The sequence below is a fragment of the Rhyacophila brunnea genome, unplaced genomic scaffold (assembly GCF_057557595.1).
Source record: "Rhyacophila brunnea isolate RB1 unplaced genomic scaffold, BYU_Rbru_1.0 scaffold_4, whole genome shotgun sequence".
Lineage (NCBI taxonomy): Eukaryota > Metazoa > Arthropoda > Insecta > Trichoptera > Rhyacophilidae > Rhyacophila > Rhyacophila brunnea.
In genome coordinates, this window is record NW_028233068.1 from 27,398,171 (window position 1) to 27,461,009 (window position 62,839).

The 62,839-nt window shown below is 32.9% G+C and overlaps 4 protein-coding genes across 4 annotated transcripts; 2 read left to right on the top strand and 2 right to left on the bottom strand.

Moving 5' to 3' along the window:
* Nucleotides 1–3,818: 3,818 nt before the first annotated feature.
* Nucleotides 3,819–7,649, top strand: Gbs-70E (Glycogen binding subunit 70E). Its single transcript, XM_085954908.1, has one exon. It carries the CDS (start codon nucleotides 4,068–4,070, stop codon nucleotides 4,893–4,895), a length of 828 nt encoding a protein of 275 aa, XP_085811034.1. The 5' UTR covers nucleotides 3,819–4,067; the 3' UTR covers nucleotides 4,896–7,649.
* An 8,904-nt stretch (nucleotides 7,650–16,553) lies between these two features.
* On the bottom strand, nucleotides 16,554–25,058 carry LOC147067186 (uncharacterized). The gene is made up of 8 exons (XM_085954901.1): nucleotides 24,686–25,058; nucleotides 23,734–23,967; nucleotides 22,121–22,942; nucleotides 20,880–21,079; nucleotides 20,662–20,778; nucleotides 19,043–19,246; nucleotides 17,842–18,058; nucleotides 16,554–16,950 (listed from the first exon to the last, which is right to left on the bottom strand). The coding sequence occupies exons 1-8, from the start codon at nucleotides 24,827–24,829 to the stop codon at nucleotides 16,705–16,707; spliced, it is 2,184 nt and encodes a 727-aa protein (XP_085811027.1). The 5' UTR covers nucleotides 24,830–25,058; the 3' UTR covers nucleotides 16,554–16,704.
* A 2,461-nt stretch (nucleotides 25,059–27,519) lies between these two features.
* On the top strand, nucleotides 27,520–36,979 carry LOC147067187 (uncharacterized). The gene is made up of 6 exons (XM_085954115.1): nucleotides 27,520–27,587; nucleotides 28,033–28,135; nucleotides 28,788–29,026; nucleotides 32,437–32,622; nucleotides 32,701–32,881; nucleotides 33,680–36,979. Exons 2-6 carry the CDS (start codon nucleotides 28,034–28,036, stop codon nucleotides 35,747–35,749), a joined length of 2,778 nt encoding a protein of 925 aa, XP_085810241.1. The 5' UTR covers nucleotides 27,520–27,587; nucleotide 28,033; the 3' UTR covers nucleotides 35,750–36,979.
* Nucleotides 36,980–40,069: 3,090 nt separating this feature from the next.
* On the bottom strand, nucleotides 40,070–48,872 carry LOC147067188 (glycerophosphodiester phosphodiesterase 1). Its single transcript, XM_085954116.1, has 6 exons — nucleotides 48,296–48,872; nucleotides 47,622–47,782; nucleotides 43,847–44,045; nucleotides 43,059–43,156; nucleotides 41,799–41,933; nucleotides 40,070–41,375 (listed from the first exon to the last, which is right to left on the bottom strand). Exons 1-6 carry the CDS (start codon nucleotides 48,554–48,556, stop codon nucleotides 41,201–41,203), a joined length of 1,029 nt encoding a protein of 342 aa, XP_085810242.1. The 5' UTR covers nucleotides 48,557–48,872; the 3' UTR covers nucleotides 40,070–41,200.
* Between the last annotated feature and the right edge of the window lie 13,967 nt (nucleotides 48,873–62,839).

The window sequence follows — 62,839 nt, forward strand, 5'->3', positions numbered from 1 at the left end:
TTTAATTGATAGTCTTCTCGCCTGTAATACGAAAGCAAATCTTCAATCAAAATAATATCAGTTCGTCGCTAGCTGGGCAAACGTCGTAACCAATGAGTTAATTGATTTTTTTGCCGACTCTGTCCGATTATTATTCTATGACGCTGAACCAATCATTGTATGTATTTAGAGTTATTTTAATAATGCAGTAGGTTGCGATCAACCTAAAATGAGAATAACCTGTCCACACTTTCAAAATCTAGTCTAGATTCATAAGCACAATTTCATAGAATTCAAAGTCGTTTTAGACATTTTAACTATTATTGTTTCAGTCGAAAAAAAATACGTATTAGCCTTTGACATTAATTATTGGCATTAATTAAATTCACGATGGTTAAATCTTAGGTTGTCACTAAAAGTAGTTTACGATCTTTTCACTGTTTGGAACAGTTGTAAGAATTAAAATTATTATATACCTAGAAGGAATTTTCCATTTGCATGTTTGATCATAATATTATTATCTTTCCATGGGATTGACGAAGCTTTTGTTTTATAAAATTTGAATGTTTTCTTCAATCTTGAAAAATATTATCTATACATAACATAGTTTAATGTCAAATAAAACCCTAATATGTCGTAATTTTATTATACTATATTCTATCTGACCATGCCAAATCATAGTCCGAATCATGGTTGAGATATTTTAGCTATGGTGTGAAAAAAATCATTGGCTTCCCGCCAGGTTTCAACAAATAAATCCTGGGTGATTCCTTTTCCAATATCATTTTAAATAGTATTATATTATATTAATACAATAGATTTAAAGTAGGTATTAATTTCACATTTGATTAGTTTCAAACATAATAAATGAACGGTGTTCATATAAATATATAGGTACATACCAGTGGTGTGCAGTGACGTATACTAATTACAGGGATGCTGTTGAAAAAAATGTACCCTCCACTTCTTTCCAAACATTATTGTTATTATTGACGTATCGTTTATACTTTATAGATTTATTATGATATAGTGTGCAAAGTGGTTGCTTTGCTACATTTTAAAAACGTTTACGTAATATTAATATATATATATATATATATTATTAGTGTGAGTCAGGGTATGGTCCTAATAGTTTGAGCAAGTGGCTGACGTCCATTTCTCGTAAAAAACAAAATCTGTTAATACAACCCTCTACTCTGTGGAGGCCCATATGATCCTATTAGGATCGGACATGGTTAAAAAAAATATTAATAATATATAACATAAGTATATTTAAGTATGATTGACTATGCAATTGCATAATAAATACGCCTATATTATTATGTCATAGACATAGACTCATACAGCCTCATCGATTATTTTTGGGGATGCTCAGCATTTACTACACCAGTGGGTCTATTCTATGCCTATCGACCGCTAAAGTGATAAAGTGAAAAATATTATCAAACTTAGGGTAGGTTTGTATCAAAATATTAGCACTTATTGTAACAATTACACGAAGCCGGTTTTTATTGTTGCAATAAGTGCTATATTTTAACAGCACCTATCTTGCTGCTGTTAAAATATCGCACTTATTGCAACAATAAAAACCGGCTTCGTGTAATTGTTACAATAAGTGCTAATATTTTGATACAAACCTACCCTAAGTTTGATACTATTTATCAATTTAGTGTTCGATAAGTATAGAATAGACCCACATGTATGGACTGCACGCCACTGGTACATTACATACTATTGGTTAATATAAAAGTATGGTCTATAAGACCACGACAATCAATTGTAACTTTACATTATTTGATAAATTATTAATTATAAATATATCCTAAATACGTTTAAAATCTAAAAAAAAAAATTCTTAACAGCATTCAATTATTGTAGGTCAAATTTTGTGTCTACTGTTTGTGTGTATTAATTTATTTTACACATGTAAAGACTTTCTTGAATGTGTATTTTAATCACTTTTTATTTTTTTATTTCAGATCTATGGATGATTGAAGAAGGATTAACCTAAGATGAACAGTGACCACCCGATATTTAAACAAGATTTTGGAGCATGACTTCTGCGTAAAATTTCTGAACGTCATTGAAACTTGATCTACTACATCTGAATATACAGTGAATAAAGTGGAAATATTTTGAAAAGTGTAACGTCATATATCGTCCGAAGAATAATGGAGTGAAGTATCAAAATATAATCGAAGAAATCCGATTTCTAACTGTGGTTAATTTGGATCTTGATACAAACGGTAATTTCGCAAGTGCAAGTGTCACGTGTAAAACATCGCTTAAAATTCATCACGAATTCTGGGTGGAAGAGATGGAAAGTTATGAAAGAATAATAAATTGGGTGCATTACTTCAAGGAAATTATTTGATATGATTTAAACTGTGAATTAATTGTTGTTTGTTTATTGAAAATAATTGAGTTTATTCACGAGGACAAGCTAATTAATCTGTTGAGCTGTTTTTGTTCAACAGGCGAAGTTCGTATTTACATTAACACGATTTCTGTTTGTGCTGGTTTCAAGCGGTATTAATTGTTATTGATTGATGATAGAACTAATTTAAATATTGTTGTATATTTTTCAAGAGTAAGGTCATTTCGATATTACAGCGTTGACACCATAAATAGTGGGTTATCAACTTTAAATAAAACATCGGGTGACTTTTCAATCCATGCAGATTATATCGTGCTGTTTATGAACTCTGCAGTACTTTAAATAATAATTGTATTAAGGATAGAGTGTCACCTCTAACTTACATTTTCACTTATATTTTTCGAAATTAAAGAAGCATTTCACGAAGTGATTCGCGCAGGGAAACAAAATTAACTTTGTGATTGTATCACGTAACGATAATTGAAAAGATTTTTTTTATTGTTTATACAGTTGTATTATCGAATGTTAACAAATTGATTTTATATTAAAAAAAACGCATTGCATAGTACGTACGTAATGTTATGTTTATTGTTCTGATAGATAACTGAGTTATTTCTGTCTTTAATTAATAATAAAAGAATATTTGCTAGACAGTTTTATTATTTTACAACTAATTGTGAAATAAAAAATATTGGCATATACATGTTGAATATTTAAAATATTAATGTTATTAAATTAATTTAAATACATAGTTAAAACAAGCACAACTATTAGTGTGACTGTTTTAATTAATTGAAATTTTACACCTGATATAGATTTTCGTGATTTATTTCCCGCTATTACAATTATTATTAATCAGAACGTTGATAATATACATTTAATAATTAATATAAAACAAAATATTCCGATCACGACGCAGAGGTGTGCCCCACGCGTGAATTCCAGTTCATTTTCAGACAAAATGATTATTTGAGTAAAAAAATAAATATTGGAGAATCGTTATCTCATGCACTGGCAGACAGTGTCAAGATAAACAATTATTTTTTTGCACGAGATCGGGAACGTGTTTTATTTACCAATAACAAAAACTTTATCTACTAATCCAACTCGAAAAGGTCGCTTGCTAGCGAATATTATCATACGATAAAAATTCTTGAAATTCTTTATCATACACAAACGGTGATGTGTAAAACGTCACCAACAATATTAATAGAATTCTCATGAATTACTTTGGTCGTGTTTGGTGTATTTGATTGCAAAAAAACTTTTTTTACCTTATCGTTGTAGAGATAGTGTACAATTCGCATCACATTCTATAATATACAGTATTAAATGTGCATTATTGCGATAGTAGTCATTTTGGCGTCACAGGTTTTTGGTTTATTTTTATCTTGCAAAGCAACTACGTTTTCAGAGAATTGTTGAAGTCAAAAGAAGAGAAAACTATTGAATTGGGGTAGTGATTAAACGTAGAGGATCATTGCACGCAAAAAGTATCATAACAGCATATAAATCTTGCTTACTAACATTGTTTTGTTAATTACACTAAAGATAATAATAGAAAAACATAGTTAAAAGACGTGACTCGATAAGGAGTATTCAGATTAATACAATTATAGTAAAAAAAAGCCACAATATAACTTCGCTGCGAGAAGACCTCTCAGCCCTCGAAGAAAACCTTAAAGTCCTGGCGACATTACTAACAGACAACATGTTGGCATCTCAAGGATTCCCCTTGTACGGCCATAGCCCGCCGGGTGGTTTTCTCGCGGATTATACTCCACCGCAGCCGTGCCGTGTGTATGGCTACCGACCACCCCTCATCCGCAGGGCTACCACACCTTTGGCGGGGCCCAGACCATGCTTGCGACCCGGTCCACCTGCTGGTGCCAAAAAGAGGGTAGTCTTCGCCGACGACCACGGCTTGTCTTTAACTCAAGTCAGGGTGATGAGAGAACCATCAGATCAGCCTCCCAGTTGGTCGCTGAGGCCGGATTCTCCAATCCAGCAGCACGTCGTTCAGAAATCTTCGTGGGAGTTGAACTTCGCTCAGCCCGCCTCCGATTATGTAGACTTCAGACGGAGAATAAACGACGATAACGTTTCACTAGAGAATGTAATTATCAAAGAAAAGGAAGGTTTTCTGATAGGAACGATAAAAGTGAAAAATATTCATTTTCAAAAAGAAGTTTTAGTGAGATGGTCAGCAGATTCTTGGGCAACTTCGGAGGATGCGTTTTGTGTGTACGTAGACGTTCAGACAACGATAGCGGGCACTTATTCCTTATACGATACCTTCAATTTCAGGGTTCAACTTCCAGTAACTTCAAAGCGTTTAGATTTCTGCGTCTGTTATCGTTGTAACAATGAGGAACACTGGGACAGCAATTCAGGGACAAATTATTCAGTAGTGAAGAGAGACAATACAGTAATGGCTGCCATAGCAGCGGCGCCTATTGTTCAAGCTGCTCCTGTAACCAAAACTCTGTGGTCAGAGTATGCGAGTTGGAATGGACCTTGCGATGTGCCGTATTGGTGACGGAGAATGATTTTTTTTTTATACGTGGCATAAATGTGGCATTTTAATGCTTTCATAGACATTATTCGAAAGGTGCGATCGTCCAAATCCAATTTTATACAAACAATAATACATAGATAGTCATAATAAATTAAGGCGACTGTATAATTATCGCACAACATGGCTGTTTTAATTTGATGGGACTTTTCAGAGACTAATAAATTTTCGAATATTTAAAATAACAATTATTAGCATTGTTTTGTGATCTTCAAAAATGATGAATGCGTCAAAACATTGGTTTTCGTCAAATTTCATGGGTACCTACTTATGATATTAAATTTATCGATGTGAAATATCTAGACGTTCATAGTGATGTTATGAATTTACTTAGCTCTGAACAGCTTCGTAAATAACTTTTTAAAAATCCACTGCTATTGACTGAATTTCAGAAACTTTTATAAATACGATGTTTTACAAAGAATGGCCTATTTTTGTAGGCACCCAAATAGTGTAAAGTGGGCGAATGATTCAGCGGGCTGACATTGCCAAGGCGTATAATAAAGTTATCGAAACAGATTCGGCGTAGCACAGTGGCCAAAGCTTACAGCGTTGGATCAATAGTAAAAATCAAGCTCTCACTATGTTTCGCTTCTTATCGAAAAGGAAGTATAGAAAAATAGTCCCAATTAAAGTACTGTAACTGAAAATTACTGCACTTCGTAGGTAGGTACGCTAATGATACGCGTATTTTGACTGTCCCACCAAGATGAGATATGGAGTAAATTTGTATTTTGTTAAGGTGTAAAGTGCTGGAGTAAAAACATGACTGATATTTTTTAGGACGTATGCCCTGCTGTCGAACGTATTTTTCGAATTATCTCACAAACACTTTAGACTTTTATATGATATTATAGCCGTCAAAAATGACAAATAGCAAACAATTCAGTTCGATTGAAAGTATAAAATTAATAAATAATCGTAGTAAAACATGGTTCAAATCATGTAGCGACTCTAGTGCCATATCAAAATCGATGATCGCCACTTTTTTGTGAACAATAGAATAATGATTGCCTTCAGATTTTACAGAGTTTAAGTCGACATGTGGCCCTTTTTTCGGCTTCACGGTGAGGTTCCAAATCTATACACGAATGTTGTCTCCAACATCGAAATTATATAAATCTTATCAACCGATATCGTGTACAAAGTAACGTCGAAATATATTCTCAATACCAACGTCTAGTATAAACATTTTTTTTATTTCACGAAAGTGCCCTTACTCCATACAGAATGCGATGTAGCAATATTCGACCGAGAATTATTTTTTTCTAAAATTGGTCCGGACACACGTTCTGAGGAATGGAAACGCGCCTTCGTGAGATAATTAATAATATAATATATCCATAACCCGTAACATTAGTCTGATGCTGTACGTAGCGTAATGAAAAAAAAATGAGAGCAATTTTTGTCCTTACGTCTTCCGTAATAAAATTCAACAATGTTTACATAGCATTGACCTTAATGTTTTGATGCCAATTTTGCTTTCAGGCACACATTAATTAGGTACCTACTTCAGAGATTGACAATTATTCTACTTAATATAATGTTAGCTGTTGGCATAACTCCAATAGTTGGATATTATTATTATGATCATTGAATCGATCTGCTATAATTTCTAGTTGCATGTGACTATCAGTTATGGATAAATTTCAAATTCGATCCAACATATACCGACGTCCTACAAACTTATCTGAAGAACGGTCCAAAATGGAACTACTATATTGAAAACGTCATTCGAATGTCAGATACTGTCCAGTTGCGAGTCTTGATTGGGTAGTTTTCGACTGTGGCTTCCCCATCAATTCTTCAGATAAGTTTGTAGTACATAGTTGAGTAAGTAGTTATTTTATGCATTGCGTTTTACGTGAGATTTTATTTCTTATTGCGTAATCGCTAGCACAATGGAAATAAGTTGTGTGGTGTGCCGAGTGGGTGACTGGGGGGTAATAATCACCTAAGTGGCATCGCATCGTACATAAAAAAATATATATACATCTACCTATAATCTAGACATGGTATTAATAGGTTATTATATATATTATTACAGAGCAAAACTCTTTCACGAAATTAGTTTCTGTGTCTTATTCTATGAATATCAATTCTGTTTACGTATTCTGTCATTCAATAGATACCTGCTACCACACAGTAAGCTAGGTAGTGTGATTCAACATTTACTGCGAATTTTTGACAATTCAAGATATTTTTGTATTTTCTCAACCTTGAATGAAATTGCTAGGATTTGTTGAAGTGTGATGAATATTGTGTCTGAAATAATATTCGTAAATTGTGTAAGCAAGTAATAATTACCCACATACAGGTATCGCTAATTCCGAATTATTTCAATAATTTAATCGGCAAGTAACTAAATCAATGGAATAGTGTGAAGGATGTATAAGCACTCATCTGAATTTTAGTAATTTGTAGATATTTTTGATTTTGTATTTGACTAGGCAGGTGTTATTATACTATTGATCCAAGGCGAGGCTGATACATTAAAAAAACTGATCAGAGTTGTTGTGTAGAGGGGTAAAACACTCAATGTTGACCATTGTGCAAACTCCTTTCCAATTCTAACGGGAAAAATAATTTCACAAGAGCTGTGATTGAATGGATTTGGTGCTACATATCTGTTGATACAACCCCCACTCTGGAAGTTCATTATGATCTTCTTAGGATAGAACATTATAATATATATGTATATTATATTGTGAAAAGTCAAATTTGAAAAGTATAAAAAAAGGAAATATGTCAGTAAAAAAAACAATACAATATGAAAATCTAGGCATTATAGTGAAAATCAATGTTGTGGGTATGGGGGGCCTATATTGATTTTAAGGTTTAGTTTATTTCACACCATATAATCACCAGACATGCAGCTTATATAATATAATGTCTTTTACATTATGTGTATTATGTATAAAGATTTATGGTGAAATTCATATACATAATCATTTATTTAGTCAAGGATTGATAGTGTCTCTAAAAAGCACTAGGTACATCTTTACTTATTAAGAATTAAGGAACAGTGGCAGGCTATTGGAAAAGTGCATGAACTGAGAAAAATAAATTGCCATAAACTGTAGACTTTAGTCATAATGATAAACCAGTGCACCACACAAGGAGTTTTGTGCACAGCCATATATAAAAATACTGAAGCAGTCTATAAAATAATGTTCCTTAAATGTATGTTTTTGTAAATATTAAACTATAACTAAAATAGGAAGTCAACACATATTATTTTTTTACTATATGTAAGTAGGTTTAAGTCAGTTTTTAATTAAAATAAACACTATTTTTAGGTAGAGGCCATATTTAAATGAAAGAATGATTGATATTGGATTGCTACTTTACGTGAATAGATATTAAAAAAAAAAAACGAACTTATAGATCTGTGATATGCCATGATTAAGTAATAATAAAAGTGTAATTTTAATAAGTATGAATAATTGTTATTATTGAAATTAAATATCATTTGAATATTGTATTTGTGTTGGTCCTCCATATTGTTTATATTAATTTGCATGACTTTAAAAAAAGCATATAAATGTAAGTGTTGCCATTGTTTATGTTACAATAATTTATCATAATATTTGCAGATCGCGCTCAGCGTAATAAAAATATTTTCTTTACAATAATATATTATTTAATCTCCAATAAAAGGTAATTAATTTTAACTACATACTTTTATTATGAATACTGCATATCCAATGGCTAACAATATGCATTTATTATGTAAAATATATTATATTATACAATAAATAATGCAATAACAAACATATACCTTTATAATCTACTTAATATGTATGAACTCTGTAAGTAGAATGATAATGTAGGTATCGAAGCGATAGAATATAATTTTTATGAAATAATAAAATGTCTTCCTGAATAATTTGTAAATATGTTTCACTTTCCAAAAATCTAATGTTAAGAAATCTTATTTCAATTTGGTTTCTATTATGTCGCTTATTTGAGAATATTCTTCAGATGTGCCAGACTGTATGTTGAAAATTTTATTAATAATATGAAACAAAACCTATCTATAATTGTACTCATAATGAAAATCTTTGTTAAATCGCGCCAGTGTAGAATAGGTTTTATTTTTATTTTTATATAAACCAAAATAAATTGTTAATACTCAAGATACAATGAAATGTTGTTCCTCCATTTAAAATTGATAAATCGCATGTTTGTTGCAGCTGTATTTTTATATTGTATAGAAATGTATTTTTTTAACGTTGGCAGTTATAGTTATTTTTATTTGATGACTTCTATTTTAGTGTGTAAATATTTATTTTTAATTTTATATAATAATAACCCCACCGCTCATTCTCCTGTAGATAGGTAACTGAAAATAAAAAATAAAAATAACTATCTACTTATGCAAAGTGTTGAATTATTTTAATTAGGTACACGAAAATCCTTCCATATATAATGATAATTTGAGGTATGAAAATAATGCAATAAACAATCATTGAATCGCTAAAATATTTTCCATGATAATTAAATAACCTCATTTTATAAAACATCAAAATGTAACAATCAGCAATAAGTGCAAAAAATAAATGTATTTCTACTTTCCCAATTTGAATCAGCTATTTATACAATTTTTAATAAGATGAGATTATAGAACAGAATCAAGTTGATTAAAAAAAAATGCTGAACCTTCCAGTTTGAGTGAGTGCCACTTCTGTATGCAAAAAATGTAACCATGTAGTATCCTATCAGGGTAACCTATGAGAATTAGTGATCCTTTTTTTCACTTTCATATCATTTTGGCTTCATCTCCATACAACAAGGTTTTCTCCAACATTTTTTGGTATTTATATGATTACAATCCAAAAAACTTGGCTCAAATCACCACTGCTTCCCTTAAATTAAACCAATTTTTAAATAAATTCGTTATATAATAAATTCTTTGAAGAACATCTATAGTCAATTAATTAAATATGAATGCGAAGCAAGAATTAATAATTATTACCTCAAGTAATTATGATGACTGTGGAAAAAAATATAATTGTTGTATATAAGTTTTTATAAAATTAATTATGTTAATCTTGAATGATCTGTGCGTGTAAGAATTGTATGTTTACATTTTATATTTTATTTATGTGAATTATATTATAATTAATAAAAAATTGTTTTATTTAAAAAAATGCTTAATGTATCCAAGCCACTTTACAATTGAATTAAATTACCAATTATTTCTAAGCGGCACATATGAGCCTCCATAGAGTGAAGAATAGTTATCTATTCGGCCAATCCATTGGGTGCTTGCACTGGATCAAATACACATTGAAAAAATAGCATGTATTTTTTGATCAGACCCCGGGTTCAAACCCGCAACACACTATTTATACAAAGTCAGCTGCTCTACCCACTGACCCAACATGGGTGGCAAGTCACATTATTTATAGGTAGGTACTTATAAAATTAGTAATCTAATTAACAAATCGAACGGCTAAAACTTACCAACTTCCAAATTACATAATTGAAAAATATACTAGAACAGAATATTTATCATTTAGTTGATTGTTGTTGCACTGAGAGAATGAAGACCAAGAATTATCACTGGACAACGAACTTTAGTGTATTTTGGTTTTGGGCTGTTGCCAAACATTATCTATTTTAGTTGTTACAGCTGGTCAATTAGATTTTCAAATTTCACTATAAACCAGCTCTATTACCGAGTAGTACATGTAGCTAAAAGGTTTCCAACGAATAGCGCTTGAGAAATTTCGTACAACTTTACTTACCGTACAAAAAAAAAATTAGTCGATATCATACGAGGGTGGGTCAATAATTCCTTAGAAAAAAGCATTAAAACAGTTTTTATTTTTGTATTTTTTTTTATTTCTCAACATAATCTCCTTGGAGCTCAATACACTTGATTAGACGTTTCTCAATTTTTTTTAAACTGTCAGAAAAATAAGTTTTCGGAAGGTCCTCAAAATAAGCATTTGTCCGATCGATGACTTCTTCATTTGAAAAAAAACGTTGTCCACTTAGCCATTTTTTTAAGTTTCAATGCCCGTGGCATTGTCCTGATGAAAGAGGATTTTTTTCCTGTTTAAATGAGGCCGTTTTTCTTCAATTTTGTTTTTTAGCTGGTCCAATAAAGATGCATAATAATCCCCTGTTATTGTTTTTCCTTTTTCCAAATAGTCAACGAAAATAATTCCACGTGCATCCCAAAATACTGTAGCCATAACCTTACCAGCTGATTTTACGGTTTTCGCCTTCTTTGGACATGGTTCGCCTTTCGCAATCCACTGCTTTGACTGTTCTTTCGTCTCGGGAGTATAGTGGTGTATCCATGTTTCATCTACAGTCACAAAGCGACGAAAAAATTCATCCGGATTGCGTTGCATGAGCGACAACAGGGCTTTAGAGGCCACCACCCTATTGCGTTTATTGTCGACTGTGAGCAAACGCGGCACCCATCTTGCAGAAATTTTTTTCATGCCCAATTTGTCATGTAAAATAGAAATGACGCTACCTTTTGAGATCCCTGTAACCTCAATTATCTCACTCAACTTTAATCTTCGGTCACTTAACACCATATCGTGGATTTTATTGATCATTTATGGTGTAGTCACCTCTACAGGACGTCCTGAGCGTGGTTCATCCTTTGTTGATGTACGACCACGTTTAAATTCATTTAACCAGTTATAAATAGTTGCAAGTGAAGGAGCAGATATGCCGTGAACTAAATCCAACTCATTTTTTATTTATTTTTTTTGCTGTTAACCCTTTTATATTAAAATGTTTAATAACAGCTCTAAACTCAATTTTCTCCATTTTTGTAAACAAGCAAATTTTTTTTTTAAATGTACGAGAAACACAACAACCCGACCAATCTGATTGAAACTTCGCAGCATACTGAATCGGTAGTGCCGCTGCATGAAAACAAACCGCTTACAGTACTAGTCGCGCCACCTGTCGGCTTTTCTAAGGACTTATTGACCTACCCTCGTATCAATTTTATTAATGTTGTCTATAAGACAAGAAGTTACTGTAAAATAAGTCCGCTCAGTTACTTCCATACTGTTGCCATATATTATTATACGAGGGTGGGTCAATAATTCCTTAGAAAAAAGCATTAAAACAGTTTTTATTTTTGTATTTTTTTTTTATTTCTCAACATAATCTCCTTGGAGCTCAATACACTTGGTTAGACGTTTCTCAATTTTTTTTAAACCGTCAGAAAAATAAGTTTTCGGAAGGTCCTCAAAATAACCATTTGTCCGATCGATGACTTCTTCATTTGAAAAAAAACGTTGTCCACTTAGCCATTTTTTTAAGTTTGGGTAAAGGAAAAAGTCACTGGGGGCTAAATCTGGCGAATACGGTGGGTGGTCGACCAATTCGAACTTCAATTCTTCAATTTTAGCCATTGATCGTCAACATGTGTGAACACGGGCATTGTCCTGATGAAAGAGGATTTTTTTCCTGTTTAAATGAGGCCGTTTTTCTTCAATTTTGATTTTTAGCTGGTCCAATAAAGATGCATAATAATCCCCTGTTATTGTTTTTCCTTTTTCCAAATAGTCAACGAAAATAATTCCACGTGCATCCCAAAATACAGTAGCCATAACCTTACCAGCTGATTTTATGGTTTTCGCCTTCTTTGGACATGGTTCGCCTTTCGCAATCCACTGCTTTGACTGTTCTTTCGTCTCGGGAGTATAGTGGTGTATCCATGTTTCATCTACAGTCACAAAGCGACGAAAAAATTCATCCGGATTGCGTTGCATGAGCGACAACAGGGCTTTAGAGGCCACCACCCTATTGCGTTTATTGTCGACTGTGAGCAAACGCGGCACCCATCTTGCAGAAATTTTTTTCATGCCCAATTTGTCATGTAAAATAGAAATGACGCTACCTTTTGAGATCCCTGTAACCTCAATTATCTCACTCAACTTTAATCTTCGGTCACTTAACACCATATCGTGGATTTTATTGATCATTTCTGGTGTAGTCACCTCTACAGGACGTCCTGAGCGTGGTTCATCCTTTGTTGATGTACGACCACGTTTAAATTCATTTAACCAGTTATAAATAGTTGCAAGTGAAGGAGCAGATATGCCGTGAACTAAATCCAACTCATTTTTTATTTATTTTTTTTGCTGTTAACCCTTTTATATTAAAATGTTTAATAACAGCTCTAAACTCAATTTTCTCCATTTTCCATTTTTCCATTTTCCACAAGCAAATTTTTTTTTTAAATGTACGAGAAACACACAACAACCCGACCAATCTGATTGAAACTTCGCAGCATACTGAATCGGTAGTGCTGCTGCATGAAAACAAACCGCTTACAGTACTAGTCGCGCCACCTGTCGGCTTTTCTAAGGACTTATTGACCCACCCTCGTATCTACGACAGGACACCTACCAAAAAAGCATTTCTGCCAAAACACTTAAAATACTTCCTCCTTGATATAAAATTAAAGAAAAAAATAAATCTCACTTAATTTCGGAAAAAATGAACGTAAAACGGACAAATACTCTGATTTTATTACATGAATGGCGACGTAAATGCAGATATGTTTATATTATGTCCGTCCATACATTGGGCACCAGACAGTCGCATGAACATAAATTCTAGTTGTCTTTATGAATTCCCTGAAGGTAAGAGAGGTATGTAAGCCGTTAGCGAATATTAGAGACGCCAATGTATTATTTTGGAAGATAATATTCCTCTAAACAATTCAAATTATGATGATTTTAATAGTAATAATTATAGTTGCTAATAATTGATATGACTTCTTCCCACGTAAAGTGAGACATGTGGTAGTTGTCTAAGAGCATACATAAGTGAAATGGCAAATAATCGCAATTCATATCACAAATATACACGCACCAAACGAAGACAATACTCTAATGCAGGGTTTCCCAAACTATGTTTCGCGGAACACTGGTGTTCCGCGGAACCTGAATAGGTATTCGGCGACAATTTGGTAAGGTTTTATATACTTTTGCAATATTTTCTGAAAACTAGTAAGGACGATTCCTGAGTTCGGAATCCATTTTCCGTGACAGCTAAACCAGTAGGCTTAAGCGCAAGTGACTATGAAAATCTTATTGATTTAATTAGTGACTCTGATTTGAAGATCAGCCTATAAATGATTTCTGGGCGAGTTTGTCAGAAGAGTACCCCAATTTTTCAAAACAAGCTATTATTGTTTTCATGGCCCCCACAAGGGGGGCTGACAGGGCTTTAGCTTGGGGATACGGGCTCTGGGTGGGCCCAGTGTGGCGGGTTGATCAGATAAGTAAGATAAACACAGATCACAAATTTGCTTTAATAGTTAAAAAGTCGCCTGCGGCGCTATTATACTTCATGACTATTAACATTTGTTAATTTTAAATTATATAATTGAACGATGTAATTTTTGATTATTGCGTATTCTAATCGACAACTCCATGATGAAAGTAGATGTATTAAAAATAGAAAAAAATAGTTAATAATACACTGAATAAGGGCCCTTTAATTTGAAATTGTTAATGTGATGTGTCACACTGCCTTTAACATTAGAGATAGGTAGGGGACCCGCCAAAGATCCTAGCCTGAGGGCCCGCTTCAGGATGTGGGGCCATGATTGTTTTACTTCCGTTTTCTACTACCTATTTATCCGAAGCGGGATTTTCTATTTATGCTGCAACAAAGTCAAAGTGCAGGAACAGGCTCGACGGCACATCAGATATTAGAATGCAACTAACCAATATTGTGCCTGATATCAAGAAGATATGCAATTCAAGGACTCAAAATTATCAAAGCCATTACTGCTTTATTTATGCATATGTTTATGTTTATATTATATTATAGTTGTATATTTAAAAATATGTAATTACTAAATAAATAATGTGTTTTAATAACATTTTTTTTTTAAATTTTAACTAAGTAGTAGGAATCAATCAAAAAAATAAGCTTAGTGTTCCGTTAAAATTTCCGGGTTTGTGAAGTGTTCAATTGCAGAAAAAGTTTGGGAAACCCTGCTCTAATGAATACAATAAACTATGATCATTTGGAAAGATTGAACTATGTTCTTGAAAAATAACTATATTTTTTTTAGAATTTTAATTTAATCATCAAATCTTCAGCGTTTTTCGAAATGCCTGTTTACACTAAATAATAACAAGTGGCATATATTAAATACTCTTGTTGTAAAGATATGAAAACGGTAATCATATATTTTTTATTCTTACTATTTCCTTATATCATATAGAATTCCACGAGCTAATTATTTTTTTGGAATAAGATCGGTTTCATCAAAATATTACAGTACGTGCGCGGGTGAGTATTTTCAACAATAGGTGAGACGAAATTTCACATTCGTCGCTAATCGCCGAGCGGCATTCGAGGTGGCAGTATGTCGATTTTTTTTGTGATGGCGTCGTAAGAATATATTCTTATATCGTGTAAAGATGACTGAAAAACGTTATGCCTGTACTCGAAAAAGAACACATGTCAATGAATATATTATTAATATTACTAATATAATAATAAACAAAACACTAAATGGACGCATGTTGAATGTTTATGATAAATTATGTTCCTTGCTGCACGCGTCATTAGTTCAATCCGCGTGTCGCATAGTTACGATCTTTTTAGACCATGCCTCAGCTGAGGTATAGCCTTAATGCATGTTGGAAAATTGACGTAAAGTTAGACAAGTACAATTCTGCCATAAGTTTATAATTTAGAAAGAATGCGTGAATAAACTGTGAATAGTATTTATAATATTCACTGAATTTCAGGTGCCTAGTAATAAAAACATAGAAGTTCTAAGGATTATTACTACAAATATGTAGCTCTTCTGTAAAATTGCGATTTTATAGATATCCGAGTTAACGTACGTACCATCAATATGTTTTGTCTTAAAGTGGAAATCATATCTTCGCAGGTCATATCAGAGGGGGGCAACTGCGGTGGACTTTACAATATTATAGTCCTCAATTTTCTAGTCAGTTACAGAACAACACTGTTTACAGTGCATAAAATGGGACAAACTCATTTTCTTCAAATATCGATTAATATGTATAGTGTAATTATTGGCCTCAATTTTTTTTGCCAAGAATGTGTGTAGCAGAAGGTGAGAGATCATTTAGTGTACCTACTGACAAACTATTTAGAATGAGCAATGTACTGCAAATGTAACAAATTTCCAGACTCTAGATTATTTCGAAATAATAACCAAATTTGCTGGTGCTGAAGAGCAAAAAGCTTTTATAATTAAATAAATATTGGCTTTAATTTCTTCCCCATAGTTTTGACTTTGAAGGAGCTGCAAAAATACTGGTTACTCTGGGCTTTACATTTTCTTTCAAAGGACCTGCTCTGTTTACGAGGTGCTGATGATACTCTCGGGATGATTGTTTCTATTATTGCTGGATTGTACTAACAGACATTATGATTATATCATATGCATTTCTATATCTGTTTGTCAGAGCCAGTGAGTCTAAAGTATTTTTTTCAGAGCCGATTTCTAAAACTGAGTGTTTATTTTGGACGTATAATACACTGGCTCTCAGGAAGTTATTATATAATATATGTAATCTAATTATTACACACCAATATTCGGACACTGATAAAATGATTTTAATAAACAACACTGTTTTGAGTGAAAAAAATTATCACATAAATATAATTGTAATAAGATAATAAATTATGTACATGGTTATTATAACAGGTATATTGATTTAAACATCTATAAAAATATAATTTATTATTCATAATATTACATCGCAATAATTAAAATGTTTAAAAGTTACTATGATAATTGAGATTCCGTTGCACTAAAATCAACACAATTCGAATTCCGTGTCAAATTTGTTTCGACATCAACAATATTGGATTTTTTTGATTTCAATCCGGTGTTCCTTTTCAATTTCAAGTGAACGAGTTTAATATGAGTTTGCATGGCGGCTTTTTGACTGAATCGTCTAGAGCAGGTGGGGCACTCAAAAGGCTGTTCACCGGTATGCGTCCGGATGTGATTTGTCAGTATAACATTGTTCTGAAAGAGACAAACCAAAAGAAACTGTAAATCGAAATTACAATTATGTACTGTTCCTACTGGTAGCTTGGCCATCGTCCAAACGCTTACGGTTCTCATATATTTTATATTCACAACATAACAATTGGACTGTGTTATGCATTTTTTATAGATCAAGTGACAACTGCTAGTAAATCCTTTAAATTATGTAAGAACAATGTATATCTATGCCCTTTTAGAGTTTTAAGAAAGGATAAGACTTCAAAGCCAATTTGTTCTACATTAACCTATAATTATGTGAGTATTTAGGGATTGTCCATACATAACATCTAAGAGGGTGGTTTGATTTACCATGTGATGTTTTGTGACAAATGGGAGATTTACGAAAATGTGACATCACAAACCAACAAAATATTTTAAAAAAATCTGAGAATATAATTCGTTAGAACATTATACTGAAATCAATCTTTTTAATGAATTTTTTAACCACCTGCGGCGGGGGTGGTTAAAAATGGGACGTAATTTAGACAGGGCGGTAAGAGATTTAGTGACAAAGTGTAACAATGGGGAGTATCAAAAATACCAAAAATTGTGTAACAAGTCATTTGTGGATGACCCCTTAGAAGTGTAAATACATGAATTTTACAAATTATTTGGTATATTGCTGTGAAAATATAATAAAATCTTTAGACCCAAACTAGAAAACAGGGCTTCTAAAAAAAGATAAACCATGTGCTGGACAACCTAAACCTAGTTGAATAGATAACTGTCGGTAGATTCTGTCAAGTTTGTGAAGTTAATTTGACAATAGTAGCGAAAGGCATATCAGTGATAGACACATGTGGAGGATGCCAAATCCTTGGGCGCTGAGAAACCAAAAAAAATATGAAAGGTAGTATCTGTGAAACTCACACTAAAACTGCGGCCGCAAGTATCACAGGTGTGCTTTCTCTCTGGCCTCTTCCCTTCGTGCACTTTCCGTCTGTGATGTCTCAGCCCATTGGCCGATTTATAGAGCAAGGGGCATGACTGGCACGCATACCGAGCATGCGTCGAGTGAGCTGCGTCGATATGAGCGGTCAACTTCAGCTGCGTTGCGTACCGCCGGGCACATTGGTCACAAGGAAACCTGAACGTAATAACAAATTATGGTGCGCTACAAATATATACAATATTTTTTTTTTTTCATAATAATATTAACTATGCTATGATGTCAAACTTAGTATTTCAAATTCATATTAAAAAAAAAAAACCTCTTTTTACAATGTATACAAAAACTACAATTTATTTTTTACAAGTTGTGCTTTCACTTATGCGATGATCGCTTATTAGGTAGGTACATACATTTGTTCAAGACGTTCAGTACCATAATCTCACAAGTAAAATTACTGCTATTTGAACAAATTCAATTCAGTTGCGAACATCGCATAAGTCACGTCACACTATTATGCATAAACCATTTTCATTAAGGCCCATGCGCTGTGTAAGTTCGAAAATCTAAATTTAGGATATCTTTGGGAGCTAATCCTGAACAATCTATAGAGATTTTGCAGGAAAGATGTATTATGTCATTATGATGTTCTGTCTTTTCTCATCCTAGAAATCTACATTTTATGTAATTTAGTGCACACTTTGTCAGTAATATTTATGTGTTTTCGTTGAATTAAGAATACATATTCCATAATAATATGTTGTTGGTTAGTTTTTTTTAAATTCATTAAGCTCTGCCCAACCAAACCGTAATAAATAAAAAATATTCTTCAATCTATAAAATATCCAAAATTATGTATGATGTAATGGCATAATTTTAGATATTTTATAGATAGATGGAATATTCTCTGACTATTATCTATTATGACTTGGTTTACGCAGGGTTTAATTGAATTTTAGAAACTAACCAACACCAACTGCAAATTGTAATCTTAGTTCAATGACAACTAGTATGTATGACTAATAAAGTTTAGTGTGCACTATTAATGTTGGATCTTAACAGGCACCCTTCCACCCTTCGCCAGTGATATATATATATATAGGTTCATACATTATACACAGAAAACGTGCCACAGTGTGAATATTACACATTAATAATTACTTTCTAGTATTGATAACTTACATAAAGTAACTGGCGTCAACATGATTGGGGGACGTTCGCAAGTGATACTGCAGTTTGGGTTCGGTCTTAAAAGAGGCATCGCATGCGGCGCAATAAAAATGTTTGGTGGTCACGTGGACCGATGAATGAGAGGCGCGAGCCGCGGCCGACGCAAAGACGGAGTCACAATGGTCGCAAGGATAGCCAAGTGCGCCTGTATGCTTCCTGAAGTAAATCATATTATGCGACATATTTAAACACATAGCCACCACATAGGATGAATCGATACTTCGATAAGATACTCAGATACTAAGGAAGTAATGTTGACAATCTTTTTTGATATAATACTTGAAAGTATGGATAGTTAGATGACATTTTTAGCCAAGGCACAAAAATGTTCATTAGTGTGCGATATTAAATTCATCAACTATTGAAGAGACAAATTCTAATATATAATCATTTCAAATTATTGTTTATTTTATTATCCATTTTGTAAAACTTTACAAACTATTATTCAAGGTAAACATTTTAAATTTCCAATTGAAACTAAATTGAAAGAAAATGATAATATCGTCGGTGTTTTGTAAAAAGGTCGAATTAACCAAAATGCTACTTTACAGGAGGAGGATTTTTTACTTTTGACATTTATTTGTTTTTTACCTGTAGATGATTATAAATATCTAACAAGTTTATAATAAAGCTTAGAAAGAAAATCGTCATTATAATAGGTATTATTATATAATATTTTAAAAGGCCTAATATGTCACAATTGCTTTTTATTTCGTAATTTTAATTAATTTAATTTTAGTCGATTATCGTTTTTAAGTACTTTCCTGTGGAGATAAAAATTCGCCGTTTTTACACAACAAAGCTAGTGAGGTACATATTGTATTTTCATTAAAATCTCGATTTCGCCAAAATGGTTGATTCGCCCTTTTTACAAAACACCGACGATATATTATAATATATATAGATACTTTAAATTAGTATTCAGCACCATAATATTCATGTCCAAACTTAAAATCAATATAATCAGACAGTAAATAAAGAAAACTGAATTTTTATCTGCACATTTTGGAATCCAGGAGTTCCTGGGTAAATTTTCAAGCAACTACGTGTCAAAAATTACTCTTACGGCTATACCTCAGTTGAGGCATGGTCTAAAAAGATCGTGGCTAGGTGATGCACGGATTGCGGGTCGCGGGTGCAAATGACGCATGCCGAACGAAATATAATTTGTCATATAAATCTAACATGCGTCCATTTAATGTTCTGTTTATTGTTCTATTAGTAACAATAATAATATATTGACATGTTTTCTTTTTCAAGTAAATGGGTAACGTTTTTAGTCATCTTTACACAATTTAAGAATTAATACCCTCGTCGCCATCACGAAACAAATTGACGTATTCACACCTCGATGTTCGCTCTCCGATTGCCAGCAAGTCCAAAATTTCGTCGCGCCTATAGTTGAAAATTATTTGCCGTTTCACTGAAGTATCGTCTTAAGGTATGCCTATTCATAATGCTTTTATACAAAAGTGCATAATTCATTCAATTTTCTGAGCTATGCTGTCGGATTAATAGTCCAATCTTTGCCATTATCAGTTTTTGAATAAATAGTGTAGAAAATTACGCACCTGATATGTATATTGTAGGTCCATTTGCCTTGGAATGTCTTCGGACACATGGGGCAGCCAAAAACCTCTACAGAAGTGCTATGTGTTTTTAAATGTTTACTGTAGTCTTTTCTATCCCTATAAAATAGCACAAAAACATTGCATAGAAAAAAATAAAAACAAAACTGAATTATATAGAATATTATGAACATTTATTTACCAGGAAATTAATAACTTACGAAAATGTTTGAGGACAGCTCTTGCACATAAAAAAGCCGTCATGTCTCAGTAAGTGTCTCTGCGCGGTAAATTTATGAAGAAATATTCTGGGGCACATGCGGCATTTGTATCGCAAGGAGTGAGTCAAAGCGTGACCTCGCATGGTAGCTGCGTTCGAACAATATTGCTGACATATCTGACATTTTAGAGGTCCAACAGACTGAAAATGAAATGATTTATTACCATCAGTCAACTGTCATTTTAATGAACAAATTTTGATTATCGGTGAATGCCCATTTCAGTCAGTATTACAGCACATCGCGATAAATCACATTGCGATGTTCAAATACTCCAATGAATGTAATAATGCATGGAGCCCATAGATCTCTATCTATTGGCGAATGGCATGGAAATGACTGCCAATTGGCATGAGTACTCACAAAAAATACAATATATTATAGTGCATTACCCACTGGACTAACGTGGTGAGGAAGGTATACATGCATCATCAGCTGTTTTGCCATTACAAAGTGAAGGTTAGTATTACTTTTAATTTATTTCGTTAATAGACCAAAAATTACAGTTGTTTCAGATTAATTAAGTATTCCGTCCATGTCCAATCCTAATAGGATCATATGGGCCTCCACAGAGTGGAGGTTTGTGTCAATACTCTAGATTTTGTTTTTACGAGAAATGGATGTCAGCCACTTGCTCAACCTATTAGGTCCATACTCTGACTCATACACAAATTGAAAAACAATATGGGTACTTGTCAGACCCAGGATTCGAACCTGGGACCCTCGGCGTTATAGTCCAACGCTTAAGCCGCGCGGCCACCATGGTTTTTTTTTAAATCCTATTAAAATTTTCTGGGTACAAAATTATGCTTTCGTAAATTAAATGAATGTAACATTGCACAAGAGGCAGCTCTCGTGGTGCAGTGCGTAAAGCGCTAGCCTTCCACCCGAGAGTTCTGGGTTCGATCCCGGTGAGGACACAATATTTATGTGATTTTCTCAAAGCCTGGGTGTTTGTGATTGTTCAAAATTACTAATAACCACCTTGTAGGAAAAGCAAGGAAACGGTTATTGGTAATTCTAAAAAAAAAAACATTGCACAAGCATTTTCATTCTACGGTGACGACATCGTACTGAGCTGTGTATTCATTGTACGCACAAAGCGTTAATGCCACTATTTCGCTCACACAGTCACAAAAATGCATAAGGCTACTGTACAATATATTAGTAACAAATGTTGTTACCTTATCGTGTCGCTTCATGTGAAGTTGATAGGATTCTAAATAAGGGAAAGACCTTACGCACAGAACACATTTAAAGAGTGCCTTTATGAAGTCGGCATGTTCAGCTTTCGTCTTCAATTCAGAAATTTGCTCGTCTTCATTCAACATTATCACTTCGATTTTACTCTTATCCAAAACACTAGCTTTATTTTTTTTCTTTCGATTTTTCACTTTTATTGTAAAATCTTCTGATACAATATCATTTATTGTGTTATCCAGTTTTTCATAAATAGCTTCTTTGACTTTGGAAGAGTCATAATCAAATTGGGATATGGTGTCAACTGTAGTATTTTTCAAGATATTTTCATTTGGTTGTTGCGCTGCAGAAGTTCTACTTTGACGTTTTTTGTCAACTTTTGCAGACGGTATTGGTAACTGCAACGTATCAACGGCAACAAATTCTTCAAAGATGTCCTGTTTTATATCGTTGACATTGACATTTTCAAATTTTCTAATGCATTCAATGTCACGGCGGGGTACTATATTTTTTTTCATTCGTGTACCTATAGTTTTTAATGCCTCTTTGGTTTTTTTTGATTGCTTTTGCATTTTTTCTAATTTTATTTGAGCCAATACTTTTCTTTTTCTTACATTGCCAATTTTGCATTTATGCTTCTGCTTTTTCAAGTCCGACATTAGAGTATCACTATCATCAGTAGACGAATCATGTACAACATTACTATTTACAGAATTAATATCCAGGACAGTTTCCAGTTCCTCACCGAGACAACAGTACACATTTCTAGAAAATGACTTTTCTAAGGAATGGCTCTGTGATTTTAACTGAAAAAAAAATTGAATATAAACCAAAGAATTTGGACTCTAGATAGGAGTGTTATACGCATTATTTTGCATTACGAGTATGAAGGCAGTTTGATTTTTAAATCAAACGATTTTACAGGTATTTGTATTGGCAACAAATTAATATTTTCTTTTTCTATTAGCAGTCCCAAAACAAAATGGCGGCTCGCTCTCGTTTGAAGTATGTTGCTTAGTTTACATAACCCACATACACATTCCTCGGTGTTTTACATAATTATTCATCTTAAAAATAATGGTCAATGTATTGCTTTTGGCTGCCTACGTAAAATTTATGAGGAAGTATCTTCACAGGTACTTATTTATAGATAAATTTTATATTCAAATAGTTTCTTTGATACGTCAATATGTGAGATGCATTAAATGTCAAATTAAAGTCAAATGTATGTGTTATACACTATTTAATCCAAGGTAATTTTGACGAATCTCCAAATAATAATCATGTGCGTAATTAACTAATTGGTTGAAACTCATAAGTGGAATGTAATAGCAGTAGTGTGAAGTTCTCTGCGAATGTTCGGATGACCAGAGGTCTTTTTTTGCTTTAATTTCATACATTTAGGCTCCATCTCTATAGAAGAAGGTTTTTTCCAAGATATTTGTGTTAAAAATTAGGTAAGTCTGATTTAAAGGATTCGAGAATACTCACACCGATGATCATAATGCGTAAAAATAATAGTTGTTCCTTTTGAGTTTTCACCCACTCGATTATTAAATTTTAATTTTTATATAAGTACATATCAGTAGATACATACCTTAACAGTGTTATAATCGCAGTCATTGCATTTGTTGCAGGCATGTATACTTTGAACTGGTGAAAAGTCAATGGCATATTGCTTTGATGCAACATGGTCGTTTAATTCTATGTTACTGTATCTCCTTAGAATGAGATCTGTATCGATCGCTGTTTTTTTGAAATTCCTAATTCGGCACAATAGCATGTAACACTGCTGGCAAAGCCACATAGTCAGGTTATCATTTTCCTGAATCTGAAAAAATACTGGTCTAAGAAATGACACCATAAAATAATATATTATAGAACCGTTTTTACAATTTGGGCAGAAAAAAATCTTGAATGTTTTCAGATAACACAAGCCCGCTTCACAATACTTTAAGAAAACATAGCGCCACTTTTCAGGGCTCCCATGAATGCCAGCATTTTTTTGAGGCGTTTGCGGCGCTTCTAAAAAATGAAAGTGTGTAAAGAACAAAAATATAATTACCAACTGACTTAAATTATAGTTTGTGAATATTGAAATTATATAATGTAACTTAGGTGCACATGAACTATAATAACATATACCTACATTGAAATGTACCTATGGCGGTGTAATGATAGAATGATCAGTTTTAAATATGTGGGCTACCGGTTAAGTGCAAATTCGAATGTTGTTTTTTCAATGCATGTTTTAATCAAGAACATCTACATACCTATAGTGCTACCACGATGAGAGTAAGGTACAGTAAAAACAAAACAATGATTCGGTTCGTGTGTACGAATACGTATACTGTCGCCAGCGCTACGAGTGCATCGGCTGCTAGGTAATTAGTAGCACTAGTAAGGCTAAACATCCGCACGCACACCATCGACTAACCGAATCATTGTTTTGTTTTTACTGTACCATTCCGTACCATATATTATATAACTTAAGCTATATAAATAAACATTAGTGAAATAAAATAAACCGTAGAAATAATATGGCGAACCTGTAAACCTGTGACACTAGAGAAAATACCATGTAAATTTTCGTTTAATATATTAAGATTCAGTCCGGTATCCATTGACAAACAACCTCTACATATTTTGTTGTTCTTGTGGAATTCATAACCTGACTTATTTGAATGTTCCATTTGTTTATATTTTCGATGTATCTGTCAGACAAAATTACAGTGATTTGAAAAAAATGTTTATGCAATTTCAATTCATTTGAAAATGAAACAAGAATTTCCGAATAGATAATGACATATAACTATCATTATAAACTAGGTAGGTAGGTACTATCGATATAAAATAAATATATATTTTAATTTAAACGTCAAAATCAGGAAATTGTTTATGCATCTATGTATTAACAGTGTTGACATTTTTTTCTAAGCTGAATATAGTACCTTAAACAGAGTCCAATCTCTTTGCTTAAACATCATATTTCCGAGTACCTAATTCCTGAAAAAACTATATCTTCTTCTAAAAATTCTTCTAGTATTTTGACATATTTAGCGTAAAATTAGTATTTTATATTTTTCGTGAAATTAAAATATAATTTTACTGTATAGTGTTATAATTATAACATGGTTGACAACACACAGTAGCATAGAGAATATTTTTCCAATAGTACCTACAGCCATACAAACTTATCTGGAGAATGAGATGGGAGAGCCACTGACGAAAACTACCCAAGCACGACTCGTAACTGGCAAAATCTGACGTTCGTATGACGTTTTACAATATGGCGTCCTATGGTAGTTCGTAGTTCCATTTTTGGCCATTCTCCAGATACCTATGATGTAGATATTATAATATGTGATAATGTCTGTACCTCAGAGGCAGACGGAAGCAAGTGCCAAATACCCAATTGTTCAGGAGAGCCAAAAACAATTTTTATTTTAAACGAATACTCCAATAATAGAAATAACTTCCAAGAAAATATACATAAAATGATCATTATTTTTTGTATTCTAATTCAATTAAAGTACTTCTCGAATATGTAAGAAAGGAATAAATATAATACAATTTTATATCTAAAAAAATAAAATAAAAAATGTATTGTGGATTTACATCCTTCTGCCTCTAAAGATATTTTGTTAATGTGGATTTGTATCTTATTTACCTAGCCAAAATAAAACAATTTATAAGTTAAAAAAAATTATAGGTATAAATATAACAACATTTTTTTTTAAATTTTACTATGTCATCATCATCATCATCAGCCTGAATCTATTCATTGCTGGATGAAGGCCTCGCTAATCTCCAAGAGCTGATTCCACTTCTCTCGTTCCTCTCGTTCTCTTCCGCAGAACTTTATCATTTCATCGATCCAACGGCCTCTAGGTCTACCTTGCGGACGTTTTGTACCTCTTGGATACCACTGGATGACTAAATTTGTCCAACGATTGTCTCTTCTTCGAGCTATGTATCCAGCCCATCTCTATTTGAGACTTTTAACGAACTCTATTACATCGCAAACCCTTGTCTGCTTCCTTATTCACTCATTCCTCTTTTTTCCTTTTGCGTTATGCCCAGCATGCACCTCTCCAACCACTTGTGCTTCTCTAAGTTTCTGGATCTCTCTTTTACTTAGAGTCAATGTTTCACACGCATGTGATTACGGGAAGCACACATGGGTTGAACACTTTGCGCTTTAGGCACAGTGGGAGGTCATTTTTGAAGAAATTATTCAGGCGGCCAAAAGCACTCCAGCCTAGCTTTACTCTGCGAACAATTTCATCAAATATACATCCATCTATAGACACTTGTTGTGCCAGATAGATGTAGTTTTTCACCTGTTCGAGCTGAATGCCATTGATGAGGATCTCTTTTTGGCCTGCAAAGCAGTTGAACATGACTTTCTTCTTTGATACATTTATTTTCAAGCCTACTTTGTTTCTTACTTCAGCGAGTTCCTGCATTCTGCTTTGGAGGTAGGTATTCTGAGTCTTCTAGCAGTCTGAGCAAACTACTATGTATTGTCATCGGCAAAGCGCAGATGACTCACGTATTCTTCATTTATGGGGACCCTTGTCATTCCAGTCAAGTTGCCTGAATAAGTCTTAAATGGTAGCTGTAAATAGTTTAGGTGAGATTGTATCACCTTGTCGGACTCCTTTGCTGATATGAAATGCGCGATGGTTTATGGAGATGTTGTTTGCGCCACTGTATATATTATTGAAAATATTTATATAGCGCCTGGGGATTCCTTGATTTCTCAGTGCATCGAGTATTGAAAATTTCTTTATGAAATCGAACGCTTTCTTATAGTCTATAAAATAGCGGCAGCTTGTATTCCTGTTACCGCTCTGATTTCTTTGATGACTTGGATATGGTCCATAGTGCTGTATCCTCCTCTAAAGCTTGTTCTCCTGGCTGGTTCTCGTCTAGTACATATTGCAGACGGTTTGAGAGAATTTTATCTTAGTGGATTATTGGATTTGCATCTTTCTGCTTCCAAGGTAGGTATGGCATTTGCATCTTTATAATATTATGCCTATCTTTTTTATTATAGCAACTAGGACTTCCAACTCTCTGCCTCTAATAAATAAAGCCTTTAGCATGACGATTCTTAAAAAAAATCATTTTCCCCAAAAATGGAGTTGCATCCGTCTGCCTCTGAGGTACAGAATTATTTTGTGCTTTCGAAAAACATCAAAAATAAATTTAGGAATGGATGAAAAATACTTTTTTGGAATTGTGCTCTAAAAATAAATACAGAACCTTTATCATAAATTATTCATAACTGGCGGCTTTGGATGACATACTACAGCTGTAGCATATTAGTCTACTCTATGGTTTTGTTTTTGGTGATAACCATAGACTAATATACTTTGTGACAGCTGTAAATGTTTGTCTGACATCCTGACATTTGCACTAAACTTGACTTTGAAACAAACAAAGGTTTGTACTTTATTTATTAACCCAAATTGAAGAAAAAGTGTTCACCGAAGAAGAAATGACATTCCTTGAAAGAAGACCATTGCACTAAATCTCACTGAACTTTTTTTATGAACAGTCGTAGTAAATCATAATTTTGTAATTTAATTAGATTCGTGTAGAAGTAGTTCTACCTATGTATTCTTGTAAATAATATTTTTGACAAACCGATACGTTGTTTGTGTATTGACGAAGCAATCAGCGTGCAATAAATTAGCTAATTGGAGTATTCAATTTGCAATATAACTATTATCTTTCTAAGTTTGATTGCTGAGAAATAGTTATATTAGGTAACCATGTTAAATTTTATTGTTTAATAAGTTTTTCAATTTTAGTTTTTACATTCACACGACGATCAGTATTCTGATTTCTATGTTTTAATCTAATCTAATGTTTGGATCCATATAAGAATGCAGTTAAGCAATCTATGCTCTTCGGAGGACTTACATCTTCAATACAACCGAAAATGGACATCAAGGGGTTGGCTGAAACAAAAATGGCAACCCGACATGGTAAACTATTTTGTTTATTTTATATATTAGATAACTACCCATGATATTTCTCATTTTACATCTTATATAAGTCTGTATTTAATTATACAATTATTAACAATTTATAGTAGAGATGTTTAAGACAAACATTCTTATATACTTACAGATGATGCGAGTGATTACTTATAGTTTAGTATACACTCTAAGTATAAGTATATATATATACTTATACTTAGAGTGATTATTATACAGTGATTTTATGTTAATAAGTATATGAAAAATATATGAACCTGAAGAAATGGTTATTAAGACTAATGATTAAATTAGAAAAATTTAGATGTGCAATCACAAATAATACTATGAGAATAAAACTATCAAAGGATACGGTCGAAATAGGCTGCATTTACATTTACAAACAACAGTGCTGCCAATGAAGATAATAAATTATTTAGTTATGTATGTATTCTACTAATATAAAATTGTTCTGAAATCACCATCAAATGTTGTAATACAAAAAGTTCTTATGATTCCCTCTTGGTGTATTCCAAGGTATTTGGTTTTAGCCAAGAATTTTCTCATTGGTAGCTTAAGTAGTCACTCCAGAATCAAAAAATGTCTAAATACTTGGTTTTAATGCCAACATGTTTTAATTTATAAATAAATCATGTTTTAGTTGAAACGCTGTCGAGACTATGTTGTTATGGTTTTGGAAACTGGATTGTTATTCAAAGAGGATTCTCTATTATTGGAAGACGCTTTGCAAATTGAAGATGCCGTCGCACCGGCTCACATTTATGGAATAAAGGGTTTCTTCCTGCAGTCGCTCACTCCTAACTTCACTTCAGGAGAAAAGTTACTCGCTGCTGTTGCGATGGGTGTATGTATCGCGAGCGTTCCTCTTAAAATTCCTTTGTAAGTTTTTTTATTATTACTGCGATCAATTTTATTTTGTGACCTAATTTTTTAACCAGACAGCATATTATGGTTCCTCACTATGAGGAGATTTTGTAACTACTGTTTATTTATTCATTTTAACTCAGTCTCATTTATCAATTGCACAATCATATTTATATCTGTAGGCACTGTCAACACACGCACTACTATGTAACGCGGTGTTTACATTTGCGTATATAAGTAGATTGAATAAGTGACAGGTGAGTGTCGACACACGCGAAATCAGTGGCTGGTACAAATATAATTACTGTTTACACTTAGTGAATATGGTGTCATACATAAATATGACAATATAAGTGTCAAATGTAAACGTACCATAATCTCCCATATATTATTATCCTAAGAGATTTTGGAAAATACGTCAACTTTTTTATTTAAATACCACTTTGTTGATTATTAAAGGAATTCACTTCAATTTTTGGAGTCTCGAATCTACTTCCATTTGAATCGGGCACAATCTGATAAAACTCGACACAATCACAGATAAAATCATTTTTAAATCGCGTTTTACATCCGTCACCATACATTTTCGCTACTTTACTGTCTATCTACCGCAAATTGATTATAATGTCGCTTAATACTTTCTGTTTAATCGAGCTTTCAGAAATCAGAATTAATATTCCACAAATCTATTCAAATCTGTAAGTAGCTACTAGCTACTAGCTAAGTGCACTATTGAGTTTTAACAAGAAATAAATACATCTTTCCTCACTAATTACTACGAAAATATAATCTAAAACCATGTCACTGCTTTTTATCTGTCAAACTTATAGACTCATGATTATCATTTGTTTTCTTTCGCAAAACAAGTTCATTTGACGTATCAGAATTCAAATTTAGAATTTGCAGAATTAATCGAAAAAATGTGACATTTCTATTAGCATGTTAAATAATCAATATCAATCAAGATAAGTTTTCTATTAATTAATAACAAATTTGATATTTTTTTAAACACTTCTTTGTGGCTGTTTACGCACTATTTTTTATTGAATAATTACCTAGGCTACTAATTTCCATAGATTAGAATAGTCATATTAAGTTGCCATTGCAAACAATGAAATAAATTAATACGAATTGTTATAGTTGACAAAATTTGTGATATTGTATAATATCTACCTATTTTTACCATCCTTATCATCATCAATCTGGACCTATCCACTGCTGGATGAAAGCCTCCTCAGCCTTATTCTACTCCTTACTTACACATAAATTATTATATTTATCAAAATTAGTGATATTATACTATCTATCTATCTATATTTATAATGCCATTATTATCACGAGCCTTAATAAATCCACTGCTGGATGACGGCCTCTCTACGTTGATTGTATTCTTGATAGTCTTGAATTTCATCATCATCATCAATCCACTGCTGGATGAAGGGTTTGTTTTAACGAATTTGTGATATTATACTTATTTCTATCATCCTTATCATCATCGACCAGAACCAATCTACTGCTGGATAAAGGCCTCCCATAGCCTGATTATACTCCTTTCTGTCATATGAATTGCTGTATTTATCAAAATTGGTCATATTATATTATATCTATTTATATTATATCATGAGCCTGAATTAATCCACTGATGGATGAAGGGTTCCGCTACCTGATTCTACTACTATAGGTTTAACGAATTTGTGATATTATACCTATTTCTATCGTCCTTATCATCATCGACCTGAACCAATCCACTGCTGGATAAAGGCCTCCCTAGCTTGATTCTACTCCTTTATGTCATTTGAATTACTGTATTTATCAAAATTGGTGATATTATATTATATCTATTTATATTATATCATGAGCCTGAATCAATGCACTGATGGATGAAGGCCTTTCTAATTTGTTTGTATTTCTGTCAGTCATACGGTCATATGAATTGCTATATTTATCAAAATTGCTGATATTATATTCACCCATTCATAATATTGTCATTATCATCATCAACCAAGATCAATCCACTGCTGGATGAAGGTTATCCCAACCTAATTCTACTCTTCTTAGTCATATAAACTGCTATATTTTTTTAAATTTGTGATTTTATATACCTACCCATTTATATTGTCATCAACCTGTATCAATCCACTGCTGGATGAAGGCCTCTTTAAGCTGATTCCACATTTTTAGGTTTTATAAATTCCTGTTTTTATCAGAATTGGTCTATTCCTCTCAGATATAATATGTATTGTTTTATTATTTATTAAAATTTGTCTCAATATGAATGTCCCGCACTGGAAAACTATATTGGTTAAGGTTAATTTTGAATTCAAAATTTGATTTTGTAAATATTATTCTATGGCTGCAGGCATTTATTTTTTATAGACAATGAAATAAAACAATGTTTAAATTTGTTTTTTATGCTGCTAACCTTTTTTTAATATGTAAATGGGACCGGAAAGAGATTAATATTTTGATATAATGGATCGCTTTTTAAGATAATCACATATTATTGCTGTATATTCGAACGAATGAGATGTATAATTATTTATCATATTTAAATGCACATACCTACACATACATTGTATTAAAATTAAAATGTCATTGGTAGCAATCGGCGATTCTGCTAGGCCTAGCAGCCTGAAGTGGTGTCAGACGATATTGTGAAGGCCAGACTCCAGAATAGACTACGCATACGACTCCAAATTTGTATGGCAGTAACGACATGCAAATCGTAAAACTGACAAATCAGCGAAATGTCAAACTGTCTAACGTGAATGAAAATCCATCCCGAAGAGAAAACTATGGCGCCGTCTATACATACTTTACAATTATATTAAAATCCAACACCATGTCATTATAACGAAAAGCTGTCTGCAAGACCTAGCGAGACAGACTGGCGAGAGCCAGCTGGCTCAGCTAGTAAATATGAATAAATTTATTTATTGTTGTAAATGAACTTTTAATTACAAATGACAATATAAGTTTTATTAATTATAATGTTCTTGATAATGGTTGTTACAACTGAAATACCTATCAATTTAAAAAAAAAACAGGAGAATTTAATATGATTTATATTATGATTTGTAAAATGGAATTCTACCAGTAAATGCTGATTCAAATAATAACTTTTTATTAGTTAGAAATAACTTTGTAGAATTACTTTGATCCAAGGGTCAGCGAAAAGTAAGTGATTCAATGTCCAAGGTGTTGGGTGATCTGATACGACTGATTCAAGATAGGGAGGTATATGGCAATTTGGTTTCCAACCTTTGATAAAGGACAGCGTAAATAATAAGAAAAATAAAAAAATAAGAAGTAGTGATATGTTTTTCTTTAATGTGGTGGTTACCTCAAGGATTATATTATGTAATTATTTTTTCCTGAGCTGAGTTGAAAGTAATAATTTGCTTTTACACTAATATTTCTTTCAGTTTCAACCGTGGTAATCTGATGCGTGTGGCATGCTGGACATGTGCATCGGTGTCTACCCCACTTCTTATGCGCAGATCTCCGCCACAACAGTTACCTGAACTCGTTGAACTGATGACGGAGTACACAGCCCTTGTTAGGCGAGGAATTGCTAGAGCTAGAGATAATAATGCTATGGGAAGAAACTCGTAAGTAGAAGAAACTTGTAATTTCTGTTACTAAGGTTTATAATTTTAATATATTGAAATTATTTATTTGTTTTGCAGGCGCAGTCCGCCGTCTGAAACCATGGGTCGTTTGGTGATGGCCCAACAGAAAGAGCTTTGCTATATTTTACAATCGCATATTGTGTTCCTGAGGACCGAGTGCCTCGACTGGAGAGTTCCCGCTCAGCAATGGGAAGACTTTGCTGAATTCTCAACGCAATCCCATGAAGGAAATCTTACAGTTTGTATATTAGAGATATTTATTAGTGACAATGTAAATTTCTTCAGTTGGACCAAACTATTTATTTATATTTAATAATAATAAAGTTAATAATTACTGTCTTCACTCCTAAATGCAATATATTAACCTCCACAGAGTGGATGTTATATTAACAGATTTTTGATGTTATATTGAGAGATTAACAGGAATGATTATTAGCCATTTGGTCAGGTAAATGGGTCCTTTCTTAGTGCAATTGTATTTAGATATCTGATAAATGCAACTTTTGTTCTGTTCTTTTTCAAATAAGATTTTTTCTAATATTTCAAAATTATATACAATTCATAAAGATTGTTTTGAATTTCAAAGCAGCATTGCACTGTTTGCATGTATTATTTATTATAAATATTTATGAAAAGACAATATTAAGAGCTAGAGCCCACTACGCTGACACATCACTGCTTTTTTTACCTTGAGTATACCCTGCGGGTGTAAAGAGGGGAAACAAACACAGTGATGTGTCAGTGTAGTGGGCGTACGACGTAGACTAACAAAACATTAAACTTGATTTCACGTAAACATTGTTTTGATCTATAGTTAGGTACATAACATTGTCCAAAAACAAAATTTACATAATATATGCCCTCTTAGAACTAATTATAGGTTGTTATCAAATTCTTTCAACTGAAGTTCATTTTTGAAATTACAATGTTGCGGTTCTAGAATTTTCCAATTCCCTATCCTGTATCACTCACTAGCTTGATTATTAGTGTATTAGAGTATTAAACATGTCAAACAGTAATATTTTTTTGCTTACAGATGATTCACAATCAATATCTGCTGGTTCAATCGACATACTTGAGAATATTGGCATCCATACATATGCCTATTGCTATACGAACACCTCGTAAGAATCAAGATAAGAATACAAAATTGTACATATTACACTCTTCGATACTGCCGCAACTCATTGAGATATATCAAACGCACGTATACACTTTGAAATCTGCTCATGCTCAGCACAAAAAATATCAGAAATTGAATATGGAAGATGTCACTAGAAAACCGTTCATAAACTTGAATGAAAATAATAATTCAAAGGAATCTTGGCAGTATTCAGAAATACATAATAGCGCAATAACATTGAGTTCAGAGTTAAAGAACGCTTTGCAAAAGTGTTTAGAGTTGGATGGATTTTTGGATGCCTGCTGGAATACCAAGTCAAAATTTTCACCATCCATGCTGGAGGACGATCTAAGTAAATTGAAAATTGAGGTTTTCAAATGTGTCACCACTATAGAGACTATGGAAATTAAAATAAAGAAGATTAAAAACGCAGAAGTCAAATTGTTAGAAATGGCATTGCAAAAGTTGCCACTACCTGCTGTCGAAGAAGAAGATGATACCGTCAATATTAGAAATGTATCGGAGGACACTCTGCTGCCGATTGAAGACCAAGTATTTTACTTTGTGAAAAACCAAGAGAATACTGATGACTTGCAATCGAACAGAGCAGAAGATTATCTGTCCGCTCCGGGATTCAAAGAAATTGCAGCCACCAAAGCTGTTTTAGGAGAATTAAGAGTTAAGCTGGTGGAGAGAGAAGAAGTCATGCGTGAACGTGAACGAAAAGCACTTGTTAACACGATGCCGGAATTCTTGGGGAACGTTCCAGAATTTCCGAGGCAAATGGGAAAAGAATTTATTGAAAAAAATTCTAATTTAGTTAAGAATATTGACGAAACTTGTGATAAAATTAATGATATTGACCCATTGAATAACGCAAGTTCAAGAGAATGTGTTAATTTAGATGTAAGCGATCGAGTAGAAGAATTTGATAACGATTTGAAAAAAAATGGAGAGATAGTTAATACATTAGATCCGCCACAAAATATTATTAGTTATTCTGACAATGCAAATGACAAACTTGAAATGTTGAATCTAAAAAATTCTGGATATATAACAAAACTTGGCATGGATAATGAAACCAAAGGAAAAAACTGTGATAATTGTAATTTACTCTCAGATCCTTCCTGTAGTTGCAAATATAGTCAGATCGAAAGAAACGAGTTATTGCATGATGTTAGGAAATATAGAACTGCCAGGAGACAACATAAGCCTTCCAAGTATCGATCTGAAAATCTTCCCAATGTTGAATCCCCCCGGAAAAAAAAATTAGCTGCCGTAAGGAAAGGAAACGGACCTCGTAGTAGGGGAAAAGCAAAGCTGCAGCACAATACGAGTTTAGATGAAAATGATTTGCTCAATTTTATTCCTCCTAATATTGAGACTACATGTGGATTCTTGAATGGAAAATGTGACATTTCTATTACTAATGAACAATCCAAAAACGTGCATGGTCAAGTGTTTAAAGATGATCCAAAAATGTCTGACTTCAAAAATGAATTGAAGACTAATGGATCAAATCCAATAAAAATAAACAATATTAATGATGAGTTTTTGGATGCAGAATCGAGTATATATAATCCTGAGAATTTTAAGTCACCAGAGTCAAATGGAAATTTAGGAAACAATTCGAGTTCTACCTCCGATGAGCAGCCACATGAAACTTTTAATAGAAATATTGCATTCGAAAAATTTGACGACGTCATCAATAAAAAATTAATTGATGCGGTGATTGAATCAAACGACAACTCGGAGAGTGAATCCTCTGATGTAAAAAATGACAAAAGAGATAAAGAGGTCGATGATGAAGGTATGAAACCGACAGAATACAGTTTTGGGACGGGCATGGCGATCGCATCTCTGTTACAAATACCACAGAATCAAAAAAGCGAGGGCATGACTTTGAAGTTTCCTGCGATGGCGTGTGAGGAGGTTTTTATTGGAGACGGTGAAGTTTCTGATGATTCAGGCAACGAAGATTGATAGCAATACTTACTTGATAACTCTTTTGTGAACTACATATTATTAATTTTAATTTGTCTTAGTAGTCATGGTAATGCCATATTTTTTAGCAGGGTAATTTACGACGACGCAATAAGCGTAAAATACTACCTAACATATTAACAATAAAATATTCGTTTTCATAAGCATTTACTTTTTGTCGAAAATATATTTTGTGACAACAGCAAAACCGCGGTTATCCGGAACACAATTATGTATCGATTATCAGATATAATTATGATCCTGAGCTTAATATGAACATCAAAGAGGGCATAACCTACTTTAAACCCCAATTGGTTTGGATAATTGAGGCTCTAACGTAATTTAATTAATTTTAAAGACTGCCATTAACGAATGTCATTTTTTACTTTCTCCTGTAGATATAATGTAGTGCGAGGAAAATTAAAAAAACTTTATAGACACAATTTATTAATGCTATGTCCAACTAGACTGCGTGCATGATAGGTTTATGACAAGTACTTTAATTTTATAATCGCATTTTTAAAATGACACTGAGTGAACCTTACAATCCTGTTTAATAATAACATATTCTAGATTTAAGTTTATTATAATGCTTACACTGATGGCCACAATGGCCAAGCGGCCACGCGTCGGACTTATAATGTTGTGGGTCCCGGGTCTGGCAAAAATTCACGTGTTGTTTTTCAACGTGTGTTTGGACTCAGAGTATGGACCTAATAGGTTGAGCAAGTTACTAACATCCATTTCTCGTAAAACAAAAATCTGTTAAGAAACCTCTTTGTGAGGTGGCCTATATCCACATAAGATTGTAGAGGTGATAACAATAATAATGCTAACACTACAATAATGTAATACTAGACCCGAAAGGTAATGCAAATGGCTACCTACTATTCTTATACTTATCAGTAGTGGCAAAAAACGGAATTCTTTTGTTTTCCTTCGCCATTTGCTTATTTGGAAATGAATATTGATATATACAATGTTACCACTGTTCCCAGACACTCCTTGAAGAAAGAGGGAGAGGACTTAGTAACGGTACCTCTTTTCCCGGAAGACAGGCCCAAGTAAGAAACATTAGGAGAACACGAAGTATTGTGAAGTAAAATCTTGCGGAGTGGTTGTGCAACACCCGTTTACTCAGATTTGTTATTTATTGAACGTTACAGAATCATAAAGACTTAACAGTTTACTTGGCGGCAAAAATGTATTTATTATCACCGCATTTAGACAAAACTGAAAAAAAAAGCTGATTTAATTTATACAAACTAAACAGACAAAATATCTCAGGTCTCCGGAGAGATAGGGATGGATCATTAAGGCTAAAAGAACAAGCATATTGAGATTAATTTCATGAACCATCTGTGTATGGGTACTTGAAACATGTTACCGATATCAAAACTAAAATTGTAAAGTGGCGTTGCACTATTAATTGTCTTCATCTGGCAACGGTAGATAATTTATTTTGTATTGTATGATATACATGATTCAACCGAAAACATGTATTTTAAAGGTTTACCTATACATATTCATTTTTTTTGCTTTACCTCAAAAGATCCGTTTTTGTACTTAAATCACCTTATCTCTCCGGATATTTCTCGGGTATAGTTTATTTTATAGTTTAAGATACCTCCACATATTTCTAGTCTAGTGAATGACTGCGTTAAAAATTTAAAGTGTTTTTTATTCAAGTGATTTAATAATATAATTAATAGAGAAAATTATGCATAATATATTACGGCCGTGCAAAAAAACGTAATAATCTTGTACAGATATGACTAGGTAATTTGTTTTAATTTTGTACCTAGTCATATTGTAATGCATTTCAATTATTGTCTGACCTAAATACCTCGTCTGTTAATATGTTTTTGCAGTCACATCAGGCACTACATCAAACAAATAAAGTTGAATTAATATAAAAGGTCAAGTAAAACCTCGTTAAGTCGCGTTAAGACGCGTGGCCATTATATACTATTAGCATGATAATTAAATGTGGCAATTAATTAGTAATCAACTGGTCAGCAGTGAATGTGTTTAAGAACACTGATAATTCGAAATTCGCCGTAATTCGAAATTTTCGCGAAAAAAAAGTCCCTTGAACATTATTTTCATATAAAACCATACCTCTAATTCGAATTTCATGATTCAAAATGATTTCAGAGTCCTAGCATATAAAAATGTTCAATAAAGTACACTATTTCATGAGCCAATCATTGAAAACTTTTCTTAAAACATAAATTACTTATTTTATGAAGGTAATAAAAATAATCCTGAGATTTTTAGACCCATTAACACACAGCAGTGTGTCATCAGAGGCACAACTGCACTCCACTCAAAGGAAAAACAATAACCCGCATGTCTCACGGCTGTAGGTATTTAATTGTTGATTGTGGATTTTCACATGGTTTTACTAGAGAAACAGTGCCAAATAATTGTGTCGACGAATTGGAAAAATAAAAAATATTTTGTATTTTTTATAATTCTAGCTCAACACATGGTGGTAAATACCTACCTACATACATTACTTGGTAACTTCAATTAATGGAATAATGACACATGGTATTTGCAGATTTTAATTTGAAAGAATTTTATAGGAAATTTGGTAGGCAAATCTATCATCCAAATTTTTTTTTTCAAAATCTTAATATTTTTCCCCCATACATTTCATCTTTCGTAATTCGATTTTTTTTTCGACTTTCAGTCCCATGGAATTCGTATTAACGAGGTTTTACTGTATGTATCTATATAAACTTTATACTATTATATTATATTTATTTATATATAAATTTTAGTCTAATGCGCGCGAAGAATAAACAAGTTTACCATCGATCGACTGTTATTTTGTGATGTAGGAAATTTGATTTAAGTCTTTATTCTTGCAGTGTTAGCCTAGTGCTAGACTAGACCAAAGATATGTTTCCTACCGAATATAATAAATATACATATGTGCAATTACGCTCATACAAAAAAAACTATTGCGCCACCCACGTAAACCAAATACTGGTACTCCTTTTTGGTCAAGTCTGGTGCTAAGCATAAATTTATTCACATTATAAATGATTTAACATAATATATTTTTATTTCGTAATAATGAGTGCTTTTAATTTTTTTCATTCCTTCATTTATTTCAATCAGTAAAAGTATGTTTAAAAAATATTTTTTTCACCTTTTGTCATATATATTAGAAAATTTTATTCAGAATAACAAAGTATATTCAAAGAAATTATCAAAAAAGTCTCAATTTTATATAATTATATGTATTGAGTTGATATCAATACATTTAGTAGAAAAATAACCAATCTATGTCCTATGACAATGTGTTTCAAAGGTTCCAGCGGTGTTTTTTATACAAAAATCATAGTACAAGTTGTATGTTAGCTGCGTTGGTTTTCTTTTTCTACCAATGAGTCTTTCTTCTAAACTGTCATTCAGTTTAATTTTTATAAATCATATTTATTCCATGTCATACTCCTACTTTAAATATGTTTTGTAAAGATTGAATAATAAAAGTGGTTTTTTTTACACTTCTACAGGCTATTATTAAAACTAAGTTGAATCCGGCTCATAAGTCTGAAAAGATGACTTCAGGATTCAATCAATTAAAGCGGATATTTACTTAATGTCTGCTTGACTATGGATTGCAATGACAGTATCCCAGTATTTTTCGATGTCGAAATACTGGTTTTAAAAATCAGACAATACATACCGATATATTCTTTATTGGAAGTGGAAACAAAATGTATTTAACAGGACAAACATAAACATCTCTACCATATCTTATCTTTACCTATTTTTAAAGGTTTCATGTATGTACTATCTATTTAGATATTTTTGCTATAAAATATTAATATTTAAATGATATTTTTATATCTATATTTATTGGTAGATACTATAATATATTTCACGAATATCGGTATCGGTATTTTCGTTCGATATTGCAATCCTATGCTTGTCCTCTGTATAAAGTGCTTCATAAAATAATAAAAAACAATGCATATATTTTTTCGGTACAATTTTATTTATTCGATAGGTAGGTACATACAAACTTCATTGTACAATAAATTAATGAAAAAATACATTTATGACCATGTATATTAAAAACACAATCATATACCTACTTGTGTTTTCGATTATTACGTTGTAATACTTTAACTTCTTAACTATGTACAAGTTTTGACCTCTTGTTTATTATTTTGTTTGTGAAACATATATTATATAATATTATCAAATTTATCATTTATATAGAAGATTTTCCAGAACCAATCTATTGCTGCCATATAAGTATAAAAGTGAAATAGATATTATTAAATATTACTTATTTTTGGTTTCATTTATAGTCAGTATTATAATATTATGTAACATTAAAAAATACTGCTACGGCTGATGATAATTTTCATTGCAGAAGAAGATACAAAACATATTTAATTAATTTAATGACTATTATATTTATACCTACTGACATTAACATAAAGTAGGCTCTTATAAAGTAATGAAATAGTTACCTTCTTTTTAGTGCCAAAATAATACTATAATAACACATTAAACATACTTCAATCTGTCCTCCATTCAAAGATAAATTAATTTATTAAATAATATGACACATAGAAGGTATGAAATAATGTACTACATACATAATGAGTGCGTAAAAAAGCAGTGGCATATAACACAATAAATTTATAAACGATACATTTCCTCTATAAAATATCTTGACTGGAAATATTCAATCAACTGGTTTTATTTTGTCTTCAAATTGAGGGTTCATTTTGTCATGTTTGATTCACAAATATTGTATAGGCATTGTTAAAAAGTTAATTGATTATTTTTGCCAAATATCTGTTGAACATAAAAAAAACTCTTTTATGGTAATATCCAGAAAAATGAAGCAACAGCTTTACAAAATCCTCACGAGGCCGACGTGGACCCTGTTCCCAACCGATTGTCAGAAACTAATGATGTTTAATTCAGATAGATTCTTAGACTAATCTGTGTAAATGGAGTACGGTAGCACCGCTTTAATTACGAGCCGTACAATGTTTTTAATGAGCTGGATATTGGAAAATATATTAAAGACTTAGAGGACGTATAGAAAGATTCCATGTCATCAATTGATAAAGCCAGATGAATGAGGACGCGCAAGGAGACTGGATAGAATGGAAAAAGATTTCCAGATTATCACTGTCCCCAAACGGTGATCCAAGGCAAACTATAGGCGATGGTGGAGAATGATATTAGAGACAGCGAGGATCCACCCCGGGCTGTAGTGCCATGAATAAATTAACTAAATTTGTAATGACTACATATCGGTACTTATAAGGTGACAACAGCATAATAATTATTTTCATCATAAATTAGACAACAATATTGAAATCAAGTCAAATAATATAAAAATTAATATTATAATCTAGGTACAAAATTATTTGGTTTCATGTATTTACACGAATAATACGTAAGAGGCTATTCTTGCTTGATGGGTCTCCCGTTGATTTCACAGGTGGTGGGCTCACCGACGAGCGTGTCGGCCAGGTAAGCAACGCCCAGGACTCGCACGGCGTACTGCTTTGCTAGAGGTTGATTCACAGTCCACACCGCCACCGAGTACCCGCACGATTTCCATTGCTCGGCGACTGAACTGAAATTATGTTGGAAAATACCTTCAGTTTCTTTTTATGAATAAATTGACTAATTAACGAGTAATAAGTTATTTCATGCATCTTAAATAAAGACTATACATAGTAAATATTAAGAAGAGTAAACATTTGTCTATCCGGATTTGACAATCAACCTAAATCTAATAATATGTAAAGTGATTTATGGGTTTCACATATTTAAAAGTATGGCTAAGGATATTCAGCTTATTTATGTTGGTAAAGACTACAGAATTGTATACACAATATATTTGATGTATTGTGTATATAATTATAACAATACAATTGATATGCATAAGTATCAAGTAGAAATTTTACATAAACTCTAAAGCCACGATCACAAATGAGAGACTTACGCCTTTAGTATTTCAATACATAATTTGATAAGGACGACTGATGATACGTACAGATTGACAATGTCCTTGTGTATGAGAAGCGCTGAACAGCCTGGCCAGCGTGCCATGGCTCCCGTTTTCCAGGCGAGCGCGTGGATTTTATCCAAAATTCTCGCTCCACAATGCTTCAATATACTGTCCGGATACCTAAAAACGCAGTGGAATCAAGATATGTATAAGTGGGCTCTCACATCAGAACTCGCCGCATGCGTCTTACGACGAATTCGTCGATGTGACGTCATCGTAAACCAAGAAACAAACGTTATCAAATGGAACTTCGCAGATTGGCCGATGCAACTGCGACTCTGCGACATGCGTCGAGTTGCATTGGCCAAAGCCTGCATGTCGATGTCCGGCCATATCGACTCCGCGCATGCGCACAGCTGCACAATCGGCCATTTCTCTCCAGACTGTCGCCGCGTTTGGCAGAGCTAGAGCTAGCAGCGCTAGGCAGATGTGCGAGGTTGTGATCATGCAACATTCGCCGGCAGTCTCGGAAGTTTTGATTTATGGCCGTCAGGCGCACAAGGCGAGTTGTGATGTGCGAGCCGGCTAAGTGAGTGTATTAAATTAATTGTCAAGATAATTATTTATATTATATTATGTAGAAACATGTCCATAAGCTAACTTCCTTTTCGTATGGCGGTACAGTACAGAGCACAACACAGAAACAAAACCAAAAGCACCGACAGAAAATCACATGGTCTCTTGATGTGTTAATTGATATTTTTAAATTTGTTTCTACTAGAACACCTGTAATAAGTCTACTAAAACTGAAAGATTTGGGTGTCTTCTATTCAATTGTTAGCTACGTTAATTGAGTATTACTGGATGGCTATTACAGAACCGCTCGTTAAATCCTTTTGACACACCGCCATATTGATGTGACAATAAAATATTTTCACTGTGTTCCAGAATTAAGTCTGTCTCACTTAGGGCTGAGTCACAGATCGCTGCAAATTGAATTAACTGCGTTGCCGCAACACACATCTTGCCCGATCCCAATTAGAAAGCCTCCTGCAATTTGCAACGGTTTGTGGCTTGGCCCTTGGCAGTGAGCCGATTACTAGATAATAATGATTACAATCCCAGAAATGGGTACGTGATCCATGTTTTATTCAATTCCAGAATCTTGGAATTGAGGAAAACATAGAATTTTGGGTACATAAATAATAAGTAATTTTGGAATTTGGGATTACAGACCAAGTCGTTGTATTAGCCACTGAAAGATAATAAACAAAATTAATGCTGATATAATTGTTGATTGGGTACCTTTTGCGCATTACTTCCGACGGACTGAAGACAGGTGTGCTGAAACACATTGGCCGATAGCTTAATGCCCCCACAATCTGCGGGTCCAACTTACGGATCTGGAATACAAATTGGTGATACACTCTAAATGTAGTTTTCATTTAAGCCAAGAGTTAAGCTTGATTCATTTTCAATAATAAGGAAAGGATGATCAATGGAACATCATAAACTAGTAAAGTATGGAAATTTTCTGTGAGAATGACTGAAATGTTGGATTCCTTTGGAAAGAAAGTTCTGAGGATAGACTCAACTAGTGGGAGCCTGGAGAATAAAACACGATGAAGAGCTAATAAATATATAGTGCACTCAGGAGTCATATATACAATAAAAACTGCTTAGGCTCAGGTAGACTGGAATCGCTACACCTAAATATTAAATCCATTCAAACAATGATTGAAAAAAAAATATTAATTTTGTGACACTTCAGACTAGAGTTTGCAAAATTTCAAACATATCCAGGTCTCAACGGGTATTATTATGGTAAACACATAGATTCTGAAAACAATCCTTCCAGAACATCCAAATGGGAAGACCACGGTTCCGCTTTGCTGGATCAACGGAGTGAAGGAGAACTTAGGAGACCAACACTCGTTGAATTCAAGTTTATTTGCTATTCTCAGTTCATTTTATGATTTTAAGATTTTCCTAGAAAAAATATATATTGTCAATTTAGTATTGCTCAAAATTTGCATTAGATATGAAAAATATACAAATATTAACAGTGGTAAAAAAGAAATAAAAAACGGTACCCTGTATACGATGAGTGGATTGAATGAGGTCACCATACTGGTGTCGTACATGTCGGGGTGGCGTTGAAAAGCGGCAACAATAGTAGAATTCACTTTGGGATCCAAATCTTTAACATCAATAATCATTTTGACTCGCTTTTCAACCATATAGTCGACGGCATCATCGAACAAGCATGGATTGTTATTACCAAACTTTTCACTGTAAATATAAAAAAATAGTGATTTCAATTAATACTATAATGCACGCGCTCCGTTGGCACGCGAGTCAGATGATTTACAGTCTTTGGACATTTTTTTCGCATGGAGCACCCTAAATCTCCACTTAAGACCAGGTTCGTTGGATTTCAAACATGTTTGATATTTTACTCTCAGAGTTGCCAGAATTTGTCGATCAACACTACGTGATATCCAATTTCCGAGTTACCTCGTTAACTGCTGACCACTTAATGACCACATTTAATTATAATGTTAATTGCTACGCGCCAGGTGCGGTTTGCGCATTGAACGACTTAATACAGACCGGAAAAAACTTCTAATTGTTCTAAACATTTTTATTAATCAATTTGTTAATTTACACATTAGAAAAAGTGAGATTTTAAAATAATTTTTTTAATGAAATTCTTAAAGAAAACGTAAAATATGTGTTATTTTCACTCCTATATTATTTTATGCAAGTCTCCATGTAAATAGCACAACGTTTCAGAATTATCGGAAGACATTACGATATTTTTAATTATCACATCTATCAATGCTTGACTTTTTTACTTGTTCATTAATCATCCGTTGATCAGTCAGAGCATAGACAAATCGGATGACTAATTGTCCTCGTACTGTTGGCTTGCCAATGAATCGCCTGCATAATGACTATGTGTAAACATCATTGTGTTTGTGACATAATTATGTAGGTTATGACTAGGCTTAGGATTTTTAGGTGCTAAAATATGAATAATAGGTACCTACCTAAAATATGTACATATTAAGTATTACAGTATTACATATTAAGTATTAAGTAAAATAAGTATTACAATAAATAATAAAATAATGCTTCAAATCTTCGAAAGTGAATCATTGACCATTTGATCTTAGCAAATTTTTACACATGGAAAAACTTCTTTCCACTTCTGCAGATGTTATTATTGTGTATGTAAATGAAACTATTTCTGAAGTAGAAAAAATTGCAACATCTGAGGCATCTGATTTTCCAAAACAGCTTTAATATTCTGTAGCATTTGAGGAGGTCTAGTATTTTTATTTAAAACACTATTTAATTTTGTACTTATTTTTATTCCAATTGGTCCAGCGCATCTATTCGGCCGCTACAACAACTATCTGGGGTACGAAAGTATCAAAGTATTAGCACTTATTGTAACAATTACAATAAGTTAGTTGTAATTGTTATAATAACTGCTATGTTTTAACAGCACCTCTCTTTGCTATGATAAAGTTCAGAGCGAAATCGTCAGTTTTGAGTGTTTAGACGGCTAACTTAGTGTAATTATTACAATAAGTGCTAATACCTCGATACTTTCCTATCCTAGATAGCTGCCGTAGTGGGCCGACAGCAGTCTTTTGTACAAATAGATGTCCAGGAACATTTCTTATTTTAGCAGCAGTATTGTTTAAAATATTAATTTGCTCCACTAGTGACTTTGTAGATGATTCAAACATTTCAATTGTGTTTACCAGATGACCATAATTTGAAGTGATGAATGCCAATTCATTTTTTATGGAACGGTTTCCCATTATTTTTGTGTTTATGTGAAAATATGTGCTTAAACTTAGAATATGTAAAAATATGTAATTATCTAACAATATTTAAAAATAGGTGTTAACAAATAGGGCTTAAATGTTTAAAAATTTTCTGAAACAGATAGATATTTTTGATATTTTGTATAAAATATTTAAATACCTAAGAATCCTAAGCCTAGTTATGACTAATTATTTTACAACTGAATTACTATTTAAAAAATGTTAAAATAAATATTCACAATACTTATTAGGGTAGCACAATAAGAAAGTAATAGCACCTGCACATGTGCGTTGATTTACTGGCAGCAATAGTGTGTATTTTAAACTATCGTGACAATAACTGTTTATACGTAAAAGTGCTGAGTGTCTCTCCAATCTCATTCTTCAAGAGTAAGCGAGACGTAATGTTGTCATTTTATGGTACTATTTGAGAGGTCGTAAAAATCAGTTAACCTCAAAATGAGTCTCCGAGGTGTAGTTAATTTTTTTGCCGGCAGGTTTGCCCCATCGTTGTACTGCGTAGGCGCAGATCGAAAAACTCGCATGAAAATTCAGAAGCTTCTGAACTTTTTTGATTCATACATGTAATCTTGCAACTGCAGGATAATACATGTTTACACATACATTTTCTTGTTATGGTCGCAAGAATACATACTGCCAGCATTAAACCCATGCATGTGTATACGGGGTATAAGGATACAATCTGTATATTATGTAACTACAAGCAAAGGCGTGAAAAGGTACCTTCACTTGAGTATACTGGACACTTTACTGGACATGACACATTTCTGTATTGTTTTTGTTACATTTACTACCTACAATGTAATTTTTTTTGGACCGGAAGGCAAAATAGGATGTTTGTTCACAGATTAAAAATATTCCTGAACTGTTACTTGTGTAAATAATAATGTCATTCAGACTATTTTAGAGATGACTACATTACAATGAAATGCAAAAATTAATAAATAACGAAAAATTTAAATGGTAATTCAAATTTATTTATTTAAGTAACATATTACAATGAACATGACAAATTATAAATTCAAAGCGTTCATGACATGACATAAAGTTAACAATGTTGAAATAAAAATACAGGGTAAATAATAAAAATAAAAGTACATGGAAACACACGGAGTGAACTAGGTTAATAGACCCTACCTTAAAAACAACGTACACTTTAACTCTTAACCTCAAGTAAGTGGACTATATACATATCCGAAGCGGTTTGATTAAACATAGCTAATTGGCATTACTAATGGCAGGTTAGCTCTGCACCTTGTGAGTACAAACAACAGATGCTTTTGATTGCCAATTATCAGAGACATACAAGTCAATACCACCAAGAATGGCAGAATTTTCATTTATGCCGCTTAAGTAAAAAAAAATGTGGATAGTAAATAAAGTTCCCTTCTAAACTTTAAGGTAAGGTATCTAAGCATACCTACTAGAAAGTCAGTCAGATGGAACCACTGATAATATCCATACAGCCGAAAGTAATTAAACCTGAGCACTTTGATGTAATCTGTTAAAATAATTGTACACAATAGTGATACCTGATAAAGCATAAAAAATATGAATATTTGCATACTAAATTCATGATGGCACCCACTAGTATTGGCAGTGACGGAACTACACGATTCAAAGTCTGCAGCTCGTGGAGAGGAGTGATGCATTCTGAGCCTCATTCAATCTCCTCTATCTCATATGTGCGTCTGCATATTTTATCAATATGCAGACGTGAGAGAATTTTAAAATTCAGTCTATTTTTGAACAAACAATTTTACCGGGTATTATAATAATTATGTGGTTTTGGAATATTTCAGCATATTTGAAGATAAAGACATTTAAGGTAATTGTTGCACTAAAATATAGCTTGAAAAATTTACTGCATTAACAGTGTGTAACCACTCTTGGTTGATTTGTTGTCCAGATTATTTCTTCATGGATATACTCCATCAATGTGAAGAACAGTGGATTAGGTCACTGTAGTAATCGTAGCCTCATTTAAAAGTATGTTAAGACTTACCCCATCGGATGTCCCTGAACAGCCTGCAATTGTTCTAACTGTTCCCATTCGGTGTCCTTGATCACTAGACCGGAGATGGTGTCATCATGTGCCAGCACGCATTTGCCGTCTCGTGTGATGCGGATGTCAAACTCAATTTGAGAACATCCATGCTCCACACACTGTTCAATTTATTAAATAAACTGTATTAATAACAATAATTTTAATAAACTAGTTATATGCTTTCTATACTGCAAAGTTTTCTGGCAGATGGAAGTTGACTTGTCATATTATACCGCATGCTTTTTGCTCTGGAGATTTCCGCAAATGATCAATCAATCAATCAAATTTTATTTATTTTACATTTATCGTCTCTGTTCTGGCAGAACACACTAACTGGAGAATACTAGTTTTGAGTAATTTGACTTTGAAGTTGTCAAAATGTTTGAAATGGTCTATCATGTGAGTTTATTAAGTAATCGTAAAAAGGATGACTTTAAAATAAAGACTGTTTATTTATTAGGAAGGTTTCCAGACAGTAAAGTTTGAAATAAGGAACATTTTGGTATAACTAACTCAATATGACATTTTTTCGAATTAGTGTCTTCTGCCAGAACAGTGACTATAGTATAGTAAACTTTACAAACTATTATATTTAGGTGCCCTAATAATTATTATTAGTGATAAGTACTTACATATTTAAATGCAGCCAAGGTATTTTCTGGGGCATCCAAACTTGCACCTCGGTGGGCTATACATTTGTCACCAAACAAATCTGTCCCTTTTTTATTAGGGGGACGGGGTAAACTTGTAAAATATAAAGCGCCGCCGATGACAATGCACACATCCACAAGTAGCGGTGGTATGAGACGTCCAAAATAAATTGAAAGCATACTTATTTCGAAAGTATAATACAACACATTATACAAAAAATTAAATGTAGACCCCATAAACATGTTGAATTGATAAATAAATTGCACAAAATAGGCGTCAGTTTTTCGCGATAGGGAAAAATATTAAATTGTCGAAGACTGTTGTCACTATTCAGTTCAATAGAATGTCATCCGTAATTTAAAAATAGAACATTGCATATTAGAATTCAATTTTTATATTAAATTAGCCTGTTTTTATGTATTACACATTTCAGTGTCGTTATCGGTCGATCGTTTTGTTATTAATTTGATTTAAATTACTGGATTTTAGGTTAAGTTTAAATGATAATTTTGTTTGTTATGACTTATCGCTATTGTGTAATGTTGCTAGATTAATAATAACTCTCCGAAAGAATATTAGTCTTAGCACCGCCATCTCAGCATAACTTTTGCACAAGCAACGAGTGGTCCACTTTTCAGCTATCAAAATCAGATATTGCTTGACATATTAATTCGTCCTTTCTCGTTTCAAATTAAATTATAAAAAATTCTCACATCAAATATATTATTAACTATCAGTGTTATTAATAAATAATATACATTCCTGTTATTTATCAGCTGCCAAAGCCAGACTATTCCTTCATACAAAAACCGGTGGTAATATCATTTCCAAAAAATATGTAGGATTGATCTATGCATTATGTAGATTTGTAGAAGGTGTGTTAGTGTATTATTTATCATGTAACTCATCTATCCAAATCAAACCATTCCCTGTGTGAACACGACAGACGAGTCAGTATGAGCACTCTATAGAACAATGACAGGCAATGACAGGTCATCCATCGACAACTACGGGAGGGGCGGAAAAAGTAGGACCAGTTGTTGTGAATGTATCGGCTTTCTACTTGAGTCGGCAATGGTCTCAGTCTATGACACGAGGTTGCCACATTTTTGTCATCGAATTATAAAGCCGCGGCCCAAAAGTACGCATTGCTTCGGTTGAAAATATATCTTAGGTTTTTTGTTTGTAACAAGATAATGACGGGAATATGAGAAATCCCAAGTCATAATTCTTTACCGGTGAATCTGAGAAAATCTGTTTTGCTACGAGGATATTTTATTTTTACCTCAAACAACCTTTTTTCTCGGCTCGCCAATTTTTTTTCTATTATGAAATTATTATAGTACTTACTTACTTCGCACCAAATTATGATACTGATATACCTACCGACATTATGCTACTTTTGTGTATTTTTTAAACGCAGAAATGAAATCTATATGATTTTTTTTCCGATATTCAAAGTTATAGTATTTTGGGCGTACTATACCTTATATTAGGTAGTTATTATATCGTGCAAAGTACGCGGACCAAAATTATAGTACAAATACGGTTGGCAGCACTGTCGTAACATTATCCAAAAAATCCGTTCAAACTTGTTGGACTCTAATCTCTTTGGTTCAAACCAAAACCGAGACATTTTGTTTTTTATTTCTCTGTCCTGAAAAAAATTCCGTCTGAACTTTAAAAAATCCCTCCAGAGTCAAAGTCGAAGGGTATTTTAGATGATTACCAAAAAGATATTCCGTCTGAATTTAAAATTATTGTTCTCCAGAATCAAAGTCGAGAAACAAAAGATTTTCCATCCGAATTACAAAATTCTATTCTGAATGAAGCCTTTATTTATTAAGTGGTAACCGGTTTTACATTTATCACAATTCCATTAATTTCCACTAATAATACGGTAGGTAGGTGCAAAATTGCTTGTTTTTTTAATAATATCGTACCTAGGTACATAGTAGGTACCTACGCGGTCAGCGGGCCAAAATATTATTATCATAGCATTACTAGAATTGAAATTGAACAAAGAACTAGAAGATTGTAACAACAGTGTACATTCAATGATGAAACCAAGTTACACAAAATAATGAAAACAATATTATAAATTTATTTAATTTTATTCTTTTGGAATTTATAATTGCTAAATAGAAAATCTAAGTACCTACGGTAACTGGGTACCTACTATACAAACAATACACATACATGATACATGCATTAACATAATATTATTGATATTGAGTAAAAATTATGGCCGATTAGGAAGATATTTAAAAATGACCGATTGCCGTCCTTCCTGATTATTAACAGCTATCGTTTGGACCACTTTCAAAACTTTGTGAACTTCTCTTATAATCCCCAGTTCAATGTGTCTCAATTGTTCTCGTACTTCCCCTGTGAAAAACATCAAAATCCATATTACAAGCATCATGGCTACCTAACGCAAATACAATTTAAATAGGTTGATGAAAAGGTAGAAAACTTTTTAAATCTCACTTGCGTGACACACTCCTCTCAGCTGTCGGGTGATAGTTGCGTTTGCAGTTGCTTTTATTTGGTCTGTAACAATACTACACATCGCGTTTTGTATTTCTTTCGGTTCCAGCGTCTCCATGGTTAAGCCATTGTGCGATCCCAGCGTATCCTGGCGTGTGTCGGGTCTTGTCAGTGCATATTCATCTGAAGCGAATGAAACACATCTTGATTGGCAATTATGTTTTACTTTATACCTACGCATCGTATTAACAAACCGCCGTCATGCTACCGACAATTACGGAGGGGAATCGAGGGAGAGAAGGGGTGGAACATTGATTTTCGCCGGGCATCTCCATCTACAATGCGTGCATGGTGCGCGTAGCAGGAGATAGCAGGAAGAGACTGATATGAAACTTTTGTTCCTATGAGGCAGTGTCTGCCAAACAGTGTGCCGCAAGAAGTCTCAGGGTGTGCCGCGAAGGAAGAAGCCTCAAAACTGTTCATTTTAAATAGTGCTTATTCATTTAAATTTTCTTTAATTTTAAATAAATTCAACATCTAAATCTCTGTTGCCGTTTGGCGTGGTCGTGTCATTGCGAATTTGGTTTTTCAGCGCTCAAAAAAACGAGAGCGGTTACAGATGGTAGATGAGGAGTTACGTAATCAATTGCATCCTTCTCACTAATACAATTATTACTACCTATGTACATACCTATGTGTTGATAAAATATTACAAAATATTGTTACCTACACTATGATTTCCATTATTCATATTAATAAAGTGCATTTCCTGGAACAAATCCAATCACCAGTGAGCCGTGAAGTAAAAAAGTTTGCTATGAGGACTTACTTACTTACTTACGACTGAAATAATGGTTTTAAATGAGTCCAAAGGGGTGCCGTTATAAAAAGCACATAATATTATGGATGTATTTTTTATTTCCTTTTTCCATTTTCGTAACGTATAACCCTCTTCAATTTATTATAAAATAGGTATTTACGATTGGTTAATAATTAAACCACAATAAACGCATACTATAAATAAGTAGGTTGAGTGAGAGCACGACTATGACCCTGTACTGACAGGCTACATGTAAATTGTATATATTATAGTTCACCGAGAGCTGTCGAAAATGAAATAGATGTCGGTATAGTATTAGGATCAAAAAATGTTGCGTTATTCGTGGACCATTGCATACAGTATTATTCCAATTTTATTAGATTCCATAAGAACATTAATTTGATACCTATTGATTGGTATAATATATCTGATTATAACGCCGGCGTCATTATCATATATTTGGTAGATACAACTTGATACTTACGAGCACCTACCAGAAGTTTATATAAAGACATACTCCGTGACTGAATTTCTAATTTACTTACTTGCCAATTTTCTTCTGTATTTCCCTTGAATTCCGGTGGTTTTTATTACCTACGAACCTATTTCTTAAGTGTTTTATTGGGGCATGGATTTGATCACCATCTGTTTCCGATATGAGGTGAAGTGTGATATGGCCAAGTGTATATTATATACAATTTTTCGGATACGGTGCTCCCAAGAGGCCCCGAATTAAAAAATATTAATACAAAATTACCTTGGCAACAAAATTTCTGTCGGGGTTTTTACGTGTTTACGCTCAATTTTGAATGGAAATTCTATATGGGTACACTATTATAAATAACCAGTGATAATACCGTCTCTGTTCTGGCAGAACACACTAACTGGAGAATACTAGTTTTGAGTAATTTGACTTTGAAGTTGTTAAAATGTTTGAAATGGTCTATCATGTGAGTTTATTAAGTAATCGTAAAAAGGATGACTTTAAAATATATACTGTTTATTTATTAAGAAGGTTTCCAGACGGTAAAGTTTGAAATAAGGAACATTTTGGTATAACTAACTCAACATGTAATTTTTTCGAATTAGTGTCTTCTGCCAGAACAGTGACATTACGTTCTATGAAAACTTGGGGTGGTCCGGTAGATACTCCAAGCATGGTTCTACATATTATTACAACGTTGTTTGAAAAACCAACTTGTTTGATAATGATCATATTGATCTTATACCTTTCTCATGGTCCGCTATCATCTAACTACACTTCATCAGTCGACAAAACATATTATTTTTGTCAAAAATTAAATTAAAACAATTCCCGAAATCTCGGTAATTCGGGATTAGGAAATCGAGCAGAATTGCACACGCTACTAATTTATGTGCAAGAAGTAGTTTTATTCAAAAGATAAAATTAAACTTACTGTGAGTAATAATTATATCGACCAAACTAATATGCAAATGATTCGAATTGGAAACATCAAAGGCACCGCGTTTGAAATAATGCATTAGGCATTGAAATTGATGGCTGATTTCAGAAATAAAGAGTAGGTAGTTTTAACTAGATGACACCCGGCTAAGTACCTACCTATGAACATATTGGAAAATATAAATATTTATTATGTAAAAGATAGTATAGACCAGTGGTCAACAAAACCGTCACCTCGCGAGCTATCAGAAGCTTGATATAACCTCGAAATAGACCGGAGCGTACTGGAGCGCCGTTCCGGTTCGTGAATTTTGTAAAGTTATCGTTCCATCTCGTGAAAAAATAATTTGACCGTCTGAGCTAGATAGGCCATATAACAAAAAAATATAACGCACTTATTTTTATAAAATACACATACAATTTAATAACTATGTATCTTCAGAAAATTGTCGAGCGTTCCGGTTCGTAAACTTTTCCACTTCGAGCGCTGATGATAATAATATTATGTAATTGATCCAATATCTCAGTTTTACCATATTATTTTGATCTTCAGCACTAAATTATTTTCGTATAAACTATATATTAAGTATATATTTTTCCTATAAACAAGGGCGGACGTGCTCAGCGTGGGTCAAAATGGAGCTTTTTTCTATTTTCAAAGCATGATCCTGGACATACCTTAAACGTTGCAGATAATCTATTTATATAATTTTGAAGCCTTATTATCCGTTATATTTATTTTAAACATTTGATGACTGCATAAAGTATTTTTATTACATAAAATAGTATTCTTTTAAACCTCTCGCTCTATGTTTTAGAATAAAGTCATATTTTAGTACATAAATATGCAGTGGTGTTAAGATTTTTTACATTTATTAATTTTTAAACACATTTATAAAACCATCAGTATAATTTATATCGACATTATTCTAGTGTAATATTTACGATAAAAAATTATATTGATAATCTCTGTGATGAAAATGATTCAAAAAATGGGCAAGATTAACACATTTGAAGCAAATTCTAAAGATATTATAAGCTACGTCTTTGACCATTCAAGTGTGATAAACATCCTACGAATAATGATTGCTTGATAATAATTATTGACCTAAGAACAATGACATTAATATGGACGAAGCATCTAGAAAATAAAATGACACTCACTTTGTGTCGGGTCTGCCGGATGGCGAAATTCATATTTTAATATCGGTATCCTACGCTCAAATGAACATTCTGCTTGCAAGCGGTCTGGCGACACCACTGGGTCTGCCCATACAAAATTTCTGACTGTCAGATTTCGACTCCACCGTTATTATTGTGTTACAAAATGCCAATGTGCCTAGTTAAAAATTGTAAAAAAAATTACTAAACACAGCAAGAAAGATGGGATATCACTATGCATGTGTTAGTATTATTTATTATTTATAAAATGCCATTTTAAAATATTGATGAATGTTTATTCAATGCAATTGAATGACAGGAACCATTGGACAGTCAGTCGCCTGTGATTCGCTGGGCTCACTTGCGTCTAATCTCCGAGAAGTCGTAAGTAACCGAGAATCTGTTTCTAACGCAATGAGTCATGACACTAATACGCCATTACAATAAAGGTTATATTACTATAAATTCTCGAAGCTTGTATCGCATAATGGAAACGGATACGTCAATGGTCACGTGACATCGTGATATATTGATAATCTCTGTGATCCCAAATTTGACAAGAATTAGGCATTTTATTATTCAAAAAATCGGCAAAATCAACACATTTGAAGATGATTCTAAAGATACTTATTATAAGCTATGTCTTTGACCATTCAAGTGTGATAAACATCTTATGAATAATGATTGCTTTATAATAATTATTGACCTAAGAATAAGGTAGTGTTTTTTTGAAATACGCCATTTCTTTTGGCATTCCCCAGTGGTTAAGCTACAACATACGGCCGTAGCCATAAATTGACAAACTATAATTGAAATAGGGAGTAAAATGATGTTAACGCGCGTGTTTGAACATGTACTTAACCGAATTTTTTTTAAACGGTACAAAGTACTAAGTATCTATTCACACATTTTAAATGAGTTTTCATGGCATATTTTTATACAGTTAGTACTACATACCTATTCCACAAAATATTCGTCCGTTTCAATGGGACATTTTCAAAACATTACATTTTAAAACTGAATACCCCTCCCTGTGCATCTATTCTATGCACAAGCTTGTTGTTGGCCGCTATCAAGGGTAGTTTTTCATATTTTGTATCGAAGTATTATAATTTTTACAAGAAGTTAGTTGCACCTAATTGATACTATAAGTTATGCTATGTTTTAACAGCACCTCTCTTGGCTGTGCTAAATTTTAGAGCGAGCGAGCAGTTTTGACTGTTTAGACGGCTAACTTATGGTAACAATTATTATACCTCAATACAAAAATATGATAAACTACCCTAGATAACCGCCGGTAGCGGCCGATAGCAGTCTTGTGTATGGAATAGATGCGCTGGACCATTTACTATACAATTTAAATTTTAAAAGTAGCCGTGTGCTTATTGAATTTGGAGACCACTGGTCTAGACTTACTTTACTACGAACTATTATTCAAAACATTTTTTATATCTAAAAAGCACGTCGCCGTATAAATAATAACATAATGAAACTTAAAATAATATGTCACCGACTTGTTTATAATTATTATAAATGAGTAAATGTTATGCAGGCCGTAACAGCGTAAGTAGTAGGGTGGCGTATCTCCACATAAAAGTATTTTGAGAACCTACTTCTGGCTAAAAAAGATCTGTTGATCTTCCCACTTTTACAGAAGACCAACATGTAAAGTGCTAACAAAATAACATATCGATACTACCATACATTATCAGCAATCTCGCTAGCACTGACACTGAGTTTCATGTTGTCAGAATTATAGCGCCTGTACACGTACGTGTGTGTATTTTAAACTATCACGATAATAATTGTTTAAACGTAAAAGTGCCGACTGTCTCTCCTATCTAATTCTTCAATCGTGAGCGACACGCTATGTTGTACTCGTATGGTGCTATGTGACAAATTTAGACAGGTTCGGACAAGTTCGTAGGACGTAAATAATCGGTGGACTTCAAAATTAATATTGTGTGCGGCGTAGTTCGCATCTCTTCCAGCAGGTGCGCCACTGTCGTTCTACTGCGTATGCGCACCGCCATGCAAGTACCAGTTATTGCGTGAAAATTCAGAAGCTTCTGAACTTTTTTGATGCATGCATGCAATCTTGCAACTTGCACGATAATAGGTGTTTACACGTGAATTTTCTTGTTATGGCCGCGATAATACGTACTGTCAGCAGTAAATCCATGCACGTGTAAACGGGGTATAACATAATGTAGATAGGAGAGCGACTGGAATATCTGGTAGGTATGTGTACCTACCTACACTCGTCATAGATATTTTATATTAGGAGCGCGTCAAGCAGGGATGTTAAGGGTCATTATTTATTCAATTATATAAACTGAATCTTGTGATAACTATCTAAAGTACATACGAACGTTACTCACCACCGAAGGGTAGCACTTATCACAGAGCGGCAAATCAAAAAGTCAGATGGAATTATTCAAATATTACATATACTCGTATGTTCCAATTAGAACTTTAAAATCTATGAAAAGAACGAAAATCGTTTTTTCAAAATGTCAATAGGATGGTCAGTGTCAGTATAAATAATAAAACGTTTCGTTTGTATAACAAAGGGTACCAGAAAAGAATAGGTACTAAAAGTAAAACATTTTAAGAAAAAACCACGAAAAAGCAATCTCATGAATTTTAAAGTTGCGTGTGGTGTCACATCGATCGTTTGAAGTCGTTTCACGTTATAGATACAGAATATATTATTATAAATTTAATATTTTGATGAAAATAAAATAATTATTTCATTTTCCCTTGGTTTCTTTCATATTTCCAATGTTTTTTCTTTGTGTGCGGGGGGGGGGGGGGATTTTGGTCTACCTTGCCAGTTGCCGTAACTCTGTTTGCTGACTACAGCGACAATAAATAATTTATTAAACAATTATTGTTTGTGTTATGAAATGGGTTGATTCGTCCTGTCAATAAACAGTTTGTGCATCACTGGTTTACATTCACATGATTCATTTAGCTTTAATATACCGCTCCCAAATGTAGGAGAATATTTTACAGTTCCCACAGCATCAATCAAGAGCCACCCATCGAACTACTTACTGCACTGTTTTTATTTCCTTTTTGTCATTCATTAGTCTCATTGAATGTATTCATTATACATGTTTTTTTACCAACTATCATAATTAAATTTAATATCTTACAATATTTGAAATGAAATCGATGTAAATATGTATAAAAAATATTATTATATCGGAATTTTGGATGCGTTTGTTATTATTTATTAAAACTGGTATTATTAGAGTTATCACTGAACCACTTACACTTACCTTTTTCATAATATAAAGGAAAACAATTCACGGTCATAATAAAATATAGCACAGTATTCCACAAAATGCCATGGGCATTTTTTCTAAACATTATAAAACTTTATATTGGAGAAGATTTAAAAAAAATTCGACCAACAACAGCTTATTAAGACAAGTGCACTGCTCGATCTTTGTTGATAATACTTATTACAGGTTTCAATAATATTTATTATCTATTTAATGGAACATTGATACAATGAAAATATAATAAATGTGCTAAGCTTATTTTATTCCACAAATCATAAAAACATCTTTGGTGTATAAAATTGATATCAATGATAATATTATGAATGGATTATGGTTATGATATCGGTGTGATCGATAAAATTTCTTTAGAAAAGTATTTAAATTTGAGATGATTTAGTCATGTATTATTCAACAAAGTACGATCGCAGACTGACTGTTCCAGATTAAATACAAGTATTTTGGTATAGCAAAATAGACAAATATATTCGGTTTTATTACTTTGGACATGAATGGAAAAGACAGGATGCCCAGAAATTAAATTTAATTGTATCACACAGAACTTGTTCTGATATTTTACGTTTCCTAAACATGTGGTAAAATAGAAAATCAACCGTATATTTTTATTAAGTATAAGATTTTTATCATTTACTTACCGATCACATAGTTTAGAAAAAAATAGGGAGACAAGTGTGTTGTTTACAACGAACCAATAATTTTTTCAAATATTGAAACTATCTGGAATACTAAAAAAATAATTTATATTAATATACTTTTGTACGCAAGTCTTACAAAAATGTATGGGCGTGGTCCTCCAAGTCCAAGTCCACAGTGATCCTAATTTTAACGTTTATCTACCAAAATATTACCTGACTCGGCCTGTAATTAATGTATATTGTATACGAACAATCGATAATAAAATTATATCAAATTAATTAAAACAATAGGTGATCGAACCTTATATAAAACTAATAGATTTATTAAATAATTTCCCACTTAATTTGCAGAATAAATGTTTTTTCAAATAAAACAAAAACATTTACCGAAATTTTAGCAATGATGCACCTAAAATTAGTTTATTTTATATGTTTATAAACAATACGCATTTGCTGTATTTTTGAACCATTTAGTTTATGTGTACAGTGATAAATACCTACAGACGTCGCATATACGGGTATAGTTTAATGATTAACCTATAATAAATAATTCATATCGAATGTAAAAAGATGATGGTTTGTACTATGTAGTCATGTAGTGTTTAGATACCTTTATTACGAAAAATGTGTATATTAGGAGCGGCCCTGTCCCATATTTTGGTGAAAAGTAATCTTCTCTAACCTGGCTTTTAATTATCCTAGATTCTAGAACAACTGACGCATCAAAATGAATACTATTTTATTACAACGTTTTTATTTTTTACAACGTTTTTCTTAGTTCGTATTCTAATTTGTCCGGTACAAATCTTGCAAACGATTTTTAACTAACTTCCCGACTAGCTAGACATTTGAAACCTAATATCAATGTTCATTTGAGTGAACCCGTTCGAACCGAACCATTCGGCAGATCCAACAAAAAGCATCAGGAATTTATAGCAATATCACCTTTATTGTAATGGCGTTAGAACAGATTATGCCATTCGGCAGACCCGACAATAAAGTGAGTGTCATTTTCTTTTCCAGATGATTCGTCCATATTAATGTCATTGGGTCTGGGGTCCTAGCAAGTAAATTATTAATATATACGTGCGTTACTATGGAAATCAATATGACATGTCAAAATGATCAATATGAATGTCAATTTTTTTTGATCGTAAGCTAGTCAAGTCAAGTTTATATGATTCAACAGAAAAGTTATTTTTATCTTGTAATTATTTTATATTGTAATCGGAAATACCGCTAATAATTTTAAACCTCATTCACATGCATACGTTTTATAAATTAAGCTACATAGGTATTCAAAAACATAGTAGCAGCCGAATTAATAATATAAGTAGTTCAGCAATATATTTGAAAGCAGATAATCTTCAGAGCTACGGTTTGTCTGAATTCGTACAATTTTATTTGCATTTTCTATGATAATCTGGTAGGTACAACAACAAAACTGCGTCATCGTGAGTCTTAGAAGCACTAAGCGGTAACCGTATCTCCACCTAAGGAGCGAAGATGGTCGGATAAAAAGAGGATTTATCCATAAATGCATGAGGAAAATGTATTCAGAATACCCGGTATTAGGCTAGGTTAGTTAGCCACAAATAATCTAACTAACTGGATACCAACTATATTCGTAATATTATGTTGTGAAACAGATTCTCGAGCTTTACTCGATGTACCTAGGTATAATGGCTGTACAAAATGATACAGCTTGCATCTATATTTATTACTGTTAACCATTGACTTAGCAAAAAAAAAAATAACAGCATATTTTCAATATATAAATAAATTATATAATAACATGGGCTAAAATGTACAATAATAATTGGAGATAGGGAAAGAATAGAAAGATTTCAGCAGCTAAACCAGAAACGTACATTTTTGTCCTGACTCCGCTGGATTATTTCCATATTCGAGTTTTGAATTTTTCTTCATAAAAGACGTCGTTATAAGAAAGTGAGGGAGGAGGTGAGGGTCCAGTTTTTAGAACAGTATAAAATATATATTTTATAATATGATTAACGTTATTGCACGAGTAGTGGAGAAGGTGCATTTTAATTGTCAAGGTATTATATTTAAAAACAACCTAGGTATTAAATTTCACACTGAAGATAAATAATATAAAAATGAATACATCATGATAATAATATTATTATAGACATTTTCCACTTGGTCATGCCACTGTTAAAGGGATTAGGAATGAAACCAAAATCAACATTTGTGTATTTGGATTTTTATCTTCTAAAATTAATTCGATCCGAAGGTCGAGAAAGTGTTCTTTTCGACGAGTTTTTATTATATTTTCGCTCTAGCCATAATTAAAGTTACAAAATCAAATCGTAACTAATTTCAAGTGTTTATACCTATGTACGTATGTTATATTTAATCTTTATCTGAATAAGTCAATTCAATATAGACATAGGTGCCTATATACAGGCATAAAATAATAATTCTATTTGATTATTGTTATTAAAATTAATAAAGTACAAATACTTACGTTGGTACTTATAAGTACCGTGCGCTAACCAATTGCGCCACTGGAGGTACTTGTAAGACAGGGATAACTGTTTGCGCCACTGGAGGTACTACGTTAAAGTGCCCACCACCACCCGTCATATATGCACAGCCGCTTTCTATGACGCTTTAAACGCGTCTGAAAGAAGTGATTTTAAGTGCTCATTCCGTCCCGAGACGGAGCCGCACGGGACTGATGCTGCAACCATGCACCGTAGTGCTTAAAGAAGAAAGTTAAGAAAGAAAAGGTACTGTCTTTTCGGATGTTACGGTACTAAAAAATTTCTATAACTCTTAGTTAGAAGCAAACTTGAGGGTGGGTCTATCGTTTGGCCCCGCATCAGTTGAAGTACGGCCTTATGGTGGAGACAGTCTAAAAGAAATTTTTGAGACTCCTTTACTTTCGGCTAATATAGTAGATGCTTACATACTGTAGCTTAAAATTTAGAAAGGATCTTTATTTAGCTACAAATTTTTTCAGACTTATACGCGGCGTAAATGTGAACTCTGCCATTCTTGGTGATGTTGGCTTGTGTGTCTCTGATAATTATTACCTTAGGAATCGAGGGCATCCGTTGTTTGTTCTCCCACGGTGCAGAACTAACCTGCCATTAGTAATGCCAATTGGGAGGGCAATTAACATGTTTAATGAAATCGCTTCGGATATTGATATATTCCACTTACGTGAGGGTGAATTTAGGTGGGCGTTGTTTTATAAGTTTTTAAGATAGGGTCTATCAAAGTTCACTCTGTGTGCTTCCATCTTACTTTATTTTGTTAATTTATTTTATTTCTTTTCTTATTTTATTTCTTATTGTATTATTAACTCACACTTCTCTGTATTTTTTTTTAATATTTTGTTATGTTCATTATATGTAAAATAAATAAATTTGATTTTATTATGATTGGGCAATTACATTAAATTAGATACAATACTTATCGTTGTGTATTATATTATTATAATTTGAATATTATTTTATACGATAGTGAATAAAATATACTTACAACATTCCTTCGTATAAAACTATGAAACGTAACTATAATTAATACAGGTAAATACCTGACATTATTAACAGTGGCATAATATAGTTTCGGTAGTTATTCCGTGTGCATTATAATCTTTCCTCAATTTTTCATGTCACCCCTCTACGACTACGACCATTATAAATAATTATAATTTCATTATCATGTAGGTGCCTACTCGTGTGCAATCGAAAAAAAATGTAGACAAACACGAAGAATTGTATTTATTATAAAAAAACACCTGTTTTTAATTATTATGATGTTGATTCCGCGACCTTGTCTGAAATCATTTTTATCAACCTAACATTTGAACCGTTCTGTAATAATATTTATGTCATGAGAATAGTGAATTCAGTCTAGTACATATTAACCTAATATTTAGACGTATTCACATTATTATTGATAACAGATGTAGTATTATAATCACTGACGTGCAAGTGCTTCGCTCAACAAAGAACAAACTTATATAAACCAGCATTAACAAATAATTTACTCTCCACCAAAATGTTGCTAAAACTGTTGTTTATTGTGATCTGCGCTCTAAAATTGGGAGCATATTGCGATATATATGAGCATGATAATAAAACAGTGAATTCAGAAAACGCTAAAGCAACAAATAGTGATTATTTAACTACAACGAAAAAGTATGAAATGAAAACTCGGATAGCTAAACCATGTACAGGAAACAATAACGCTGAAGATAACCAACAAATAATAGGAGAGATTTGTCGCCGTAAAAATAACATGAAAAAGTTAAGACAGAGTGAACTAAGAAGAATAGCAGAACAGAAGAAACATGAGCCTCAAACTGTTATCGATTTTCCGATCAAACCAAAAGGCGCAGATCTCATATCAGTTAGTGACTGTTACATTACACTTCCGCCTTCTTTTCGAAAGCGATTTAATCAAATATCTAATTCGGCAAGTACAGAATCGGATTCATCGATTCCTCTGCCATGTGTACTGATGCTTGACTATCTATTTGACCAACTGAGGAGGCAACCCATTCCTGCAAATTATGTACCAGCCAAAGGCGAAGCAAATTGTACGATGACGTCTTTTCGAAAAGGAAGACTGCGGCACAGAAATTTACCTTGTTACCGTTTAGAAGACCTGATGAAGATATTGGAACCGCAGCCGGGTCAACTGAACTG

Bases quoted from the DNA above. Each gene is read 5' to 3' on its own strand.
- Gbs-70E (XM_085954908.1), top strand. From the start codon at position 4,068: ATGTTGGCATCTCAAGGATTCCCCTTGTACGGCCATAGCCCGCCGGGT.
- LOC147067186 (XM_085954901.1), bottom strand. From the start codon at position 24,829: ATGGAACATTCAAATAAGTCAGGTTATGAATTCCACAAGAACAACAAA. The intron at 19,247-20,661 runs GTGCGTAATTTT...GATTTACTTCAG, and splicing joins ACCTACAATATACATATCAG to GAAGCATACAGGCGCACTTG. The intron at 18,059-19,042 runs GTAAGTTATCAA...TATTACGTTCAG, and splicing joins GTTGACGCCAGTTACTTTAT to GTTTCCTTGTGACCAATGTG.
- LOC147067187 (XM_085954115.1), top strand. From the start codon at position 28,034: ATGCAGTTAAGCAATCTATGCTCTTCGGAGGACTTACATCTTCAATAC. The intron at 29,027-32,436 runs GTAAGTTTTTTT...TATTTCTTTCAG, and splicing joins GTTCCTCTTAAAATTCCTTT to TTTCAACCGTGGTAATCTGA. The intron at 32,882-33,679 runs GTTTGTATATTA...TTTTGCTTACAG, and splicing joins CCCATGAAGGAAATCTTACA to ATGATTCACAATCAATATCT.
- LOC147067188 (XM_085954116.1), bottom strand. From the start codon at position 48,556: ATGTTTATGGGGTCTACATTTAATTTTTTGTATAATGTGTTGTATTAT. The intron at 44,046-47,621 runs GTAAGTCTTAAC...TTATATTTACAG, and splicing joins GTTCAGGGACATCCGATGGG to TGAAAAGTTTGGTAATAACA. The intron at 41,934-43,058 runs GTACCCAATCAA...CTGCGTTTTTAG, and splicing joins TCGGAAGTAATGCGCAAAAG to GTATCCGGACAGTATATTGA.